The sequence below is a fragment of the Ipomoea nil genome, unplaced genomic scaffold (assembly GCF_001879475.1).
Source record: "Ipomoea nil cultivar Tokyo-kokei standard unplaced genomic scaffold, Asagao_1.1 scaffold2036, whole genome shotgun sequence".
In the NCBI taxonomy this organism is placed as follows: Eukaryota; Viridiplantae; Streptophyta; class Magnoliopsida; order Solanales; family Convolvulaceae; genus Ipomoea; species Ipomoea nil.
The window spans coordinates 4,359,197-4,418,348 of record NW_017618464.1 but is presented as its reverse complement, the minus strand read 5'-3'; the positions used below and the strand labels follow the sequence as shown (position 1 = coordinate 4,418,348).

At 34.5% G+C, this 59,152-nt stretch overlaps 5 protein-coding genes and 1 long non-coding RNA gene across 7 annotated transcripts; 1 reads left to right on the top strand and 5 right to left on the bottom strand.

Moving 5' to 3' along the window:
• Window positions 1–4,675: 4,675 nt before the first annotated feature.
• LOC109148263 (CTD nuclear envelope phosphatase 1-like) lies at window positions 4,676–7,326 on the bottom strand. Its single transcript, XM_019296145.1, has 6 exons — window positions 6,842–7,326; window positions 6,517–6,645; window positions 6,294–6,414; window positions 6,140–6,221; window positions 5,455–5,608; window positions 4,676–5,134 (listed from the first exon to the last, which is right to left on the bottom strand). The coding sequence occupies exons 1-6, from the start codon at window positions 7,127–7,129 to the stop codon at window positions 4,994–4,996; spliced, it is 915 nt and encodes a 304-aa protein (XP_019151690.1). The 5' UTR covers window positions 7,130–7,326; the 3' UTR covers window positions 4,676–4,993.
• Window positions 7,327–9,509: 2,183 nt separating this feature from the next.
• On the bottom strand, window positions 9,510–13,331 carry LOC109148107 (MAP kinase kinase kinase mkh1). Its single transcript, XM_019295886.1, has 7 exons — window positions 12,756–13,331; window positions 11,554–12,340; window positions 11,086–11,365; window positions 10,880–10,987; window positions 10,521–10,799; window positions 10,249–10,392; window positions 9,510–10,065 (listed from the first exon to the last, which is right to left on the bottom strand). The coding sequence occupies exons 1-7, from the start codon at window positions 13,054–13,056 to the stop codon at window positions 9,901–9,903; spliced, it is 2,064 nt and encodes a 687-aa protein (XP_019151431.1). The 5' UTR covers window positions 13,057–13,331; the 3' UTR covers window positions 9,510–9,900.
• Window positions 13,332–25,121: 11,790 nt separating this feature from the next.
• LOC109148109 lies at window positions 25,122–29,465 on the top strand. The gene is made up of 5 exons (XM_019295887.1): window positions 25,122–25,300; window positions 25,390–25,422; window positions 25,543–25,765; window positions 27,925–28,045; window positions 28,128–29,465. Exons 1-5 carry the CDS (start codon window positions 25,147–25,149, stop codon window positions 29,130–29,132), a joined length of 1,536 nt encoding a protein of 511 aa, XP_019151432.1. The 5' UTR covers window positions 25,122–25,146; the 3' UTR covers window positions 29,133–29,465.
• A 2,173-nt stretch (window positions 29,466–31,638) lies between these two features.
• LOC109147922 lies at window positions 31,639–40,282 on the bottom strand. Its single transcript, XR_002048733.1, has 3 exons — window positions 40,269–40,282; window positions 36,286–36,290; window positions 31,639–31,715 (listed from the first exon to the last, which is right to left on the bottom strand). It is a non-coding gene; the product is annotated as an uncharacterized LOC109147922 (long non-coding RNA).
• A 409-nt stretch (window positions 40,283–40,691) lies between these two features.
• LOC109147666 (flavonol synthase/flavanone 3-hydroxylase-like) lies at window positions 40,692–56,845 on the bottom strand. Of its 2 annotated transcripts, XM_019295283.1 has the most exons (4): window positions 56,834–56,845; window positions 43,398–43,953; window positions 42,980–43,310; window positions 40,692–41,110 (listed from the first exon to the last, which is right to left on the bottom strand). In XM_019295283.1, exons 2-4 carry the CDS (start codon window positions 43,892–43,894, stop codon window positions 40,859–40,861), a joined length of 1,080 nt encoding a protein of 359 aa, XP_019150828.1. In that variant the 5' UTR covers window positions 43,895–43,953; window positions 56,834–56,845; the 3' UTR covers window positions 40,692–40,858. The 2 variants fall into 2 exon arrangements, with proteins under 2 accessions (XP_019150828.1, XP_019150827.1); XM_019295282.1 differs by lacking the exon at window positions 56,834–56,845 and having other exon boundaries at window positions 43,398–44,106.
• On the bottom strand, window positions 47,577–48,719 carry LOC109147828. Its single transcript, XM_019295485.1, has 2 exons — window positions 48,566–48,719; window positions 47,577–48,223 (listed from the first exon to the last, which is right to left on the bottom strand). Exons 1-2 carry the CDS (start codon window positions 48,717–48,719, stop codon window positions 47,577–47,579), a joined length of 801 nt encoding a protein of 266 aa, XP_019151030.1.
• Window positions 56,846–59,152: the final 2,307 nt, after the last annotated feature.

The window sequence follows — 59,152 nt, the reverse complement described above, 5'->3', positions numbered from 1 at the left end:
ACACACGCAATTTGGGGTGTTGATTTGATTAATTTTAAACGGGTTACATATTTTTTGAGTTAATACCCAAAATAGGATTAAGTATAGTAGTTTTTCTTAATTTCGTGCTAAATGACTTTGATGATCTAATATAATTATAGACTTTTGTGTTTTTACTCAATTTAGTTCTTCATTTATTATTTCGTCAAATTAGTGTTAAATTAAGGGATAATTCCGTAAATTCTTCTTTCTTTTACGAATTACTCATACACCCACGAATCAAATTTTATATTCACTGGTCTGGGAGTAATTTGTAAAAGAAAAAGAATTTCACATTTCGCAAATTTAGAAATAAAGAGATATCAATATTAAAATTATTGAATTATCCATCAATTTAACACCATATTTATGTGGCTAAGGGGCTCTCAAAATTTCTTATCTTATATCTTGAAAGAGGGTAACAAATTTGTGGGTCTGTTTACTAATCTGGGGCAGACTAGTGTTTGGGGGACACTAATGTTTGTTTGACCGCCAAATGGTATAATGGACCAATGCTGGTTGGATGCTTCAAGTGCTTAGACATATAGGATGGGGCTGTAGGGTTCTCCCCTCTTGGAAAAGAAGAAGATTTTTGAACAAAATGGAATGAATTATGTATATAATATTATTAGATTTTTTTGGGTGAATTTTTTATTAATTTAATAAAATCATAATTTTCAAATCAAAGTAACCAATAATCAAAATTTTAAAAATTACAAATTCAAATCGAAATTAATTTAATTAACTGATTTATCAAATTAATTTCTAATTGCCAAGCACCTTAGTGGATGCGTTATTGGCTCTTTATGCTTCATTAGATTGAAAAAATAGTTATGAACAGATACTACATTATAATAGATTCAGTAACATTCAAAAAGATTATTATTATTTTCTTAAAACAAATTTTCTCATCAAGTTATTTTCTTAAAACAAATTTTCTCAGCAAGTTCTTTCCTGTTCCAAAGGTTGAATTCTCAATTTTAAAAACCCCTCACGCTCGGTCGACAGAACAGGAGGATGCAAATCATGCATGGTAATTCAACTGAGCACAGAGGCTAGACATTTGCTTACTGCGCACAAGAAGTCCCTTCACTTTAAGAAATATAATTATTCCCACACTTCCATTGATAAGACTCAATTTCAAATCATTATTTTTAAAATTCATTTTTGTGACTAATTGAGCTATCCATGCGGACTCATCAAGTCCTTTCTTAACTAGTTGTGTCACTTGTGTGTGAGTCTACTGCTGGTCTTGAGTTGGTGGCTGGAGCAGTTTGGTGGGGTTTTGTGAAATAATTATTGTTCACTTTATGTCTTTATCCTCATAGTTTTTTTTTTTTTTTCTTTTTTCTTATCTCTTTCAAATGAAAACGCATTAAGTATATATTATTATTATTATTATTATTATTATTATTAAAAAAAAAAAAAAAAAAAAAAAAAAAAAAAGGAACAACAACTAGAAGCTGTCCTCTTTTGACAAAGATGGAATAAAAATATAAAATGCATGGAGTGACATAAAAGTAGTTATAAAGATTTTCTTTATTGCTGTTCTAACACTTGTTTCCTCAACCACTCATTTTCTTAATCTTACGTAAGTATGTCAACTCTCTGACCACTAATAATAATAATAATAATAATAATAATAATAATAAGTTATTAACAACCCCCTTTATATCATGATCAAATAAGAAATTAATTATTTTAATTGTGAATATGATAATATTATGCAAGGTGATAAGCATGTAACATATAATCTATGGACATCTAATTTGATTATTAATTTAAATTTTTAGTCCGAAACATATATATATATATATATATATATATATATATATATATAAAAGAGCGCTCATATGCGGCGGGGTCTTACCGTGCGGCGGTGCGGTCAAATTCCAGAATATACCAACAGTGTTAACAATATGCACCAACAGTGTAATAAAAACACACCACAATGAAATGTAATAAAACATCACAAAATACACAACAGACTCAAAAAAATACACCATATAACTCACCACCCCCAATGGTGTATTTCCGAACAGTGTATGGTGTTTTTACTCACACCTAATGGTGTGTGTTTGGTGATGCAAGACTCTGTTTACTCTGTTTTGTGTGGTGTATTTTCCTAACGTTGATGGTGCATATTTGTTGAACTATTAGTGTTGCCGCACCGTAAGAAATAGCCGCACCTGAACCCGCCCCTCTCTCTCTCTCTCTATATATATATATATATATATATATATATATATATATATATATATATATATATATATATATATATATATTATTATTAGTTTCTTTCGTACAATGATCTCTTTCATTTCCAGATGTTTTCGGACTTTAAAATATTGTCAATAGGGATGTCAATTTAGCCCTGAACCAATGGGCTAGCCCATTAAGCCCTAAAAATTGCAGGGCTAAAATCCAGAAAGATCAACCCAATAAGAAAGTAAGCTCATTGGGTTGGCCCTATTGGGTTATTGGATTGAGTTGGGCCAACTCATGGATTGTTGAGCTGGCCCGTGTAATATTCAATGATTATTGGATGGAGCATAGTCTATACAACTTGTGTGTACCATGAATATAAGGTACATTTTTAATATATTAATTGTACATTATTTGTATATTGAAGGTACATTATTTGATAGTATATATATGAAATAATGTACTTTTATACACTACACACATTATATGTACACTACACACAAACTGTACACACACACACACTATATATATATATACTACACACACACACTATATATATATATATACACACTGTACACACAATATATATACCACACACACACTATATATACACACACACACTGTACACACAATATATATACTACACACACTATATATATATATATATACACACTGTACACACACACACACACACACTATATATATATATATATATACACACACACACACACTATATATATATATATATATATATATATATATATATATATATACACACACACACACTACACACGCACTATATATATATACACACACACTGTACACACTCTATATATATACACACACACACTACACACGCACTATATATATATACACACACACTGTACACACACACACACACTATATATATATATATATATATATATATATATACTACGCACACAGTACACACACACTGCGTGTGTAGTATATATAAACACACTATATATATATATATAAACACACACTGTGTGTAGTGTGTATATATATATATATATATATATATATATATATATATATATATATATATATATATATATTGTGTGTGTGTAGTGTGTGTATATATATATATATATAGTGCGTGTAGTGTATATATATATATATATATATATATATATATATATAGTTATGAACCTACTCTATTTGTAATAAAAAATTTGTTTAGTGATTTAGCCCGTTGGATTAACCAACAACCCGTTGTTTAGGGTTAGGGCCAACCCAACTCAAAAAGAAAAAATAAAAAACCATTTTAGCCCAAGCCAACAAGTCCACCAACCCTGTAGGGCTAGTCCAAAACCCAACGGGTTGGCCCATTTGACATCCCTAATTGTCAACTGCTAAATCTTGTCAAACCTGAAAGGCTGTGAAGGCCATAAAACGCATGCATGATGTTGTGTGCAAGAATAAAAAAACATTCAGCAATCCATGAGGTGGTACCGAATAGTTATCTTGATAATCACAAAATTTTAAATTCTATTTTTATAGAAGCTGTTTAATGATTTCTTGATTTGAGCGATTGGACAACCTAAATTAATTTATCTCATTGTGATTTTTTGTTAGCTAAAGTCACAAGATTGCTTTGCTCAAAACAAACTTTCGAATTGTGGTCATAGACTTTTTCGTAAATTAAAGAATAAAAAACATTGAAGTACAAGCCAGATAGAATGGCAGAAGAAGAAAATGAATAGTTTTGGGGGCATGACAGATCATAGATATACAAGTCTAAAAACATTTAATTCCTTGGATCATTGTGTTTTTCCCCTTTTACCTCATGGAAGCTTTTTTGAACATGGCTTGCTTCTAAGCAATTGTTTTTTTTTCCATAAGTAATCATCATTGTGTCGGAGCTTTCATGAACGAACCCAATTTTTTGTTCTGTTATTTATTTGTTTGTTTAGGTTTGATCCAAACACGCCATTGACTTAGGCTGTGTTTGGTCCAGCACAGGGTTTATTTGGCATTTGCCAGATCAAATCCAGCCTCATAAGTCATTACATTCGGTCCAACCATATAGTTTTGGGTCTTCTTATATGTCCTTAAATTTGTTGTTTGTTTAAGGTTAATAGTTTTCCTTTTTTATAAACATTGTATGTATAAATGCTTAGGCATTGCCATTGCACACGATCATTATTGTGTGGACCATAGTCCACATAATTGTATGGATCATACTATCAAATAATGTACTTTTAGTATATTTAAAATGATACATTGTATTAAGAGAAAGTAAATTATTTAAGTACTGAAAATATATTATTTTGTAGTGTACATTCAATACACGAACTGAATAGGACAATGAACTGTCAACAATTAATGACACAATGTTAGTTTGATCTTAGATTTGGGTTTTACAAATGATTCAAAGTGGCGAACGTAACAGACAACAAGAATTTCTGAGTTTAACTATACAAGAAAAAACACCAAGTGAACCATGATATTCAAATGTCTCCTGGTTTCTATATTGCAACAGAAGACCACTTAGCATTATCCATGAAGGAGGAAAACAATTTGTGGAAGTGATTATTGCCTATATAAGGATGTTTTTTTTTTTTTTTTTTTTTTACAATAGTAGTGGACATACAAGAAAGCCCAATGACATTGGAAGAAAATAAAACTATAGACATAGTTATACAAGAATCTGAGTGACAATCACAATTGTGCCACAGACCAGACAGACCTGCATTCATCAATCAATCCAAGATGTCTGCTACTCAAAACCTTAGGATGCATAATCTCATCCTGCATTCATCAACCCAGAAGCTGGGATTCCTTGTTTCTTAAACCATTCAGGCATATGAAATTTTTCGTAGAGTGCCAGTCTGACATCCTTCTGTTGAGAGAGGTGGTTCAGAAGAGGAAGTATGACTTCCAGGAGCTGGAAATAAGCAAGAACAACTTATCAGAGCCCTCGAGGGGAATAAGAATAACCAAGTATTTTGAAGAAGATTCGTGGTTTTCGTTAGTGTTCTTTTTTTTTTTTTTTTGGTGACGAGGGAAACCTGCAGCCACTACCCGAGAGTGTGGACTAGGTAAATCTCACCTTATAACTCTAGCCAGAAAAGAACCACAAGGAGGTAAACCACGGGCTCAGACCAAGAAGACTAATAGGCCACTCTAGCTGGGAGTCGAACTTGTAACCTTGTGGTTACCAAGTCATCAGCCTGACTAACTTTTTCGTTTTTGTTTCTGACATACCTGATGGTCATGCGGTTGCCCGGGAGAGAATGGAATGCAAGGAATCCCATTTAGTGGTTGCAGCAAGAAACTAAAAGGGTTGTTATCAACAATAACAATTCTGCATAAATCCTTCGATATGCTACACAGATCCTTCACGTGTTCTCGGTATTCCCTGTGATATGGCAGGCATAGCGTCAGAGACTATCAACCATCAGTGTTAACGATATAACAACACCACTCAAATAAAAACACAGAAAAAAAAATCAGCAAAAGCAAAAGTGGGTATGAAAAGGCCAGGAAGGATGATTTCTATGGACTACTAAAGTCTTATAAGTTATAAACAAAAGACTCCACTTTATATCAGGAATTGGGGGTGTTATATAATGTCGATAATCTTAGAAACTCTACATTGAAGGCACAAAATTCCTAGCATGATTGAAATTCGAGATGACTGACAGAAAAGTTCGGTGCTCTACATCACTCATTGTTCTGCTAAACAAAGGATTCCTAGCTAGTTAGAAAGCAGACCTGCAATGAACCGTAGAATGTGCCTGTTTAGTTTCAAGTTATATTTATTCATTAATTTCTTCTAGTTATAAGGTACAAAATGAAGGGAAGTAAACCAAGACTTTCCTAACTGCAGAAATTGCTAAACGGAAACGATATAGAATTAAATCGAGATATATACAACAGCTATACTTACGTCCTGGTTGTAGAAGGCCTGTATAGTCTAAGAATGAATCGATTTTCAGTATCGATTTTGTCAACAAGGGGCCTCGCATAGCCTGCAGAAACACAATAACCATAGCTGAAACTATATGTAGACGAAGTATTTAGCTCGATCAAAAGAAAGGTACCTTCAAGCCCTGCAGTAAACAACACAAGGTCAGCAAACTCGCTAAGTTGTTTCAGAAATTGGCGAAGCCCGGGCCGTTCAAACACAGTCACATAGTTGATCTTAGGTTTGCCATCACATTCCTTAATTCCCACAAAAAAAACAACATATTAAACAGTTGTACCAGAAAATCTCTTGCCAATAATAATAATAATGTAATTTAGGATTTAGGAACTGGTTTTCACCTTCTCTGAAGATATGCACTCTAGCTCAAACCAATCCAGCCCAGCCTCAGTTGCCTGAGTGCGTATTACAGGAGGCAAGCTCGATGTCTCATAAGCACAAACCAAAGTTTCATCCAAGTCCAGAACAACCTGCGCCCAGCACTCACCTTAATCCTCACCTTAAAAAACATTCCTAGTACCACTGCTAAATCTGTTTTCACTACAATTCTTCTGTTTTCATGTTTTTTTCTCAACAAAAATGAGATCAATGAATAAATTCTCCAACAAAACTGGACACTACAGAAGCATATATATTTATAATAAAGCGCGCAGAAGGGGACTATACCGTGAGTCTAGGCAGACGAAGCTCGTCGACGCTTCCAGCGCCGATTTGCGCGGCGGAGGGCGGCGGCGCCTCCGCAGGCTCGTGAGACTCCGGGAGCTCGACGACCGGGAGAGGCTTGAATTGCGGAGAGGGAGGGGAGAGGGAGGAGAAGAGCTGAGTCAAAGACGGCGTGCCTCTGATGATCTGAACGAAGATCTGGAAGAAGAAGGCGAGCCAGTTGAGGAGCGTCCGCCACACTTGCAGCGTCTTCGGGGCGTAAACTTCGGATGCCTGCGTGAGCTCCGCCATGAAAGTCGCCGGAGTGCTCCGCCTCTGGTGCGTACGCAGTTAGCGTGTGTGCAGTGGCGAGTGACACAGTTATTTGGATTATTAATCGCAAACGAAATTGGAATTTTATTTTTCCATAATTTCTATGCTTTCCCTCCCAATAATCTTTGATCATTGGTCTGAGAACAATATAGTATGATGATTATAAACATGAAACATAAATAATAAATAATAATTGTAATAATAATGACAAAAATAAAAAATAAAAAATAGAAAAGAGTCCGTCGTGGGAGTTGTGGTCAAGGTGGTACTTCGACGAAGTCCGGTCATAGTAAGGGAGCGAGGTGGTCGTGGCCCACGCTGTACAGGAAGCGAGTGGGCTTCACGCAGTTGGATGCATTGGGCCTACTATTTTTTTTTTCTTTAATACATTAAATTTCTCAACTTTATATATGAGAAAATAAATTAAGAATAGATTTTTCTTTGAGTGACGAGAAAAATTTGCAATAATCAGTATTGAACCTATGCATTAGGTAAGTCAAGCCTTGTAACACTAGTTGGCAAAGAACCAAACCAATATAGCTTATTCATATTAAGGTCACTTACTTTTGGAATCAAATTTGAATATTTGTGATTAATAAATTAATCGTTCGACCAATTTAATTGAAGTTATCCCATTAGTCATTATTTCTCAGTCGTACTTGTACTACATCCCCACCCTTAAATTGGAACAATACTTTTAAGATAACCATTAAACATTTAATCATTGAGCTAAACTTTGGGAGTTTTTTTTTTTTTTTTTTTTTTTGGGGGGGGGGGGGGTTTAAATTAGAGGTGAATTTAAATTGATTTTGGTTTTAAAATAAAAATAAAAATAAAAAGATTTGGCAATTATGCCTAACAAAGAAAAGAGCACCCACATTCTTCCGACAAAAAGCAACAAAGTTAAAAGGATTCGCATCGGATCTGCCAAAATGAGAGCCATTAGCCATATTCTTCATCATCATCAAACTTTAAGAAAATGGGAGTTCATGTTTAGTAGATGATAAATTTTACTGAAAATTTGTAATTAATGGTGTGGTGGATTGATTTCATTATAAACATTGAGAATTTATTAAATTTAGATATGGACCATGTTTGATTAATGACGGATCGGTTAATATTTTCTTGGATTTGTCAACTTTGACGTTTTGATCATGGTCAAAACGTCAAAGTTATTGTTTGGTTAACCAACGGTTTGGAACATAGTATTTTGAAATGCGGTGGTACACAATAACGGTAAAAAGAAGAAAAAAAAAAGAAAAAAAAAGAGTTAAATACATTTTAAATGATACATCGGATTATACCTAATTTTGACAAATTTAAATATTTTTTTAATTTTTTAATATAAAATTCATCCATAACGCCAAGTATTATGTTGTCTATGTTCTAAGTATGAATTAAAGTGTAACTATTTACAACTCAACTACAACTATTATGTGTTTTATAATTTTTTTTCACTGTATCCAGGATTTTCACCGTGACTAATCCTCTCGTTAAATTGTAAGCACATTTTTCTCTTTCGAATTATTATCTTTTGGTTAAGGATTGATAAATCATTTTCACTCCACCACATCCCAGGTTATGTGTTCTACACTTTACACCTTTTGTTTTTAAAGAAATTTGGGTATTAACGACTTTTTATAGTTGCAAATGTTTCAGCATATTCTCTCGAAATTCACTTGTTACAAGTAATTCTTGTTGTGAACAACGTTGTATAGCATTTGTACCATATTTCTTTTGCACGTGTACCGATGTCTAATTGGATCGTCCACACATTTCTCCCTCTCACGGGGCAACCCGAACCAATCAACATCAACCAAATTAATTATACATTTAGTTTAGTAATCATAAAATAAAAAATTATGCGTACTCTCAATTTTTATATATAAATTTTTGATGTAAACATTTGTATTAGGAGGCACATAAAAAGAATAGTCACAACGAGTAAAATTTAGAAAGTAAGATTTGAGAATTCATATAATAGAATTATCATAAAATTTCAAATTTAACTCTTTGAGAGCTGTCTATAAGCCCGGATGGCCGGATCAGATATAAGCATCATAGACAGTTAACTTGATAACGACTCTCTATGAATGTTGCTTATTGACTTTTTTCAGTTTAGACCGATTAACTATGAACAATATATGTTAATTTACTTCTTTGTAGTCCTTTGTTGTCTAAGATTACAAAGTGAAATTCACCCAAAAATGTACCTTCTATAGCAACTACGAATTTTCATGTAAAACAAAAAATTCTCCGTCAAATTTTGTCGGGTTTAAGACCAACTCATGTTTAAATGACTCATATTTCGATATCGATAACTAAAAGCTTAGAAAACCAGAAGCCAGAGAAGAGGAACTAACCAAACCCTTAGTTGATTAATGAAGAATGATGAACATTTGAATAAGCACATCATCATGCATTTATACTAACACATCATCCCAATGAACTTGAAAGATTTTGTGCCAACCAAAAATCACAAAAAATTCCCAGAAACATAAACCTAGCTAAGGACATTGTAAACAAAGAATTTAGCAGCTGGGAAAGAGGAAGCCATAAAAAACCTGGAATTGCTATACACGATTTCTCGAGGAATTCAATTATTTTGTGTATGTATTGACTACACCAAAACTGATTCGAGCCCTTCGCTCCGTTGGGAAGCCTCCGGGCCTGAGAACGGATTCCCGCTTCAAACTGATATAATGATTCAAAGAAAAAACAGAAAAACAAAAGAATCCATGACGATTGTATCAGGAAAGCCAGGGGTGTTCTAATGCCTCGGTGGCTGTAGGGCGCGTTATAGGATTAATCTGAAGCAGTTTCCTCACAAAGTCGATGAATAAAGGGTCCGAGACCTGTAGCTGATCCTCCAAGGATGTCTCCTCGGGGATTATGTACTCCAGTTGATTCGTCTCCTGTGAACATAAACTCAAGAATGAAGTAACAGATTTCGCTTCGGGACGAATACACACCATTTCAGCTATATTCATAAATAATCATCAATTAGTCCCGACTTACACTTTTAGTACAATGAGAACATTAGGGCTTGCTAGAACTAGGATGTTTCATGGATAACATATTTCGAAAAAGAAACGAACCTCGTTTATATGATAAAGGTCGTATTCTTTAGTAAAATACTTGTGTGTCTCCTGTCCTTCTAATAGCATATCCGTGTCGATGGGACCTAGCACTCCTATAACACGTGCAAGCAACATCGGGATTGCTTCATTTGGAAAAAGCACCTGCGAGCAAATTTGTCGTGTTTAGTTCACACACAAGAAGGCGGATTAAGAGCAAACCCGGGAAAAACATCATTAAATAATATGAACCGAATGCATACAAGTAAAAGGCGAGTATAATTCGGAGATACCTCTCCAGAGCATAGCTCTGCCAATACGCATCCGAGAGACCAAATATCGATTCTCTGGTCGTAGTGGAGGCCTAAGATAACTTCGGGAGCCCGATAGGACCGAGACTGTACATATAAAGACAGGTTGTCTGTCTGAAAACAACTGCTCCCGAGATCGATAACTTTTATCTCACATCTCCTATAGCTTTTGATGAGAATATTCTCGGGCTTTAGATCACAGTGGATGATTCCCAAACCATGCAAATACTCTAGAGCCACCAGGCATTGCCGGGTTATTGTCTGAAAAAGGGCAAAGAACCCTTATAATGCTATTCGAAGTGAATTTCGTTTCACTCGTAATATATATTATTAAAACAAACCTTTAGCCTCAACATTGTAAAATAAGGCTCGCTCCCGGATTCTCGATTGTATTTCTGAAATTCATACAAGTCCGCTTGCAAAAGCTCACAAACAATGAAAAGATGCTCCTGCGTGGTTTTAACGAGTTAAAAACCGAAGAGTTACTTGATTTTAGTCATAATTGATAGTGTTAAACGAGCTGCCAGAATGGACTTGTGCTTATTACCTGATGGTAGAAGTAATCATAGAGGCGTAATATATGGTGTTCATCCCCGGGATCGTGCTTGTTTACATACTTCAGAAGCTTGATTTCGTCCAAGCTCTGATCGAAAAAGTCCTTGTCGTTTTTTATTATCTTTAAGCAAACACCGATCCCCGTGTGAAGATCGTGGGCCTGAACGACTTTGCTGAAAGCTGCTGAACCGAGGTACTCCGTTATATGATATCTCCCCGCAACGATACTGTTAAGAACGATAGGGAAGTCCTTGTTCTCCTCGAATCCAGTCCTGCAAGAAATAAGCTCAATATCGACCTCCATTAAAATATAGAGCATGACAACTAGCTGAAGCAATGAATCGGGACGTAATAAGCCATGTCACACTCAAATGTTACACTGCTACAAAGAGCTCGAGCCAAGATACACTTCACATATTTTTATGGAAGACATGGAATACGTTATTTGTGTTAGTTATACCTGTTTTTTCGGTGTATAATCCTTAAATTGAACACTTCAAAGTCATCTTCACTAGCATTAAACATTAGAAGCTCGTCTGAAGCATTCCCGCCTTCTTCATCTGGTGCAGCATCTGGTTCATATGGTTCTCCCGAAGTTCGTTTATCATCTTTGTATTCGAAGTCATCAAAGTCTATAAATGGGTAGCAATCTTTGTCAATAACCGGGCTATGAAGGTGAGGTTTGCTCTCGAGATCCCCAACCCAATCACGGGGAGAATTCTTTTCAACAGAGTCTCTTTCTCCCGATTGTTCGTCTAGCAAATCGTTTATATCAGTCAGCTTGAGATCCACAATACCATACTCAGCAGGGTCCCCTCGATACACCACTCCCGCTCCACAACAGCAAGCACAAAGCGGGGAAGAACAGCGATAATCTGCACAATCTCGCTCGCATTTCCCATCACTTCCTCCTCGAGTTTGCAGGCTTTGATCGAAATGGCAATAATCTTTTGATGTTTCATCCTTAACAACATCCCGAGTGTTATCCACCGAGGTTAGTAGACTCTGCTTCCCCGAGTCTAAGGTCATCACGAATTTATCCTCACTCGGGCCAGCAGCGAAATCCGAGCCTCCAAAATCAGGCGGCATAGCATAATCTTCATCCTTCTCCCTGTACCAGAAAAGGTCATTCTGCATATCGAAATCGGGGTAATCTCGGGCCGTTCCAAACTGTGACATTCTATCAGATGATGCTTGAGAGCTCAGACATGTATCACCACCACGAATTCCATATGGATTCGTAAATTCTGCAGGAAAAGAATGCATCAAAATTCATACCAGTGAACCCCATACTACACATATAATAAGATCAATGGAGAAACCAGAACAGAGAAACTGCATCAAGATCATCTTTTTTTCAGAAAGTAAAATGGTCTGAATTCTATCATATACATTTTCCCAGAAATTGAAGGCCAACACCCACAGCATTCAAAGAAGATAAATCTATGAGTTTTAATGTTGCATTTCTTCACACGATTCCTGGATATTCAAGACATTGTAAACCTAATAATCACTAAATTAAGTTTTACTGAATCCCAGGTCAATTGAGAACTAAAAGCAAGAGTCTTTTCTACCAAAATCCACAGAGAAAACAGAAACATCCCTTTTTCTCTGATCATAAAAGCTCAGAAGAAAAAAAAAATGAAAGCAGAAAATGAATACCAGAAGAACAGAGCTCCGTGGTTGAAGAGCCTAAGCTAACAAACTCCTCATCAGAGGAATGAGAGCTAGAACCACCACTCCCACCGCCATCGCCGCCGCCGCCGCCGACATCCTCAGGGCGGCGAGTGGCCGGAATTTTGAGCGGAGGAGGCGGTGGCACCATGGGAAACAAAAAGCTCTGGTAATCAAAGGAACCCAATTGCGATCTCTCCATGATCTCCTCCGTCAAAGCCGACTCAGACTCTGTAAACCCATTCTTCCTCAAGAACTCCAGCACGGCCTCCACGTCCGACACCGCCATCACTAACTGCCCACCACCACCACCACCGACGACTGAGAATTCAAGAACAGCGGCGGCGGCGGAGGTGGTGGAGGTGGAGGAGAGGTGGGTTCATGGGAAAAGAGTGAGGACAGCAAAGGGTGAGAGTCAAAAGTAGGAATTGATGATTGGAACTCCGGAATCGGGTGTCGCATGTTCCGTATATAGTAAGAGAGAGAGAGAGAGAGATACAGAAATATAGTGAGAGAAAGTGAGAAAATCTGTGTTGTTTTGTATAACGAAATGCTGTAATACTGACGCCAACGGGAAGTTGTGAAAGACATTATCTTACCAGCTTTGAAAAGTAAAGAAGGTGGCACCTTTAATTTTATTTTATTTTTTATCTACCCGTGTGGGCCCGGGTTAAATGTCTGACACGTGGGTCCTGGGTTTATGACCACGTGGACTTTTGACGTAATCTACGACATTTTCATTTGTTCTTCCTTTTAACAGCTAGTTTTAAATTTTTATCCAATGTATAATATTTAATTGAAATAATTAGGGGATTTAAAAAAAAAAAAAAAAAAAAAAAACCGAAAAAGTCATGTAGTCTTTGCCACGTTTTGAGGATCCTTTGTCTGTTTTGATTCCCCTTTCTATATTATTTAATGCTTATGCTTCCTTAACAAAAAAAAAATTATTCTCTAATATTCATTTCTTAATATAAACTTCATTCTAAAGATCATTAACATAAAAGGTAAAAAATATTAATTCTGTAATGTAGTAAACATACATTTTAATTTTTAATTTCTTGAGTGGTATAGTATTTTTTAAATTTAGAACAAATTGCACTTTTGGTCCTGTGAGTATTAGGGTACTGACAATTTGAGTACGTGACTTTCAAAACTCCCAATTTAGACCTTTAACTATGCAAAAATTGGCAGATTTGGTCCTCCGGGCCAAATTGCCGGCCAATTTTGACCGGAAAAACATAAATTGGTTCGAATTTATTTGTGTTGAGGGCAAAATCGTCATTTCACTCCCTTCTTCTTCATTCTCCCTTTCTTCTTCGTTCTTCTTCTGCTTGAACCGTCGCCGGATTCTGATGCCGGCACTAGCAAGAAGCTGTACATTCCTCGCTCTAATACCACCAATAATAATAATTCGTTTCTTGGATTTTCCATACCATTAGTATTTCAAGGAGGGCTTCTTCTGCCAGTGATAGAAGGAGCAGACGAAAAGTAAGAGAGTTGTTTTTATCTTTCATTTTAAATGTGCAAGTTTCGGTCATATATCTCTGGGATGATCTCATTCTCATATGTTTATAAATTCTGCAGAGTGTTGAATCAGATGGGGGGACTTTGGCTAGAAGGAAGAGAAGGCAACTCAGAACCACCTCCTCTCGTGAACCTTTCAAGCTCAAAACTGAGGTTTGTGTGTTTGGTACTTATGTTGTGGTGATTGTGATTTGCTCTGTGTGCTTATCTGGGGAAATCAAGATCACATAATATGCTCAATCATTTTCATCTCTAACCTTCACTCATCATTTAAAGTCACCTAAATTTGCAGCAAAGGGGAAAGTGTAAGGAGGAAAAACTGTCCATGAAAGTGAAGGAAATGATGGAGGAAGAGGAAAAGCGGCGGATTCCAATTGCACAAGGCCTTCCATGGACGACATATGAGCCAGAGGTATACACTGACCTATATATATACTCTTGCACGGGAAAAATGATTGTGTGAAATTGTTTCTATATGCTTTAATACTGGTTTGCAAAGTTAGAGAGAATGGAATTTCATTGATTTCAAACCATAGTTTCAGTACAACTAGACAACTTTATTAGACAAGAAGATACAGTGAATTGTTCCACTCACATGTTTGTACATAGTGGTCATCTGAACCGCCTTGCTTTCTTTTGTTTTTCAGCGTTTGGTAAAACCTCCGGTGAGAGAGAGGACACGAGCAGTTGATCTGACGAAGAACGAAGAAGAAAGGGAGAATGAAGAAGAAGGGAGTGAAATGACGGTTTTGCCCTCAACACAAATAAATTCGAACCAATTTATGTTTTTCCGGTCAAAATTGGCCGGCAATTTGGCCCGGAGGACCAAATCTGCCAATTTTTGCATAGTTAAAGGTCTAAATTGGGAGTTTTGAAAGTCACGTACTCAAATTGTCAGTACCCTAATACTCACAGGACCAAAAGTGCAATTTGTTCTTAAATTTATATGGTATTCAGAATTTCACATGAGAAATATTTTTACTTATATTTAAGAGAATTAGAGAAAGCTTAGTTCGTAATTTAGTATAATATTTTCTCACTAGACCATAAGTTCATCTGTATAAAATCAAGATTTTTTTCTCAGTTTCCGAACCACTCGTAGACATTCTGTGATTAGATTCTTAGTTTGAATGCATAGGTTTCCAATATGGGTCATGCCATTAATATATCTGCCAAATATGGACAAACAATAAGGGTATAGTTCATCGATCACACGCTTCTTCAACTGCCACTAATATTAAATTTGACTTTTGAGTACAAATTTATCAATTTTGATATTATCATTATCTTTGATTTACAAAATAAATAATTTGTAACCGCTATTCAAAAGTATGTTCAAGTGAAACTCACCTTGTAACCCTAGTCATGTTAAATTAAAAGAGTCAATAAACAACTCACACTATTAATTAGTGTTGCAAAAATCTCGCCTAGCATATCATCATAATCTGTAGTCTAGGCGGTCGACTAGGCTGCCTAAGTGCCACTTCGGCCTCCTAGGCACTGACTAGATCGCCTAGTCGACCGATTAGCTATTGTTCCATTATTTTTAAAATAGGTTATTTCACTCGAAGCGACATCGTTTTAAGCAAAATAATTCTAAATTGATGTTTTTGAATTAATATATAATATTTTAGTGTTAACTATTAATGTATTAATTAAATTGTTTATAATTATCAAGTTTTAAAAAATGTAAAAGTTTTAAACAAGATTTTAAAAAATTTAAAATACATGGGCGTCTGTATAGGTTATGGGGGGCCTTGCCCCCCTCCCCCTCTCTAATTTTTTTTTAATATTAAATATAATATTAATTTTTTTTTAAAAAAAATATTATATAGAATATTAAAATTTTGTTGTTATTTTAAAATATTTGGCCCCCCTTCCAGTTAAATTAATCTTACAGGTTGAGTTATAAACTTCTTTATCTTCTCAACTTCTCCGGTTCTCTTCTGTTTCAAATTATATCTTTCCTATATTGTTGACTCACATTCAAATTAAACCTCATTTAACTCATACATATATGTGGCATATACGCTATAACAAGATAATTTGTCATTAAAATCTATGCGTATTTTCAAGTTAATTTTTGTTTGTTTGTTTGTTTGTTTTGTTTTTGTTTGTTTGTTTGTTTGTTTTTTTTTTTTCTAACTACTTGTTTGATTAATTTTTGTTTCATATTCTATTGTTTATTTTAAATAGTTTTTTTGTTTGATTCTAAATAATGGATATCAAGGTGCATTTGTTTGGTTAATTATGCAGATTTGTAGTTATGTGATAAATTTTGTACGTATTTAATTAATTTAACATGCATATAATAATGTAAAAATTGTGTAGTACAATATATGTATTTGAGAAAATAATTGCTATTATATTATGTTGTGAAGATGATAGTTTTCAAGAAATAATCAATAGTCTTTTAAAACATGCGTGAATGTTTTCATTCTTTCAACAGTACAAGCAATGTGTGCATTGAAAAACATATATTACAAAATAATTTAATATAGATTCAATTATAAATGATTTATTCAAAACTTTATTAAATTTGTAATGTAATGATTATTTTGAAATATGTTAACTTGATATCAATATATTTGATTTAGGCAACCGTAGTTGTTGGCACCCCGCCTTATTCAATCCTGGCTCCGCCCCTGACGTCTAGACACCGATTAATCACCGTCTAGCGCTCTGAACATCTAAAAAGCGCGTAGCGATTTTTTTTTTCAATCATGCTATTAATCGAATTTGGAACCATTAGATTATTTTGATAAAAACGTACAAAAGTTCATTTTCTTCCAACCTGGTGAAATGGTACTAGAATCTAATAACGTGCTTCACGGACATATGTTGGTAAAGAAAAGAATGTACTTGTTAAAGTTGTTATTATTGAAAGATACAAATGTATATAGTCACAATAAAAAGTGTACCAAAAAAAAAAAAACATTGGAAGTCAGTGGGGAAAAAAAAATAAACTTAGGTCAGTTATGACTTATGTGGGTTAGTTGAATGAATTTGAGATTGATATATATTTGAGGTCGATGGGTGGAACATAATTTACACTATAGAGATTGGCAATTCTTATTGATGGTAATACGATAGGTTATGTATATGTCAATTGATCATAATTCATAATTATCTTAAATCTTGTATAATTTAATACGTTTTTTATTTATTAGTTTTTTGAAACACTCATTAGTAAAAGATGTGTGATTGGAGTATATTTCTCAAACAAATAATTACCTTGAATATCGGGTTATCGATTCATATGGAAGTGGGGGTATCAAGCACTAAGCTAGTTACTAATTTATTCTTGTGAAGCTAATCATAATTTAACGAAAATTATTGAAGGTTGATTAATTATTAAGGTAATTTAAAGAGCAAAGTAGTGGGTTTGCGAAAACAATAGAGAGATAGTGAGATTACTGGGATTCAAGTATTTAATCACTTAGTACCAATCTAAAGTGCAATATTAAATCTGAGTTTAAACAAACGTGAGAATGCAAACAAGGGAAAAAGTTACTTCTGTAATATCTAACCTAAAGTGAATATTTACTACCGTGATATAAACACCTAACAATGTAAGAACAAGCATTCAATGTAAATTCCTAACTAATACCATCTCCTGATGTGCAATAATCAAGAATTAACTCCTTAACAAATATGTCATCTTCCAAGGTGTAACAGTTAAGTGCAATTGTGTGCGCTCTTAATTATACCCTAACTCCCGTTAAGACATAAAGATAGCTATAAAACGAGTAATTATGGCACATTAACTACTAGCATCAACAACTCAAAACACAATTATAAAACACAAATATCAATATATTAAAGAATCTGAGAAGCTAGGCACATAGGTTCATAAACACTTTCACCCAATAATCTCTAAGATAACTTAGCCACACATGGCTAAACTAGAATTCATTGCAATAAAATAAAGAGTTTATAAGCAATCAAAGAGAGTAAAAGAATGGACCAAGTGATTCTCCCAAATCTCCCTAACTTTTCTTCTTTCTTCCCAAGGCAACTTGTAGCTCTTGATCTCCTCTTTTCTTGTCTCCAAAACGCAGCATCTAGTTGTTTAGGGTTGAGGGAAGATAGGCTTTTTATAGTTGAAGCTCAATAGGAATAGATTAGGAAATTTCCTCACAACTTTCCAAAATCTCGCCCAGGATTTCGACGCGTCGAGTTTTCAGCATCGATCTTCGCGCAACTGTTTGAAAGTTTTCGATGCGTGAAGTTTTTTGCTGCATCATAGGTTGTAGCCCTTCGAGTATTCTTTCCTATGGCACAAGAATCACTTGAATAAGACATTCCTAGAGTGAGATATGATCGAAATACTAATTAAGGTGTCGCTAAATTTAGCGAGAATTACAACTCTTTGGTCTTTTGCTCCACCTTTCCTTTGTTTTGTTCTTGTGATCAAATCCATTGAAAGTACCACTCTTTAACTATCTTTGAAGCATTTTAGCCACCTCCTTAGTTTCACATCGACTCCCATTGACTCGAGATTCACTCAAAATGCCCTGAAAAGCATACGATTGTCTTCAAATCAACAATTTATGAACCTAAAGATATAAACAAATAAATAATTAAGGCACATTTTGCATAAAACCAAAACATATTTCACTCAAAACAGGTCTATATATGAAGTAGAATCAGGGACATAAACACAATTATCAATGTATCATCACACTAGTACATGGTAGTTGGCATTTACTCCGTATTAATTTGAGTGATGATCTTGGATAATCAAATGATATTTTTTAACTCAAGTAGTATTATACTCCATATTATCCTCCTTATATTCAGTGGTTTTTTTTTTTTTTTTTTTAAGTGCTACTGTCTCTATTAGTTTAAGTGCTACTGTCTCTATTAGTTTATTACAATGTAGTATCTGTTCACAATTACTTTCTCAATCTATCGAAACACAAAGAGTCAATACCGCCACCATTAGGGATCAAATCCATTATCTCCATTTGGGAGAGTCACTCTGTGTCACTAGACCACAAGGTCATTGACCCTTATATTCAGTGGTTGATTAATAAGTAAATTTCAGTTTGAATGTAGTGTGTAGTTAATTTACAAGTAGCCAATAAATATAAAGCATTTTATTGACACGTCAAGGGATGAGTATTATAGAAGCAACTTTAGCTACGCTGCTAAGACGGTTGACTTAGTAACTATAAGGTTACAAGTATTCATGAGAATTTGAAGTGAATAAATAATATAAATATAAAGTTTATTATTATTATTATTATTATTATTATTATTATTATTATTAAATAACAAGTAAATTTGTGTCAAAACTATGATGCAATGCAATTATTATTTGGATACTTTGGATATAAACTTGTATCAGTAAAACATATTTAATAGCTCTCAAAATTTACTTAACCATACAACGTTAAGCTTCATAAGCTCACATTCAAAAAAATTATTAAAAAAAAAACACACACACAACTTAATTAAACATAATAAAATTTTAAGCTTTTTAAATGCTTAAATCACAAAAATATCATAGAAGGGTAATTTTGTCTCAAGGCGTCTTTTTTTAGGTATGAAAAGAGAGGTTTTTTTTTTTTTTTTTTTTTTTTTTTTTTTTTTTTTTTTTGAGTATAGAGAGGGGTAATTTTGTTTCAATGATTTTTTTTTCTTCCCAACCAATGCGAAATTGAAATACCACAGGTGGGGGAGGGGTGGGGTATGAGATTCTAATCCCATAAAAATGAGGGAATTGCACTTCTCTCAAATTAAACAAAGTAATTTACTTGTTTTTGAAATTATGTGCGGGTGGAATTCTAATTCCTTCCAACCAAACAAGCTAGTGGGAGTGCATCTTGTTGGCGTTCTTGGGAGTGAAATAACGAGGGGAAAATAACAATTGAAGTATGTGTTCTATCTCAACTAAAAACCTAAGTTGATAGTTGTATTGCACATCAATGGCTCAACAATAACATCACTATTATTAATTTATAGAAAAATGGACTAATTTACCTATATAACTAATGAATATACAAGTATTTAAAAAAAAAAAAAACAAAAAACTAATGAATATACAAATTAAGGAAAAAGGTTATATACAGACAAAAGCTTTACGAATTTTTGTCATATAATATTTGTGTATTAACTGACTTTAATTATTACAAGTGAATATCACATTATTGTCCATAATTTTTTTTTTAAAAAAAAATTGATATGAAGAATATTTTACATTCCTTATTTTGGCCCAAAAAGGAATTATTTTGATAGTTTGGTTGTCACATGGCCGGATGAATTATTCGTTGACAAATTATGCAACCCCAATTCAATCCTACTGAATACGGAGCATCTAAGTTTATTTTTAAGCAAATCCATATGTTTGAGCATATGAATTTCTCTGTCATCATTTTCTTGTTGCTGCCTTTAATTTCTCCTTCAATATTAATGTCAAAGTCTGCAGTTTGACAAAAGTTGCAGAAAGCTAAGCCCCGAAAAAGTGACCGAATAGACGAATAGGTAGAACATATATAATTTTCATATTAAAAAAGGTTATAAGTTCAATTTTTATCAATATTCTTTCGGTCGAATCCGTCACACATGATTTTTCTAATCCAATTTATATTTCATGTGTGATTTATGAACTATTCTCGTGTATATCCTCTCAGATAGAAATTACAAATTTCTTCATCATCTAAAAAAAATTACAAAAAAGTTGATACATGTTCATAATATATATATATATATATATATATATATATATATATACACACACACACACATACACACACACTCCATATAGTAGTCCAAAATTACATCATTTTTCAATGAATGAGAACATGTATTTTATATAGTAATGACGCTTTTTCTAGTAGTCCAAAATCACATTATTTTCCAATGAAATGTAAACATCTATTTTCTATAGTAATAAGCTTTTTTTTTTTTTTTGGCCATTTATTCCCTTAATTCAGCATTTCAAGCAAATTTTAGCTGCCACTCTTATTTTTAAATCGGTATTGGATTCAAAGAGTCTCACATATATTGCGAGAAGGTAAAATAAGTGTGTTAATAATAATATGATAAATTTGTGTCAATTGAGTGACTAGTGTATAACAGTGTTTTTCCAAAAAGTTGAACCCCAATCCTAAGGGCTTCCCACACCCTGACCGGACAGAGCATTTGGGAGGATGTAAATCATGATAACTCAACTGAACATGAACCACAGAGGCTAGACCTTTACTTACTATGCACAATGAGCCCCCTTACTTTGAGAGATAGCTATAGCTCCCACACTGCCGCTGGTGTAACCGTGTTTGACCAATGACTTATTGTCCACTTAATTGGGAGCTAATAATTAGTACTTAATCCAAGCAACAAAAAAAAAAAAAAAAAAACTATAACGAGTAAAAACAAGAATTGCCGAAAAGAACAAAAGAAATAAATTTAATTAATGAGTGGTGGTCCAAAGGGAGAGAAATGAATAAAATAAATATAAGATGGAATTAATTGATGCAAAACGAAGTCCATGACAACAGTTGATTAGTATTATTAATAAGGGGAAGAGAACGGAGAACCTACTTTTGCACGGGAGAGGATGAACATAAATAATTACAACTTCACTTTTAAGCTGGCCAGCTAATCAACTATGGTCTATGGACAACCCTGATTTATTATCTCTTTATAGTCTTTTGTCTACTATAATCACAATGCGGGTTTATCTCGGTGCATATATATTAATAGTGATTGTGAGTTTTCATCGTCATTCAAAAAAAAAAAAAGAAGAAGAAGAAATAACTGTCCTTTTTTAAATAACCGAATGAGTGGAGTATAATTCTCTAATTTAAAGGCCATATGGTTAAGTTTTGTTAATACCTTATTAGTTCAGCCTATAATATGAGGTCTTCAACTATTACACATAAATTAAATTTATTGAATATACATTCTTAAATAATGACTGCGAATTTCTATCACACAAACAAAAAAAAATAATAATAAAGAAGAAGAAATAATTAGAACGACCCACCTCTCAGCATAATTTGGTTCCACACATTGTTTGGCATGCACTCTTTAACTTTTGGGTTTTCTTTTCCATGTGCCACACCACTCATTGATGGCTTCCCCTGCCGGCTGGGGTACGGTGGGTGCCCCTAGCTTCTCATCTTTACGTTAAATTAAATCCCCATTTAATCCAACATCACTTTAGGATAGTAGATAATTAGCAAATCATTAATACAATTATAAAGTTTAATATATCAAATATTGTACATGACAAACTAAAAATTTTCTAATAATTGAGTCAAAACAACTCAGTTTCAAGATGATTTTACTATGTCATATGTTTTGTAAAGTTGTACCTTATGCTTTATTAGTTGCTCTTTCTCTTTATATACTTCTACAAATAATAAAGTACTATTGAACGAATAGTCGATTTTATAAAAATAATATATATATATATATATATAAAGGTGGGAGGGTTTCCTTTTTATTATTATAAAAAGGAAAAAAAAAAAAAAAACATCCTAATGACTAGCTTTTGGTTAAAGTTGTTTTAATTTTCAAAATGTTGGTCGTGGGTGGTTAACTTACCAAGGAAAAAAGTTTAATTTATATATGAAAAGAATAATTAAATGAAAGCAATAATGTATGTTTCCCCAACATGATGATGTACCTAAAAAAGGACTCACAATGTCATGTCAAGGTTCTTAGTGCAATTAATGAGACTGCCAAACGTTAGTCTTGCATGAAGAAAGACTCGAGTAGTAGTATTCAATTCAAGGATTTCACATCAAATCAACTAATGTATACTCTACTCATAATTGTAGTTGTAATGAAGTTTGTATCCAAAGATTCCACATTTGATAATAATGTATAGGCAATTAGTAAGTTAGTTGATAATATAATTACAAAATTATATCTGTGATTTAAACTTGATTCAGATTTATTTTAAAGAAGTGGAAATATCAGGCACACATACAATTAAGATGCCTTTTTTTAATTATTTTTTTGAATACTACTGACTCTATTACCCTACAGTATATGTTTATAACTACTTTCTCAACTTATTGAAGCACAAATAGCCAATATTCCTCCACTGACGCCTTTTTATTATTATTAAAATTGCATTTATAATGTATTAATTAATAAATAAAACACGGTATTCATGATATATTTTTTTTTTCAAACCAAAGAATTTATTTTAATCACATAGAAATAAACAAAGACTAAGGAATGACATAGACGAAACACTGAAAACACAATTGGTTCACGTAATGATTTTTTTTTTTTTTTAATAATGAATAGCCGAATAGGAATCATATTCCATCGGAGATTAGAATAGACAATAATATTTTCTTTAATATTTTAAATAATATGATAAATAAATCCGCATAAAAAAATAATATTTTCCTTTCATGATATACTTAATTTACTTGCTTCTTAAACGTTATATTCCAAATTCTTGTATTTGTTGGGCTTATTTGATAACAAGGTATTCATTGATGGGGTACCCATTACATTAACACACACACACACACATAACCACAAAGGAGTATATATTAATATTAATTGCCCTAATCAATGCTAAATAAAATAATCCTGTTGACTAATGATTAGTTAACCACACATTAGGTCGTGAATCGTGATTGATACCGATTGAAAAAGGAAAAGATTCTCTCATTAATATATAGTTGAATTGTCATTTGTCACTCAATCTAATAAGTAGCATTTGGTATTTATTAATTAGGTAACACATCTTAGTATTTCCCATGGTCCACCTAGGTTGTTCATTCGATAAAGAAGAAAACATCATCAACTGTTGGTAATAATAGTAACAACAAGAATAATAATAATGGAAATTTTTAAACAGCTAATCAGTATTAATGCCAATTGCATTAAATATATATAACCAAGAGTGGATGCAAAAAATTATAAGATTTGTACCAATGGAGACAGTACATATTTTGAAACAATGTCCCCATTGCACCTTATAGAACCCTGTACTCAAGGGTGTGCACAAATTGATAAAAAAAAAATCGGTTAAATGAAAAATTGTTGATCAATTATTTTTTAACTGAAATGTTTTTGTTTGGTGAACGTTTAATGATTTTAAAAAATTTCGGCCATCAGTTAATTCAATTTGAAAGTGTCAATTAACCAAATTAGCAAATATATTAAATTCAGAAGTTATTTTTTATTTCGTTTAAAAAGCTATTGTACAATGACAACAATGTAATATCTGTTTATAACTACTTTATCAACTTACTGAGTGTTTGGAGATCAAATGACCTCCCATTTGTGAAAGCCATTTCGTGCCACTAGACCACGAGACAATCATTATTGTGTGGACCATAGTCCACACAAGTTGTGTGGACCATATTTTGTCTACTGTACAATAATGTATATTTAGTACAAAAATAATATACATTCAGTATAAAAATAATGTACATTGTATTCAGGGGATGTACATTATTTTTGTTATGAGTGTACATTATATTGTATAATGTACATTCAGTACAAAAATAATGTACATTTAATATATTGAAAATGTACTTTTTGTTATGGTCCACATAACATTGTGTGGACAATGGTCCACACAATAATTTGCCACCACAAGGTCATTGGCAATAATAATAATAATATTTATTAACATTATATATTTAACATATTTACAAGTGGACTTGTTTTTGGGCCCCACCCAGTTAATTGGGCTAGTTTTTAATTTGATCATTTTACAGGCCTTTCAAATAAGCCCAATTGATTATGTATTAATGGGCTTATCTCACTGTTTTAAGTCCAATAGATACTGATGACGATATCTGACAGGAGAAAAAGCTTGCTTTATTACCGTTTTAATTAACAGCCCCGAGTTGTTCACTTTATTACGATCATGCCCCTAAGAACTCTTCACTCTCGCTGTTCACTAGTGCTGAGCAGCATGGCATCCCTCTCGCCGGCTCCCGGCCCGAAGACCCGCTCCGTCGAAGACATCTTCAAGGACTACTCCGGCCGCCGCATCGCCATTCTCCGCGCTCTCACTCGAGGTAAGCCACCGCCACCGCCGTTTAGCGATGCATAGACGCACACATATCGTTGTATCTATATGCTGATTCTCTGTTTTGTATATTCCCAGATGTGGAAGAGTTTTTCTTACTGTGCGATCCAGGTTAGTTGCTCTCTCTCCTCCCCCGCCGGCGGGGTGTATAGACACGCGCGTGATCTGTTTGATTGTATGCGCATTTGAGGAGGATTTTCATTTTCTGTTGTGCGAATTGGATTTGTGTAGAGAAAGGGAGTTTGTGTTTGTACGGACTCCCCAACGAATCGTGGGAGGTGGCGTTCCCGGTGGAGGAAATCCCGCCGGAGATTCCGGAGCCGGTGATGGGCATCAATTTTGCAAGGGACGAGATGGCCAAGAGGGATTGGCTCGCATTGTTGGCTAAGCACTGCGATTCGTGGTTGATGGCGGTGGCTTTCTATTTCGGTGCCAGGCTCAATCAAAGTGAAAGGTAGATTGAATTTTGCGCCAGTACTCTTTGCATGCTGAATTTTAGCTGCACAGCTTATAATTAAACTTGCATAGTTGCATTTGTTAGACAAGCTGACTCTGAATCCTGTGATAATTTATTGTTCAATGCAAAAGTTTTTGAAGATCAGTTTGATCCCCACAACTCTTGAATAATTTTCATCATAGGGAATGTAAATTACAGTGCTGATGGAGTAGAGACTTGTTGAATAGCTGTTTTTTAGTTAGCTACTGCTGGAGCTATGATACAAATGAGTTCAGTTCATTCTTTTGGCAATATAATCCAATCATTAAGCACAAGAATGCACTGGGAAAATCTCGGGGTTTGCTTGTATCATAGGCTTCCAAATTGGCATGTTTAAAGCAGTGTTGCAAAAATAGGCCTAGGTGGCTGCATAGGCGCTTGGCGCCACTAGGTCGATGCGTATTCTGATGTAGGCACCCATTTAGGCGGCTGTCCGACTGGTCGGCCTTTTTTCCTCTTTGTGCTGCCGCTGCCTTTGCCGGAGTTCTCACCCTCATAGTTGCCCATCGTGTTCGTGGGCTTGTAGCTTCCCGCATCACCCATCGCCTTCGTAGAGCCCCTTGCGGGTCGAATGGTTGGATTTCCTTTACGCATCAAAGCCCATCGTTGTAACTCACTATTGCCGCTTGGAAGTTGGAAGTCATCTACTCATCGCCGTTGCTGAAGCTGAAGAGAGATGGTAATGCTTCATTGGTGGAAATATGAAATTTTGGGACTTGAAATTAGGGTTAGATTTTATCTTTGGAGAGTTGGGGTTTGGATTAAACTTTTAAGCTTTGGGCTAGACTTTTAAGTTTTGGGCTAGGGTTAGGCTTTAATGCTTTATTATTCTATTAAATGTAATAAAAAAAAAATTATTGAGGAACCTAGGCGGCGACTAGTTGCCCATCCACCGCCCGATGAGCGCCTAGCGCCTTTTACAACCTTGGTTTAAAGTATTTAGTTATTTACTATATAGATAGATAGGTAGATATTGAAACTTAGAGTCTTAAAGTAGAAGATATGCAAAATGGATCCAAGCCTGTGACTCAATTCAACAAAACAAATGCATCATTTGGAGACACGCAAAAGAATATAATTGAAAAAATATAAGTAGAAAAAGTTAGAATGACTGAGTGGACTTCTGGACTATGAAACCTTATGTCAAACTGATTTCACCTTAAAAATGGGTGAAACAACTGTTCAACTTGGAGGAAAATGAGAAGCAAAGAGAATATATCTAATCAAACAGAAATAATTTCTTTAGGTGTTGCTTCAATTGTGGATTTTACTGATGAAGGGGTCCAAAACAAGGGCATTCGTGGGGTTCTGTGATCTACTGACAATTGGATGGAACTAGATTTTAGAAATAGGGTGAAATAATAGTTTGCACCTGGTTTAGTTGGGTGATTGATGATGTATCGGTATGCTAATATGTTATGTACCACTACAAGATTGAACTTGCAAACTGCAAATTTTGTTTTGTTTTGTTTTGTTTTTTTTTTAACTTTCTTCCTTTTCTCTTCTCTTGGGTATTGCAGTTTTATCAAGTGTTTCCCATATCATATAGAGAGGTTAAGTGCTGAAAAGTAAATTGTTCTTTGATACTCAAAATAAATCTGGTGGTTTCAAAATTGTGGGCTTCTGTAAAATGAGATATATTACCAATACTTCAGTAGTTTGTTTTACTTTTACCTTATAATAATAAAACACTAAACACAAAATTGAGTTCTAATATGACCCAAAACATTTACCTCCACTTTTAGACAGTGTTCATAACCCTGTGATTTTGGCTACTGGTGGTTTCGACACCTATTGCAACATACTCTGACATATATACACATTACACAGATATCCCCATGGAGACGGAAGCACTCTCAATTTTCATGTTACCACATACACTGAATTTTGGACCATTCATTATGATGAAGTGTGAATAATTTTCTAGATTTGGTTGTTGAATGGACTGTCCAGAGTCAAAATTACTACAACTGTCAATTTTAGAATGTGTTTTCAGCTTCTGAATTCATCATAATACTTGTTTTATTTCTTTTTTTATCCCCCCTCCTTTGGTGTCATTCCTGAAATTGTTTAGCTTAATGTTATTATCCTCTGGGCATTGTTTGTTTAATCAACAGAGAGCATTTGTTTGACCTGATAAATGATCAACCCACCATCTGTGAAGTCTTGAAAGAGAAGAAACCTGTAAAGCGGAAATGCAATGCTAATATTGGTAGCAAATCCAAAACTAATTTCAAGGTGACTTTGTGAAGTCCTAAGTACCTGTTACATGCACGTTATCACCATGAACTTCTGAGTTATATCATCACTTTACTTGCAGAGAAACAAACAAGGGAATGGAACTCCAAGGATGCAAGACAGCCATGATGAGGATAAAGATGAACATATTTGTAGGATCTGTGCGACCAATGACAAGGAGAATGAGTTCCGGGTGTGCTGTGCCTTATGTCAAGGGTGGTTCCATGGCAAGTGTGTGAAACTTACGCCAGCCAAGGCCAAAGGTATGAAAAAATACAAATGCCCCTTATGCAGAAGTAAAAGGGAAAAGGGAAATGCAACGATGCATGAGAGCCGTGGAGAGGATAAAGGTGAAGATGAAGACAAAGAAAGCAGAACTATTTGTGGGATCTGTGCGGAAAATTACAATGATAACGAGTTCTGGCTTGTCTGTCATTTATGTGAAGGGCGGTTTCATGGCAAGTGTGTGAAAATTAAACCATCCAAGGCCAGAAGAATGAAAGAATACGTATGTGGTTTTTGCAGCAACCAAGCAGTAAAGGGGAACACAACTGTGCAAGAAAGTCACAGAGTGGAAAAAGATGAAAGGGAAAAGGGAAATGCGACAATGCAAGAGAGCCATGGAGAGGATAAAGATGAAGACATGGATGATTCTGTAGGAAATGCTACTTGTGGGATCTGTGGGGCAAATGACAAGGAGAGTGAGTTCTGGATGCACTGTGACTTTTGCGAGGGAAGATTCCATGGCAAGTGTGTGAAACTTACACCAGCCAAGGCTGAATGTATCAAAAACTACAAATGCCCCTCTTGCAAAAATAAAACAGAAAAGGGAAATGCAACGGTGAAAGAGAGCCATGGAGAGGAGAATGATAAAGACAAGGCTGATAAAAGCAATACTATTTGTGGAACGTGTGCAGAAAATTACAATGCTAATGAGTTCTGGATTGTCTGTGACTTATGTAAGGGTTGGTTTCATGGCAAGTGTGTCAAAGTTACACCAGCCAAGGCCAAAAGAATGAAGGAATACAGATGTGGTTTTTGCAGCAACGGAAGGGGAACGACAATTGCAAGAATGCAAGACTCATAGAGAGCATAAAGATGAAAGGGAAAAAGGTAAAAGGGAAATGCAACGACACAAAAGAGACAGCAAAGCTTGTGGATCTGCCCAGTACATTGCAATGACAAGGAGTTCTTAGTTTGCTGCGATATCCATCTGCAGTGGTTTCCGAAAATACAAATGCCCCCCATTTTGCAGAACTAAGAGAATTTAGCTGTAGTGGCTTTGATACCCATGCAACTGACCTTTAGTTGTTAGTTAACAATATTCTTTTTTATAACTTATCCTCTGTTCTTGTAAGTTGCTATCTTAGTTTTAAACTGATTCAGTTTTAAGTATTGTGCATATGACCATTTCTAGTTGTGAAAATGTTGCTTCCTCTCTGCTCTCTGGCATGTACCATGTTTATATATATATATATATATATATATATATATTGAGAGAGAGAGAGAGAGAGAGGTTCAGGTGCTGAAAATTTAAAAAAAAAAAAAAAACGTCTTCAATTCAAGAAGCAAACTGTAAAAATGGCGCACCTTAAAAAGGTAAACAATGCACTTTAAGAAGGAAAACAATGCACCTTAAAGAAGAAAAACTACGCACCTAAAGTTTTAAGCAGACACACCTTAAGAAGGAAAACAATGCACCTAAAGCTTTAGGCTGATGCACCTTAAGTTTCTACAATTGACGCACTTTAAGCACACAGACCACGCACCTTAAGAATTAAAATCACGCACAAAAAGCTTTAGACCGACGCACCTTAAGTTTTAACAACTAACGTGCCTTAAGCACAGAGCACAAAAACCACGCACCTTAAGAAGGAAAATCACACACCTTAAGAAGGAAAATCACGCATCTTATAGGCTCGCATTTAAAGAGTGAGGATTAATTTGATTCATCCATTTGGTTATATTAATGGTTGAAAGTTGTTGAAAAATAATGAGAAAATGAAAGGGTTAGTTTTATAAATATTACAAGGTTAAAAGTAATTATAGATTTGGATGGATGAGATGATAAAACACAACACATAGACATATATTTATATAAGATCTGATTCATCATATACTTTGTATTTCAAATTATGATGATAAAGCATAACAGGTAGACAAGGACAATGTCCACCTTCAATGGTTGTTTATGTATTTGACCAAAATATAGAATTTAACTCATCAATCCTAAAAAGTTACTCCGTAGTATATTTGAACTGTTTTCGGCATTTTAGACCACTGATTGCAAAGCCAATGGGGGACGCAATTTACATTTTTAGGCACTTCATGCACAATAATAATAATGTGATATAATTTCTCAGTTGAATTTAAACATCCTAAATATTCAATTCTATCAACAAAAAGAAAATTCTATGCTCGTGCTATAGTGGATCTATTTCCCACATGGTATGCTTTATTGGATAAGATAAGGACAATATTTCTTGCTCAACTTTTATTATTATTATTATTATTATTATTATTATTATTATTATTATTATTATTATTATTATTATTATTATTGTTGTTGTTGTTGTTGTTGTTGTTGTTGTTGTTATTATTGTTGTTGTTGTTGTTATTATTATTATTATTATTATTATTATTATTATTATTATTATTATTATTTGACTGGAGGAAAGACCCCAAACTAGCTATCTGTGATAACAACACGAGGTGTCGAGGTACATGAACACCCATAAACTTTTATTTATTGATACTTAAATAATGCATATATTCTCCATCTTTTCATTAGATGTACTAAAAATATGATAAGCATTAGACAAATTATGGCGGTAGACAAAAATGTTGAAGGCCAATGAAATTGTACATTAATGTTATATTGTGAAATAATTATTATTCTAAAAATGATTTCATTGTCACTCGAACAAGTGCATAGAAAATGAATGAGATAGAAGAGATGAGAGAAATATACATCTTCGTGTGTATCTCTCCCATTCGATCTTTCTTATATTATTATTCTTTTCGAATAATATATAGGTCAAGAGAACAAAATGGCATATTTTCAGACAAATTCTAAACACTCGTTATTTTGTGAATGAAAGTTAGTCTTAAAAAAAAAATACAAAAGAATTAAAGATGCATGACAATACAATGACTTTGCATTACTAACAATAAATCGATCTCACGTCTAAATTTTATTTTATAAATTATATAATTGTTGTTACGTTGTTGAATATTGAACAAAAATTTATAAATAGATTTTTGTTTAAATGTATACATGCGCAGAGCACACACATCCATGTTAACTAATTTAATCCGTTCATATAAGATTAATAGCTAGAAAATAAGAAATAATAAAAGAAAAAAGATAGAGACCAATTTTGTAAATATTACAAACTTTCAAATTTTGTAATATTTATAAACGGCCCTTCATTTTTTCCTTTAAAAAATTGTAATATGCTAGATCAATATAAGGACTAGTATTTGTCTACGCTTCTCAGTTTTCACAGAGCCTTGTTTTTATGGTTCTCAAGCCATATATATATATATATATATATATATATATATATATATATATATATATAACTTTGAACCAAACATTGGAATCTTATATTCCCATGCAAATATAACCTTAGTTATTTTATATAACTTGAACTAAATATCCCCTTAACTTTTTTACATAGCTACCAAATTCGTTTCTTAGTTGTTACAATACTGGTTCAATTCCTTACAAGGTTTCATGCAATCGTTATACCGTAGACGTTGGTCCTATACGATGTCGTTTTGAATTTTAATTTTGACGGCGACGTTTGTTGTTCACTTCACGTTACAAGTTTTTTTTTTTTTTTTTTTTTTTTTTTTTTTTTTTTTTTTTTTTTAAATTGTAAAGCATGTGTATATATGTATCTTGTGTTATGTATTTTTGTGTCTCATGTTATGCAATTCTGTACATGAAATAAAGTAAATATAACATGCGTTTTTATGTATTGTGCTATGCGTTTTTGTGTCTTATGTTATGTAATTCTGTACTTAAAAAATATTAATTATGTACTTGAACTAAAGAAAATATATATAAAACATGTGTATGGGTCTCGTGTTATGCAATTATGTACCTTAAGCATATGAGTTCTATACCTAAAATAGATTAGTAGTTGTGTAACACACAACATATTGTTTATCTTATTTTACGAATTTATGTCTTATATTATGAAATTATGTGTTACATGACATATATTATCTACATAAATCAGATTTGAGAATAAGTAAATATATAACATGTGTATGTGTCTCGTGTTGTGAGTTTTTGTGTCATGTATTATGAAATTCTGTATGAGTATTGATTCTGTACCTAGAATAATTTAAAATTTATGTTAAAACATGATAAACGAAAAACTACAGAATCTGTTAAAGTTTAAATATCAAAACGATATCGTTTTGATCCAGAGTCCACACTGCTATGTGCCTATATATGTGGATCCTGATCCACGATATGAATTGCAGGTTTCATGTTAGTAGTATTAGGACTCTATTATCATTAGTATTTGTTATCTATTGTTACTAGTATTCGTCTTGTATTAGGTTTACTATTCGCTACTATATATATTCCTGTACAGACTTATTATTTGATCATTCAGAAATATTATATCCTCATCTGGTATCAGCAGGTTTTTTTCTCTCTCTATGGCGCACCTCGGTTCTGATGGCGGTTCTGTTGGAAGTTCTGAACGGACTGTTTCTGAGGCCGCGCTTGTGGCACCCCTGCAGTCCGGGGTGTCGTTTTCTTCGGCTCATCACTTCGTTTCCATCAAGTTGACATCCCGCAATTTTTTATTCTGGCGTACTCAGCTTCTTCCGTTCCTGGATGGCCAAGGGTTGTTGGGTTTTGTCGATGGAACGTCCGTGTGCCATCCGTTTACTGCCCTTACTGTACCGCCTGCCGAGGGGGATGCTGCCGCCGTGACCTCGTCGGCTTTGTCGTCCGCCGCTCGGAGTGCATGGCTTCGTCAAGATAAGGCCGTGCTCTCCTTGTTGATCTCGTCCTTGTCCGACGAGATGATGCATCTCGCCATCGGTAAAACCTCTTCTCGGCACTTGTGGGTGGCGATCGAGCAGGTTCTCGGTTCGACGACCCGGGCCCGTGCCCTTCGGTTGGTGGGCGAGTTGCAAGGATTGCGGCAGGGGGATGCTTCGATCCCGGATTATCTTGGTCGTGCTCAGGTGCTTATTGAGGACTTGGCACTTGCCGGACGCCCAGTGACGCTGGAAGATCAGAATATGTACATATTCCGGGGCTTGCGGTCCGAATATCGCCCTTTGGTGGCGTCGCTAACGAGGGGTGCTCCGGTGTCTCTACCCGAGTTATCCGATTTTCTTGTTTCGCAGGCTTTTATATGTGTTGATGATGGTGGTGACGTTGATGCTGCTCCGGTCGCCATGGCGGCTCAGCGAGGTGGAGGTCGCTCGGGCGGGCAGCAGCGTGGCAGCGGCAACCGAGGCCGCGGTCGCGGCAAAGGTCAAGGTCGCGGTCGTGGTGGCGCCGGGGCTGTCCAGTGCCAGATTTGTTCCGGCGAAGGTCACTCGGCCGCTTCGTGCTATCGCCGGTATGATGGCGCCCCGGGGCCGCGGGCGCACGTTGCATATTCCGGTGATGATACGGCTTCGGTTAATACTCAGCAGTGGTTTCCTGACACTGGTGCATCGAATCATGCCACTCCGGATCCATCTTTGATGTCCTCGGCGGTCTCCTATAATGGTCCGGATCATCTTCGGGTTGGTGACGGTAAGTGTTTACCTATTGTTAGTACTGGTTCATCTTCGGTAGCCGCTTCTAAAACACTGCTTCGGTTGTCTGATGTTCTTTATGTTCCTGGGCTCTCTGCGTCTTTATTGTCTGTGCAACGGTTTGCTCGTGATAATAATGTCTTTTTTGAGTTTCACCCTGATTGTTTCTTTGTGAAGGATCGTTCAACCAGGGAAATTCTGTATAGAGGACCGGCTTCGGGAGGTCTCTATTCTTGGCCTGTCTCTCGTTCAAGTCCCGCTGCGTTTGTGGCCTCTCGTGTCTCCTCTGAGGTGTGGCATGGTCGGTTGGGTCACCCTCATCCGCGTGTCTTGCGGCAGATATTAAATTCGTGTTCTATTCAGTCTAGTTTTAGTGATAGTTCGGAGTTGTGTCGTGCTTGTATGCTTGGGAAATCCTCACGGTTTCCCTTGCCTCGTGTCAATACTACTACGTCGCATGTTTTAGAGCTTATATATACTGATATTTGGGGCCCAGCACCTTTTCTTTCTGTCAATGGCTTTCGTTATTTTGTTTTGTTTGTTGATGACTACACACGCTATGTATGGTTTTATCCTATGCGTTTGAAAACTGATGTGTATGCTATTTTCGAGCAGTTTCGGTCACTAGTTGAGCGTTCATATGGTCGTAAGATTGTCTCTATTCAATCTGATTTAGGGGGAGAGTATAAACGGTTGCACCGTACTTTTGTCTCTTTGGGTATTAATCATAGGCAATCTTGTGCCTATACCCATGAGCAGAATGGTAGAGTTGAGCGTCGGCATCGTCACGTTGTGGAAACGGGTTTGGCCCTCTTGGCCCAGGCTTCGGTTCCACAACGATATTGGGATTATGCCTTTGAGACTGCGGTCTATCTCATTAATAAGATGCCAACTCGCGTTTTGGATAATGATAGTCCTCATTATCGTTTGCATCGCTCTAGTCCTTCGTATTCTTTCTTGCGTGTGTTTGGCTGTCTCTGTTATCCTCTGTTGCGCCCGTATAATCGTAACAAGTTACAGTATCGGTCTTCTCCGTGTGTGTTTCTTGGTTATCCGCCTTCGTTTCGTGGCTATCGTTGTTTTGATCTTGCTACTAACAAGGTATTCATTTGCCGCCATGTGCGGTTTGATGAAACCGTTTTTTCCGTTTGCTTCTTCTGTACCTTCTCAGGTCTCTCGCTCTCGCCCGGTTGAGCCGTGGGGTGTTGGCGCCGTTCAGGTTGGCGCGAGCTCCGGTGTTTGCCCTGCTGGGCCGGATCCTCGTCCGGACATGGACACGGATTCCGGGGCTGCTGGTGCTGCTTCTGATTCCCGCACCGAGACTGCCGTGGCTCCGGATGTGGCAGTCCCGGGTGCCCCTAAGGCGTCCAAGCGAGGTCGCCGCACGGTGAAACTGGTTCCGCCTCGGTCTCATGTTATGGCAACTCGTTCTTTGGGACCGGCGCAACATGTGGCACTACTGACTGTCTCTGAGCCGACTTGTTATTCTCAGGCAGTTCGGTATCCGGAATGGCGTGAGGCCATGGATCTTGAGTTTAATGCCTTGCTTCAGAATCACACTTGGCGTCTGGTTAGTCGCACGCCTGGCATGAATGTTGTGGGGTGCAAATGGGTGTTCAGGACGAAGCGCAAGGCTGATGGCACAATTGAGCGGCACAAGGCTCGGTTGGTGGCTAAGGGGTTCAATCAAGTCGCAGGACGGGATTTTTTTGAGACTTTCAGTCCCGTTGTAAAACCCACAACCGTGCGACTTCTCCTCTCCTTGGCCGTCTCTCGCGGTTGGGTAATTCGGCAGTTGGATGTTCACAACGCCTTTCTTAATGGTACTCTTGCCGAGACAGTCTACATGCGACAGCCGCCTGGCTATGAGGACCCGTCACGGCCGGATGATGTGTGCTTATTACAGAGGTCGCTCTATGGTCTTAAGCAGGCTCCTCGCGCATGGTTTAACAGGTTACATGCTTTCTTGGCGTCAGTTGGTTTTTCACCTTCCAAGACTGACGTTTCTTTATTCATATACACTCGTGACTCTGTATCTTTATATGTGCTTGTATATGTTGATGATATCCTTGTTATGGGATCTGATGCTTCGCGTGTTACTCGGCTTCTGACTGACTTAGCCTCGGAGTTCAAGATTCGTGACATGGGTGCTCCGTCTTTTTTTCTGGGCATTGAGACAGTCTCCCGTGATGGTGGTTTGTTTCTTTCTCAACAGCGATACATGCGAGATATATTGAGTCGTGCAGGTATGGTGGACTGTAAACCGTTGGCTACTCCGGTGCCTGTGACTCGACCCGTTTCTGAATCTGTGGTTCCCTATGCCGATCTCACGCAGTATCGCAGTCTTGCTGGGGCTCTGCAGTATCTTACTGTCACTCGCCCGGATTTATCTTTTGCTGTGAATCGGGTCTGTCAGCATATGCACTCTCCGACTATTGAGCATTGGGCAATGCTCAAACGTGTTCTACGGTACGTTAAAGGAACTTTGCATTTTGGTCTTTTTATTCGCTCGTCCTCCTCTGTTGCGGTTCATGCTTTTTCGGATTCGGACTGGGCTGGTGATCCGGCTGACAGAAAGTCTACTAGCGGCTTTGCAGTATTTCTTGGTGGCAATCTGATTTCTTGGTCCTGCCGGAAGCAACGTACGGTTGCTCGTTCGTCTACAGAGGCTGAGTACAAGGCACTGGCTGACGTGTCTGCTGAGGTCACCTGGTTGGTTTCTCTGTTGCACGAACTTCGGTTGCCGTTGTCAGCTCCTCCCACTCTCTGGTGTGATAATCTGGGTGCAACCTATCTCTGTTCCAACCCGGTGTTCCATGCTCGTACGAAACATGTGGAAATTGACTATCACTTTGTTCGTGACAAAGTGGCAAAGAAGGAGTTGCAAGTTAGTTTCATTTCTACAAAGGATCAGCTGGCTGATGTGTTCACTAAAGCTCTCCCCGGTCCACGTTTCTCCACTCTGTGTGGCAAGCTCAATGTTGTTGCTGGTCCACCTTGTGCTTGAGGGGGAGTATTAGGACTCTATTATCATTAGTATTTGTTATCTATTGTTACTAGTATTCGTCTTGTATTAGGTTTACTATTCGCTACTATATATATTCCTGTACAGACTTATTATTTGATCATTCAGAAATATTATATCCTCATCAGTAGGCCTAGATATTAAAAGACCTATATATAATAGCATCAAAGAATCACTTTCACAATGATGTGAAATAACATAAGGTGATATAATGTTTGCATCATCGTGATAATGAAGTATACCAAATTTATTAGTAGCCAAAAGTTGAAGGTTAATTAAAAATACATTTCACCCTTAATTATATTATTGCACATAATGATAATTTATGCACTTGAAGAGTTGAAGGCAATTAATCACCCATAAAGATAAGAGAGAAAATAACACGTTTTAAAATGAATGATTAAATTTATAAAACATGATTCTCGTATTAGAATATCTCAAGTTCAAATTGTGCCAACATTTTTTCAGTTGAGTCTGTTACACTTAATTTTCTTTTTTTAATACGATATACTTTGCATGTGTACGTGATTTATGAATTAAGGTTTATACAATACACATCTTTAAATTAAATAGTGACTGAAATTATTTCTTCTTGTCATCTAAAAGAAGGGGACGGAGAAAATAACACATCATATTTTTGTTTCATAGGAAACATTCAATCTCATCCGGATCGGACCAAATCCAAATCCCTAACAAATCATACTTAGGACTATTTGGGATCAAGTCATTCTCAATCATATAAAATTTAAATATATGGATAATTTGAAGAACCAAATTCCAAAGTTGCTAAGATTAATTATTGGGTCGTTGAATACGTACTTTTCATGTCTGAAAACTAATTTAATAAATACATAAAAGCACAAACAAATTAAAAGCCATTATCTTTTCTTAGTGAAAGATATTATTATTAAATTACGATTATTTATTTATACAGAAAATATATGTGGTTATACTAGATATAATCATGTATAAAGCACAAACTATTTATACACTTGTTATAACAATAATTGTGGTAGGTAATAAAATATATATATGATTATTGTTGTAGGCAAGTTCAGTCAAATTGGGTGTACTATTGGTTCAAAATTAATAAGCTTTTAAATTTAATCTCTGATAAGAGATTAACCTTCGTGGTGTGAGCCGTTCAGTTATAGACAACCTAGCTAGGCTAATTTACCTTTTTATGATTCTTTGACGACTAGAGTTACAAGCTAAGACAAGTTTCACTGCATATGTGATTGTACCTTCTACAAAAAACACTAGTATGTGATTGACACCTCAAAACGCAATCACAGATATATGATTGTACATGTTACAAAAGACCCCAATAGATAGCACCCCCATAATTAAATAAAAAAATATGTGATTTTATCTGATACAAAAGACACTAGTATCTGATTCACATCTCACACTCATTGTTATTCTAACATGTGATGTTTGATTTGGGAATTAAATGTATACAATTTTAGGATTGGCACTTGTCAGTGAGAACGTAACATTTGACTTTAAGGAATTATTAAATGATAATAAAATTATAGCAGCATCCCCTAGCTATCTAGCATGATTTAATAATATTAGACATAATTTTATATATGATAAGAATCTAATAATGAAGGCATGGCGCCTGTCACCTTAATCAAATGCATGCTTTTTCAAAAATGAATAATCAACTTCCCACTAAATTTTTATTTTTTATTTTAATATTCAATGGGAATGGTATTTAGTATATATAAAATGTTTATTCACCCTAGTGATTATATATATTTTATAATAATAACAATAAATTATTTTTGTGATGAGAATTATTAATTAGTGTTTTTTTTTTCATGAAAGAATCATATTCTATTTTAGTATCACAATTCAAAGAAGGAATTCTCATTGTTTGGGTATATGTTTTATTGTTACTCAAAGGTTGAATCCCCACCCTCAAGGGTCCTTCACGCCTTGACTGACATAATATCTATGAGGGTGTAAATCATGATAGCTCAGTTGAATACAAAGGTTAGACCTTTGTTTATTGGCACAAAGAGCCCCTCAATTTGAATATATATATATATATATATATATATATATATATATATATATATATATATAAAATTAGGCAAATTAGCGATGTGTTTATGTGTTTAATGTTTATAAACTTAATGTGGATATAGTTCTATAACATTTTTTTTTTCGAGAATGAGTTATCCCCTTGCAAGGAGAATAGTGATTCTAAGGCCACCCCTGGTATTAGGCTATTCCTGAGTTCTCAAGAATGACCTAAATTCATTAGTTGTTTAGCATTAAATTTTTTATTTATCCCTATCAAAACACCTTTTTATCACTAGTACGACACTAATTGCATCTCTTTCAGGTTAAGCTCTTCAACCTTCACAAGAACCAATCTCAGTTTTACATCTATAAAAATCGAACGGATCAAATCAGATTTAAAAAAACAAAATGCAATGATATTTTTGTAATTATCGTCAACTTCACTTTACAAACTTGAACACTTAAATATGCATTCTGTAAATATTAAATATGCAATCTTGGATAAATTTTAAAAAGACCATGAAAAGGCTAAATTCTAAATCTAAACCGCAAATGCTAGACCCTAAGCAGTAAAAAGTGAACCTCTAAACCAAATAAAATCAAATAAAACAAAAACTCAGCATAAACTCTAAAATCCAAACCCTAAGTGAAATGCACTTTCGCATTTTTGCAAGTGCAATATTTTAATACTAAATGTGCAAACCTAAAAAAATTATGAGAAATGCAGATCGATTTTTTAGTGTTCAAGTTTGCATAATAAACTTGATGATAATTACAAAAATACCATCACATTTTTTTAAATCGAATTTGATCCAAGAGTGAGATTGATTATTAGCTTTTTCCTAAGAACACGTTCACATTTGATCCAACACACACAAGCAAAACTAGATTTTAACAAATAGTCCATATGAGGTGAATGTAAATTAAAGTTTGTGTAATTAGAATATGAATATTTTGTTTGTGAACAACTTACACGTCAGTATTTTCTTTTACTACTGTAGTTGTTATAAAATAATATTATTCAAAAATCTTATGTAACAACAACAACAACAACAACAACAACAACAACAACAACAACAACAACAATAATAATAATAATAATAATAATAATAATATTATTATTATTATTATTATTATTATTATTATTATTATTGGATTTTCATATCTTTTAAAATCATATTCCATATCTATTCCTTAAACTAACCAAATACTAGAATAGCATTCCTAAAGTCTATTCTTTCATGGAATCAAATAATAATATAAAATACAATTGTTATTTTCTTTGTCTATTTCATTCCATAGGGAATATCATTCTTATTCAATCAAAATTCATTCCCTGATCCAAACATGCTGTTACTCTTTAATTATTTAAAAAGTAATGACTAATTGATTAATCATTGATATATGCATTAAGTTTAATGATTCATTTTTTTTATTTTATATTTATAAAAGAATGTTACAAATTTAATTCATGTACAAATAATATCGTGGACCCTGCCACCCTGATCTAAATTATATATTTACAATTAATAGATTATATACATGTTGAAGGTATATATATATATATATTGTAGGTAAATAAATCGAATGTACATAGTATATTAATTATAAGTACATAATTTAAATTATGATTTAAAATGTGCATAATAGACGTACTCTACCCCAGAATAGATATCATGAACATTGGTCCATTATATAATTAATGATTTGAATTCATGCATCTCCATTGTAAAAAGAACATTCTTTGATTTATAGATGTACTTGGACATTTCAAAAGACATTACCAGGCCAAATTGAACACTGCCATCCAAAATTTGATTTTTCTACTTTTATTTTTCATTTAATTATTATTATTTTTGTTTATACATATATATAAGGCTACAAGATTTACAATCAATTGGAATGAGCATTGAGCAATACATAATAATTATTTAACGCTAATTAATGACACTAAGTATATATACTTATGTGTATTATCTTGGCGATTTTGTAGACTGCCCTATCTGTGATTTTCCCCTAGGACCCTTCGTCCTTATGTAAAGTCTATACTCGTTAAACGTCATCGCCGGATATAATGGTGGATTTTCCGGTGTGATGAGCTCCTTCATTGGTTGTACAAGTAACTCTCCCCTTGGATTGTAAAAATATGCCAAGGATACACGCTCTTCATTTGAGTTAACAATCACTCTGTGCTCAACGCTTTTGTACACTGCATTGCTTAGTACCTACATAAATATATTAAGTTTATAATTAAGTACACGAACATAATAGTGGGGGCAGTATTGACTTTTTGTGCTTCAGTAGGTTAAAAACATAGTTATGAAATAGATACTGCATTGTAACAGAGCCCGTAGTACTAAAAAAAAAATATACACAAACATAACTAATATAACCTTAAATAATTTTTATCTTAAATGGAGCAAGTAACCAATCTTAGAAGAACACGTACCCAACCTAATTAGCGTATAATCGATACGTACTGCTAATTACATAGTCATGTACCTAATTTGAAAATATTAATAGTGAAGAATCAAATTTGATACATGTACAATAATTACGGAACCAAAAGCAAAAATTTTTCCTTAAAAAATTTCCTTTTAATTTTCCCTCTATAGTTCTTTCATTTGACTACGCCATGTTGCTTCATGCTCCAAAAGATAGTTAAATACACCTCATTTGTTGAGTGTCAAGCAAATATAGGTACGTGTATATATAGCCTTAACCCCCCCACCCCCACCCAACACCCCCCCCCCCCAAAGCCACACGCACGTGTGTCCCTTGACCGAATATAAAGAATACTATTACTATTAACTATTAAGTAAGCTAGGTTTTGGGTTCGAATTGTGTGAATGAAATGATATACATTAAGAAAATTATGTGATTTAGAAACAACGTTTTCTTATATTTTTTTAAGATTTTTTTTTTTTTTTGGTGTTAAGGAAATTCATAGTCGTTATTTGAGAGTGTGTGTAGAATAAATCATGATCTTGTGTTATAACTTACAAATCATACAAGAGAGGTAATCACGCTAGAAAGTTGTTCATATGTCACTATTTAGGAAATATAATTACAAATCATAATAATTTAGTATACACCAACTTTATTGTTGATTATTTTTGATGCATAACATATAATAATGATTGAGTGAATGGAACACGATTCTCATACTAAAAGATCATAACGTTTTCTTAATATGATTTACCTTTTATGTGTAATTTATAAGCTATTGTACAAAAATATATTTATATAATGCACACATTTAATTAATAATTATGACTTTCTCTTATCATTGCTACTTAAATATGCGTTCGTAGTGATCGAAACTCGTTCGTTTGTGTGTGAATTCCGTGGACGAATTTTCTTGTGACACTACTTCACGTGATGGGACAATTTTCAAAATTTGCAACTTGATACTTAAATCTTTCTGGAAAATCGACAAGACAATGCACAAGCAACACTTTTTATTATTTTTATTTCTGGTTTTTTTTTTTTTTTTTTTTTTTTTTTTTTTTTATAGTAAAGTCTCTATTAAATGAATGCAGCTGGAAACTATGTAGCTATCAGACATCGACATGACAATATTATATAATTATAATAATATAATAATTATAAGGGAATTCTTATATATATATTTGAAAATCATATATATTGTTATTATATGCTATTTTTCGACGGGCAAGAAAAATGATTTTATTTTTTTATCTTATTGTGGGCATTTACTAGTTAGGGTCATAAGGTAAAATTTACCTAGTGCACACGATAATAACTGTAAGTTTCCCTTATCATTAAAAAAAAAAAAAAAAAAAAAAAAAAAGAATGAAATTGTCATATAATCTAATTACGTTCCATATATTCTACGTATTTTGACGTTTTGTACAAGATAAATATACGCACGTTTACAATGTTTGTTTCTTTATTTTATATTTTAATGTTAAATAATTTTTAAATAGGGAGTGGCCATTTATATTTTATATCAAAACGTAATTAAGCCCACCATGTGATCATGTTTTGTCCATAGCAAGCAAGTAACTCCAAGAAAAAAGAAAAAAAAAACACTAATAAAAAATCTATCAAAGCAAAAAGTTGAAAGTTACCTGAATTTGATCCCCAATATTGACGATGAAAGCATGCTGGGCCGGTTTAACGGTGATCCACTGGTCGTTCCGGCGGACTTGGAGGCCGGCGACGTGCTGGTCCGGCAAGAGGATGGTCAAGCCGCCGGGGTCGGAATGAGAGGAGAGTCCGAGGGTGAGGTCCGGTTGGGGACATTTTGGGTAAAAATTTATTCTTAAACAAGCTCCAATGTCTTCCCCTCCAAACGCCTTTTGCAGACAACTTTCGTGTAGTCCGAGGTTAATCGACAAAATCTTCATTAATTTCCCGCACAATTTTACCACTTGGTCAGAGTATTCTTCAATCACTTCCCTAATAAATAAACAATTGATTTTGATAAAACAGTACTAAAATTAGTAAATTATTAACAATTTTGGATTGTGTAAAAATTTTGGGTACCTTAAAGAAGATGGAAAGGCGGGCCATTTGTTATGGTCCTTCAAAGAAGAAGGGAGATAGTGAAGGAAATAGTAATCACTCCAATCAAGAATGGCGCCTTTCTCGACGCCCAACCGGCTGCCGTAACCCTCGTAAGTGGTCGGAGAATTAGCGTACGCGGTTTTCACATCCATGGGTTGGTGGAAGAATTCGCGCCAGACCTCCCTGGCTTGGTCCATCAACTCCGGCCGGACTCCGTGGTTCACCACCTGGAAAAACCCCCAGCTCCGGCAAGCCTCGGAGACCTGCTCCAGGACGGCGGGGTTTACGTCGCCGTCGCCGTCGAGAAACTGCTGGAAGTCGATTAACGGGATGTTGACGTCGGCGGCGGCGGCGGCGGTTAACGACGGCCGGTCTGTTGGCGGCTTGACGTACCTGTCGGGGATGGTGCCCAGACCGCTGTCGGACAGCGATTGGACGCGGACGATTGGCTCGGGCCAATCTCGCGGGCAGTTCATGTCGGAACCAACGGATTTACGTCGTCGTCGTCGCTAAAATCAAGTACGATCGATGGTGACTATTGGGTGGTTAGTTGGGTCTTGAATTTGCTAGGGAGAGATATATATCATATATGTCTATATATTTAAAGCATGCAGGTAGGGGTGTGGGAAATGGAGGTTGAGGATGGGCCGGCTGAGTTGCTGACTAGCTAAGAGAGTGACCCTGGGGATGGGGGTGGGTAGGGTAGGGTGGGGGTAGGGGCAGGGGGAGAGGAGAACACATGAAATACATGTGGCCAATTTGGGAGTTGTGTGGGATTTGTCTTACTTACATTCACACATTTATCACGTACACTACTTTCAGTATAAGAAAATACTTGGTGTACTCTCATTTTAAACGTCTAACTTGTACTCCTCTCACATGCACTTGATGTAAATATTTTTCTGTAGATCCACATGATGAAAATAATCAATTCTGATTTGTCACCTCAAAGAATATAAATGAGAGAGTAGAATTTTGGGAATCTATATAGTAAAACTCCTCAGTATATTGTAGAAACTAGAAACGTACTGGTACTAGCTGCTGATGTGGATAACGGAAAAGTACACATTATTGGTGTAACGACTCCAAAGCTATCAATATTCATGCAATATGTTAACACTTTAAAACGGTAAAAATTTGGATGAGACCGTCTCATCAATCTTTGTTTGTGAGACGGGTTAAATCAAGATGAAATCTTATATATAAAAAAGTCAGATATTTTGAAGAAAAAAATTAGGAATAAATTTTTCAGATCGCCCAATAAAAATGACGGCGTATTGGTCGGAAGAATTTAGCCGGATGCATTTAAGAGCTATATAGTAATAGAGCCGATTCGAATTACGATCCAGATCATTTGATTTCATATAAACATTATTGTTACTTACCTGTTAAAGATCATGTCTCTTTGGTATCCCATAACTTAGCATTAAATACGATATCAATACCCTTTAACTTATCACTTATAAAAGGAGTTTAAGTTCATATCAAATCATATGCTTCACATAGTTTGGAAAATACACAGATTATGTACAATTGAAATACATATATAAGGAGTGTGTCTTCAATGACCATGAGATTTGCATTTCAAGTTTTGAGTAAATACAACATACATTATCAGTAAACACAAGTGATGATTTATTTCGTCATTGCAGGGGAATGTTTTGCATGCTCGAGAGGTTTGCATTTTTTTTAGTATTGAAATTGTGAACTTTTAAAATATAAATTGGGGAAAATAACACTTTTTCCTCCTGTGTTATATGCTTATAGCACTTTTTCCTCCTGAGTTATTCATGCATTCACATTTGCCCTCTCAATTATTATAGAAGTGGCGATTTTTCCCCCTGATAATATTAAATGGACATTTCTACCCTTAAAACAAATATTTTATTTATTTATCTTCTTCAACAAATTATTGCTTATACGTAGGGATGACCACGGTTCGGTTCGAACTGAACCAAACACTATAGCAATCAAATTAAAAAACTTCGGTTATAAACTTATGATTCATAACATAACCTAATACTTGGGTTTCCGTTTATTAAAATCGTGAACTGGAAAAAAATGGATCCTGAACCGTGAACCGGAGGTTCAAATCGGAAAAACTACTAGCAATAGCTTAAATTAGAATTATAATATTTGCAAATAGTGTATGTTTTTTTTCCGCATTTATATTGACTCTTACATATAAGTATATATAATCGCGATTTGAATTTTATTTTGAACCGTCGGTTCACGATTTTGGATCTAATTTGAACGGTTGGTTCAAACTTTCTTTTAAAATTTTATTTTTTTATTTTTAAAATATTATAAATTCAACACTTAATGTATTTTATTTTTTTCAAATCGTGGTTATAATTTGGTGGAGAAGAAAAATAAATGAAATATTTATTTTAAGGGTAAATATGTCCATTTAATATATCAGGGGGGGAAAACTGCCACTTAAATAATTTAGGGAGAAAAAGTGCTATAAGTATATAACAAAGGGGGAAAAAGTGCCATTTTCCCATATAAATTGTGTTTTTAAGTTTTGGGAATTAGTGAATACAATATAGGGTAATTACAAATTGTGATTTGTGAACTTTTAAAAGGTAAATTGCGAACGTTTAGTATGTAAATTGTGTATCTTATACAATAATTTGTTACCACATAATAAAGATGGGGCGAGTTGGGATTTTAGATGCGAGTTGACATAAAGTACATTTTTAATATATTGAATGCTTTTTTTTAAGGTACCATATATTGTATACCTTCAATATATTAAAAATAAACATTTACTATATTTTGTATAATTTGTCTTGTTTATTAAAGAAGTAAAATATCTAATAGAATAATAAATTAAGTGGGTGACTACAAATTAAACCTTAAAAACATTCACCTAATTCTCTATGTCTATAGCTTAGCTTATACTCCTCTGTCCCATTTTATCTGTCTTACTTAATTACTATACATGGATCAAATCAACTATTTCTTCTTTGTTTATTTTCTTTATTATTTTTTACTTATTTTTAAATTTAATTTTTTATGTTTAATAGTACTTTTAGTGTATTTTCTAAATATATAAATTTTGTATACTAATACTAAACTTAATATTATAAAAAATTGGATTAAAAATATCTTCAGTCAAGCCTTGTTAACTGAACCAGACACATAAAAAACGGAAGTAGTAGCTTATAGCTGCAGCGCAGCCACTCTCATCCTCCCCGGCAAGGCGGCAACCTAACGCCTAGCCACCCAGCATCCAACAAGGCAACAATATAGCCTTTGTATAAGAATTCTACTACATGAACTCCCAAATTCTACTCCCTCATTTGTACTCTCTGATGTGGCAAGCCAGGATTGGTTATTTTCAACATGTGGGTCCACAGAAAAGTGTCTACATCAAGAACATGTGAGAGAGAGTACAAGTTAGGAGTATAAAATGAGAGTACACCAAATATTTTCCTTTGTATAATTGATCGTACAATGTAACATTTGTCATAGCAACGCAATCAGTGGCTACTACTGTACCAAATAACGTCAAAGAGTTCTACTACATATACTTCCAAATCTTATTCCTTATTTCAATTTTAGGGCAAATTATGCTGTGCAACCGTGTGCACCATGCATGATACACAAAGTTGCAAAAACGACGTCGTTTTGACGTCCGGCTTAAATAAAAATAATAATTCAGTTTGCCGTTAACGTCGTTATGTTGTGCATAATTTGAACTATATATTCAGAATGAACGAACTATATATCCAGAATGAATGAACTATATATCCAGAATAAATGAACTATATAATTCAAATTATGCACAACATAACACCGTTAACAACAATCAAAACTGAATTTTTTTAAGGCGGTGTGCGGTACACGTCCATTTCCGGTACGGTACGAACCTGTACCGCCGGTACATTTTCAGAACGGTTCGTGACTGTTCAGTTCAAATGACTGTTGGGAGGATTAATTCAACTGTTACGGAATTAATTTCAGATTAATTCCAATTTTGAATTACAGCATTAATCCTCATATTCAATGATCTGTTTTGAAGGTTTTGAACATGGGTTTGAATGCGTAAGTAAATGCTATTTCACCATCTTCTCCTATATAAGAAATAGTAGTTACAGCAGAATTTAACATAGTGAAATATTTTTTTTGAAAGGAAAATATGAAACTTCATTAAGCATCAATAAGAGATGAGATACAGGTTGGTGGCACAGTGAACCGCGAACCTAAGCCAGACATAGAATCCGTAGCCCGTGGTAAGACATGAGCTAAATGATTCACTGACCTGTTGACATGGCGAACACAGAAGTTCCCAATGTCTGAGGCAAGCACTCGACATTGCCTTACAATCAAACCAACATAGGAACGGTTCAAAGCAACAGAATTAAAAGCTGAGCAGAAATTTAAACAATCAGTTTCTAGAATAACATTATTAAAGTGATTGATCTTCAACCATTTGAGAGCTTCCTTGACCGCCATTGTTTCCGCCATGAAAGGATCATTAAAACAGTTTAACTTCGCACCATAAGCAGCTACGAACTTACCCTCCTCATTTCGTACAACCACACCAACTCCTGCACCGTTAGTGAAGATAGCTGCATCAACATTGCATTTTAGGTAGCCCGCTGGGGGAGGACTCCAGACCGGTGGATTAGACCCAGTTCTGCTACCTCCAGCCTGACCGTACGCCTGCATCCACAACAAACATGTAGCATCCACATGGCTTTGCATGGAAGACAAAGATGGAATGATGTTCCCCCATACTGCCTCATTCCATGAAAACCAAATAACCCAGAGAATCGCGGCCACCTTCATCATATCTGCAGAAATGAATGAAATATAGTGAAATATAGAACATAGACAATTGTTTTCTAGCTTCAAAATATCTGCTTCTACTCCTCTCTTAGTCTACTGTGTTCTAAACTTTGCTCTAGTTCGCTGGGTTCAAAGTTTGGGTGCTCAAACGTTGAAGGTAGCAAATAAGGTTTTAAGGAAATGAACAATTTCGTTCAAACTCGTGCTAACCTCTAAACCGAATCTTTCATCCTTTCTTTTCCAAATATTTGCCTATATTTTTCATATAATAATAATCTTTTTATTATTTGTGGGGTATACCAACAAGAAATTACCCAACAAACCATAATTCAAATCTTATCAATGACCAAAAAGCACTAATGCATAAATATTTAGAAGTTTGTAACTTAGCTGAGTCACATTTAGCGATCTATCTCCTCCACTCATTTCAAAGGCATGAGTGAGGGATTGTTTGGGTTTGGGTTTGGGTTCAAACCTGATCAAACAATTAAGTGTCGCCATTACTACAATTAATTCCTACAAACATTAAATGGCTTTCAATTGTCAGCTCAACTTACTTTTAATGTCAATGAAATATTAAGAAGTTGATTATAATTGGAGAGCCGTGATTCAATTTGATATATCCTTTCACCTTTCGAGGTGTTACGCCGACATGAACAAACAACGACAGTGACCCCATATGCTGTTGGTATTCAAGGTAGTGTGCTGTTGAGCTGTTCCATCTTTTATTATAAAAACTATTGGAGCCACAACTTTCCATGCATATAAGTTTAATAAATGGATAGGACCGGATTAAATGGCCATCCTCCCTACCCCAACTAGCTTTTTTTTTTTTTCTTTTAAAACTCCGAACTGCAAACGTGCTGAATTCGTTCGTCTAGTGACATTACAATACTCAACAATAATTTACTTGTTGCAACTTAATTGGTTAGAACACACACATACACATATATATACATGATGAGGACATGGCCCCAGGGCCCATTTTACTAGATAGATCTTGGTCCAAGTGGGGGTGGAATTAGATTGGCCGAAATCTTGTTAGATTAGGAAGGCATGGTGACCCAAAAAGGTATAAAAGATGAGAGAGAAAGACTTCGCCGGGTATATTTTTGTGTATATTGTCATGCCCTTTTTCCTCTTATTTTTCAGTAAGGGTGCGTTGAAACCCAGAAAATAACTTCTGCAAAATATTTTCCGGGATTTTCGTGTTTGACAAAAGGAGAGAAAATGAGGTCAATGGAAAATGATGTCTTAATCAAAGGAAAATAGATATGTTTTAGGGAAAAATGACTTCCTTTTTTTTGGGAAGTCATTTTCCACCCCCCCCCCCCCCCACCCGCCCTCTTCATGCCTCAATCCTCCTCACGCCTAGAACTGTCAATACGGATTGGCGGGGCGTGTCAAAAAAGCCCGCTCCTTGGCGGGCTTAGATTTTACTAACCCAGCCCGCAGGTCCCGTCACTTCTTCTTTTTTTTTTGGGTTCTTAACTCTTATGTTGTTAGTTTGATACTTTGTTAACTTTTACTATTTGTACACTCTAAAAATAATTAAAATAACTTGTTACATAACTAACATAAGACATAGTTCATCAAACATTAGGCATTATTATTACATAATACATAACAATAACTATAAAGTCCATAGTCTAGAATTTTAAAACATTAAACTAGGGTTATGTTTATTACTTATTAGGTTATAGTTAGCTTTTATAAAATTATATATATATATATATATATATATATATATATATATATATATATATATATAAAAGAAACTGGGTAGAAAATTCAAAAAAAAAAAAATCTAGATTGTGAAATTTTCTTGGAGTATTTGGTAATGAATTTTGATACAATTTTTTCCAGATATGAAGTTCAGTAAGTCTATAACATACACACAAATTTTCATATCAATCCAATGCATAGAAGTAATTTTCTCGAATTTTTCCCTTAAATTGCGTCAGACATAATTTTTCTGGACAGCACACTACCAAGAATTTAACGAAATTTTTTGTGATTACTGGAACATATTTTCAACCAAAATGTTTTTTTGGATATCAAGTTATATAAGTGTAGGTTCTCCAAAAAAAAAAAAATCAAGCAAAAAGGAGTCCAGGAAGTATTTTTTTCCAAATTTATTTTTTCAACTGCGCCAGAAAGAATTTTCTCGGATAGTAAAATATTTTTTTGATGGCTATTTTATCCAGATCTGACATTTAAAATGGTTTCCTGGCCGGAAACTTCTGGAAAACCAGTCTGGCCGACTGGTTTCTACATTTTTTTGCAATATCATTGAATTAAAATGTTGAAGTATACAATTCTATTCATTTTCCGGAAAATGAACCAAACACATAAAGACAATTTTTCTTTGTGCAGCCAAACACAGAAAAGGAAAATATTTTCTAAAAAATGACTCATTTTCTAGAAAACATTTTTCAGAAGTTATTTTACTGCTTTCCAAACGGAGCCTAACTTTCAACCATTGATCAACCTAAATGGATGAATCATATCAGTTATCACTTTTTACTTGAGAGATTGTTCACACTTGAACCCTCACACACACATATGAAAGAAGGGAATGACCATATGTGAATAAGTTTCTTGTAAAGAAAAATGTGTAGATTAATTACATCTATCTAGGTTGAGCAACAATTACGTTGGAAAATAAGTATGAAAGGGGAGAAACTGTTGTGACATTTTTGTAATTATTAAGTGTTTAATTTTGATAAATGCGTAATAGTGCACTCATGATAAATAATAGTGCACACACTTGTGTGCACTATCACTTATTTGTAAATGCACTATCAAGCGATTCTAAACGCACGGTAATAATTACATAAATGTCATTGTATTTTGCTGTAATTTTCATCATTTGATTATCACAAATGGACGGATGCAATTAATCTGTACTTTTTACTAAGAAGGTTTGTTCTCACTTGAACATTCTTCTATATACACATCAAAATCAATGTCTCTTTAGAGCATCTCCAAGGGGGACACTAAATCTGCAAAAATCAACGCCAAAATCCCATCCCACCATTTTGTTGAGCTCCAACTAGCGTCATCCCTGCGCCAAAACACCAAAATATTTGGCGTTGATGAACAGTGGTGCGGCACTATTCATCAACGGCAAATGTGGGAGGGGCTACAAAATTACGTTCATACCCTTATTTCTTTTTCTAATTCCAAATGTATCCTTATTTGTTTTATATGTACTTTTTGTATTTTGTTAAATACTTATATTTAAAGTTTGTAATAATAAATATAAATTGAGTTAATACCCAAAATCGTCCTCGACTATAATGGTTTTTCTCAATTTCGTCCTAAACGACTTTGGTGACCTAATATCGTCCCAGACTTTTGTGTTTCGCTCAATTTAGTCCCAGACTTTTGTGTTTTTCTCAATTTAGTCCCTCATTTGTTATTCTGTCCATTTGGTGTTAAATAAATAGACAATTCAGTAATTTTAATATTGACATCTCTTTTACTCATAGACATGTGAACTGCGAAATCCTTTTTTTTTACGAATTACCCCCAGAATTACTCCTAAAACTGCGAATATAAAATTTGATTTGCAGGCCCAGGAGTAATTCTGGGTGTAATTCGTACAAGAAAGAGGAATTTCGCACTTCACAAGTTGAAAGTAAAGAGAGATCAATATTGACATTACTGAATTGTCCCTTTATTTAACACCAATTTGACGGAATAACAAATGGAGGACTAAATTGAGCGAAACACAAAAGTCTGGGACGATATTAGGTCACCAAAGTCGTTTAGGACGAAATTGAGAAAAACCACTATAGTCGAGGACGATTTTGGGTATTAACTCAATATAAATTATACCATTTTAAATGTCTCATTGAGGCGATCGAAACAAGACTAATATTAAATATATATTAATTAAATTTTCAAATACATGTTTTATGTTAAATGTACTACATGGTTTATGCTATATTATTATTGTGGAATAAACTAAATTTTCAAAAATATTGTTAAATTTGATTTATGAAACAAAAATTAATAAAAATTATTATTTACATCACAAGTTATGTTTTATATTAAACTAATTAAGTTCGAACTAAATTATAGTAAACTAATTAAATTCGAACTAATAATTGAGAAATCAAATTATTTTAGTATAAAAATTTGATGTTTTGGTGTTTTAGTGTAAATGGGTTGGAGATGAATAAAATTTGGTGTGAGAATATTCTATTTGATATGAATCATATCATATGATATTTGGTGGAGAAATTTAGTATTTTGGTGTAATGTAGGTTGGAGATGGTCTTAAAAATACTGGTATAAATTTAAAGTTCTCCATTTAATTTAAAATTATACCATATATAAAAGACATCGATTCAGATTAGGACTTTAAAATTTTTCATATATACATAAACATGCCTAATATATTAATGTAGTACAAATGTACAATGTGGACTTTTATTTGCATTTTTAGGTGAGAGAAAGGGTGGACAGATGACAGTGAAATGTGTTTTTTTTTTTTTCTTGTGTACTTTTGTTTTATTAGTACACAACATCATTCAAATATATTTATTGTAATTAATTGAAAGTTTTTATAATGTTAGTATCCAATAAGTTAAGACAGATAAGTTTGTACACATTATAAAAAACATCTCTTTTTCTTCTCTCAAAAGGTTCAATCCCCAACCCTAAGAGGCCCCACACTCCGATCCGACAAAGCATTGTGGGAAGAACATTTCTTTTTCTTATCAAGATGGGAGGGGGAGACCGTACCCAAGCTTAGACACTCTCCCTCGCTCTACAGACACTCGTCACCCACACTACAAGAAGGGAAAGTTTTCAATTCCACCAAGTTGGCTTGCTGTTAAATACCCAAGATAGAAAAGAGCATCCGCCACCCTGCTTTAATTTGCTCACGGTAAATTGCACAATGGATATCCTCCAACCCGACCTGTCCACCCAATTGAAAGCAGCCTCAAGTAAACTTCGAATTAGATCTCTTAATATGGTATGCTCATAGATCCAATTCATTACATTCTTAGCATCCGATTGAATTTCAATATCCCGAACACCCTTTCTCACGCCCATTTTATAGCCCTCACAATAGGTATGGCCTCGGCACGGTCGCATCCCCATAGTTTTCCCTACCCATAAATCCTCCCCTCCACTCCATAAAAAAACATCTTTAAGTGTTTACCTATCAATTTATGTCCAATATGGAGAAGGGGAAGCTTTCTCATGTGTAGCAGAATCTATTGGAGATGTTGTTTATGGATTCCTAATATCACCACAATTGAAAATGGGAATGGAGATATGAAAGAACCTTTGTTGGTCCACCCACTTTTAAAAGTGGGATAATCATAGTATTTCTTTCCTTTTTATTTATTTATTTATTTATTGTGCAATGTGCAATAATAACGTACACTTTATTATAAAATCTTTAATTATAGAATAATGATTATATATATTTTTTACATTGATCAGAGGCTAAAATATTCTATTTGGATCAACGCTTTACCTTAGTTATCTGCTGAAGAAGACAGAACATATATATAAGCTACAAGAGAGGTGAAAATTTAATTTAGGTTCCTAGAATCAGACACTAGTACGAGGTTACTATTTCTGAGTTAAATAAAACTCAAGACAAAACATTATTACATTAATTTAAACAAATAATATAACAAATTAACAGTGCTTTCCACTGCACTTCAATCTTTTCTGATGTTGGTTTAACTTATCTTTTTCTTTTTATTTTTTTGAGTAACAAGAAAATCCGCAACTACTATTCAAGAGTGTATATTAGGTAAATTTCTCTATTGTGTAAAAATTCACAAACCACACAGAATAATAAGTAAATCGCACTAAGAAAACTATGTGCAATGTGTTCGACTAAGAAAGTGTTGGCAATAATAATTAAGAAAGGGTTGCGGTAAAATAAGGGGAAAAAAAATAATGGGACCAATTTTATAAATATTACAAACTTAAAATTTTGCAATAATTATAAAATTGACCTCGTATTTTTATTTTTATTTTTATTTTTACAAAAATACTCAAACATTGATGAACTATGATGATTGACTGAGATCCGTCCTTACCTTTTACAGGATGTGAGTCGTCCACCTATATATGTGTGCGCATGCATGCACATACACATTATAAGGTATTCCCATCATCAATTGGATTTCATTACGTAAAATTCGACTATTACTAGATAGAAAACTTAACCCAGATATTTTTAATTAATTTATTAATAGTCCGCTTATCAACTGTCAATGGATTTGATAATATATTTGTTTTAATTTCAAAATGAAATAATGAAGAGGGGAAGCAAGAAATCAAGATTTTGACATGTCTAGGCTTAGTACAAGCACTTTGAAGCCATTACTAATAGAGTAATAGTCGGATGGATCTTCAAAAAGCGTTAGGGCACATAAGTGAAGTGCACTCAAAATTTGGGTTTTGTTGGTGAGGACAGGCATATGAGGCAGACAGTGCGTGGAACTGTCGTCAACTCACAACACAAGAAGATAACACAAAATTTGAAACATGTGATTCTCAATTGTCAGATGGTCCGATCCACTCCCACTACAACCACACAATATGTAGTGATTCTTAATTGGATTAACGTAATTTCATGTACAGCACACATGTTGTCGTAACTCGCAAGTATTATCATTCTTTGAGGCTGAATGGCAACCAGTCATCAAGTGTAATGCCTTGCGATTTTATAACGCATTTAAAATATCTCCATTGATTTATATTTCCAAAGTGAATGGTAAGTCCGCTCTCAAAACATTAGTCTAGTGAGTAAAAAATATCATTTATTTACCCATAGCTAATCAATTTAAGAAGATCAATAGGCCATTCTAAATATAATCATTCTAGGGGCTGAATGACAACCCGTCATCAACTGCAATGCCTTGCGATTTTATAACACATCTAAAATATCTCCTCTAATCTATATTTCCAAAGGGAACAATAAGCTCGCGCCCAGGATATTTATATAATAGATGAGAAATATCATTTATTTGTCCATAGCTAATCGATTCAAGAAGAACAATAGACCACTCTAGAAATATATAATCATTCTAGAGGCTAAATGGCAACTATCATCAACTATAGTGCCTTGTGATTTTATAATAACCCATATAAAATGTCTCTTCTATATTTCCAAAGGGCACACAGTAAGGCATGCCTCCAAGACGAGGGGGGAGATTATCAAGTTAATAGTCTGACCAACTTGATTGAGGTTACTCCCAACACAACACCCCTTATTGCTTAGATAGTAATAATGTTGGATATATGGTTGTAAAATACCCAATAATAATCCTACGAAAAGATTATTATTTGTAAAGGAAAAATTTGGGAAGGATGATCGTGTATGGTGGGAAGGGTGTTTTGTACGAGTTAAGCGAAACATTCTTTCCTTAAAACCTTATATGTTACCTCCCACAAGTGCTAGGAGCGTTGTAGATTAGGTTTTCCAGGATAAAACGTACAACGATTCAATTGTTTGAGTACCCAAACAATGAACCCGGCGGATTAGAGCAAGGCTAGAACACAATTGGCTAAAGAAGAGAGTAGAGGCAGAGAGTGTTTTGGAGAGAAAACATATTTTCTGTGTTGTGTAAAATTTTGCTGCTCTACTTCTCCTTTTATAGGATTGTTGGAGTGAATAGCATTGATTTTGGCATTCAAAACTGATTCAAAATCAGTTTGTAACTCCTGAAACAGCATGCCACTAAGTGAGACTAAATTCAGAATTAGAATTAATGTAAGATTAATTCCGTAACGGGTGAATTTAATCTTCACAACTGTGGTAGGTGTGGTTTCGTGCTGTGCCGGCGTGGCGGACACGAATTCAAGCCTGAATCAACCTAACATTTTTAGTCTCCCTTTGGGATTTGATTTGCACCCCCTGCGCGCGAGAGAGAGCATCTATACTATACAATTCAATAAGTCTTAAAAGTGCTCTTGTATAAATAGTGGTGCAAACCGACTTCCCAAACCAATGTGGAACAAAAGCTTCACTTTTTCCCTTCATTTTTCCAGGCCAACTCAATGGGTTTACTTTGAGAATCAATATCTCATTCATCCATTATCCATTTTGAGCGTACAATATATCAATATCTTCGTCTCACTACGAAGAACCTGAATTGACCCGACCCAAATTAGAAGTGGACTCCACTAATAATTATACCACAAAATAACCACTTAATATGTCATTGTAAGCTATTTTTTCCAACAAATAATATCTCCATGTATTTTCGAGTACAGCTCATCAACTGGTTAACTACCTCAAAATTTATACTTTGTTAGGAAGCACAGGGTGTAAGAAGATATAAATTTCGCCTTGTTGTAGGAATTAGTATGCATTAGGAGTCTATAAACTAGTTGAGCTACATCCGCAGTTTCGTTACTCCTCTAGCCCCCAGGGGTAGGAGTTGTGAGGTGGGATTCAAACTTAAGAATACCATTGTGCTCATGTTCTTAAAAGTGTTTTTGCATTCTCGTTCTCTTATTTCCATTAATTTCCAGTTTGTCTCTTGATTCGTAAGGTTTTGCATACGAACATTATAAATGGAGCCGCAAGTGTTGAGAGAATTTGCAAAATATGATTCGATAATCAAAACTCAAGTTCGATAGAAACTATTATTAAAAAACAAACAAACAAATAAAAACACTATAACATGCTATGTGAGTTAATATCTAAGTTATCGACTATTAAGACTTCACTATTTTACTTCTAAACTATCAAATTTGTCCAATTTTATTCCCAATTATGCAAATATTAACCAAAACAATCCTCATTCTAATTTACCATCAATGTTGAAGGGTAAAAATAAATGAGGGGAGGGTGGCGCTGAAAAAGACTAGGGATGATCTAATTCCTAGCCAAATCTTCCTGCTAGAGACTCGAGAAGGCAAAGAATGAGAAATTACATTTATATCCTCATTCTTAACGCTACTATTTGGATTTAGGATCATTTTAAGTAAAAATTACATAATTAAAGATAAAATTAATAATCAAATATCAAAGTAATGAAATCTTAATAATCAATAATCGAGGACCAAATCAGTTTAACGTGATGTAATCTAAGACTAATCATAATTTGGTAGACTCTTTTATAATGGGTCAAACACGTGAATGGACCTACATATAAAATAAGGAAATACGAAACATATTTTGGATACGAAATAAGTGGCAAATTATACTATAAACTAGGATTCGTACATTGTAGACCTTAGTTCAAAATGAAATTCAGATTATTTACTTGTAAATAAATTGAATACGTACATACTTTGTTAACTGCAGGCACATAATATACCGTTAACATATTATATACTTACAATTAACATATTATGTGTTTATAATAAAAATATTATGTATTTATAATTAATATATTATGTACATTCAATTTATTACAAATACATAATTTTTAAGTCGAGTCCACAATCTAAAGTAGACCATGCTTCATGGTATAACAATTAAAAATAAGTGGAAGGTTGTTCGAATGCAAAGTTACGCTGTCACAAAGCCCAATCCATTTCAAGCACACAGTAAAAGCTTTAGTCAAGGCCTGCGTACTCATCTTGGGCTTGTGATACAAAGCCCATTAGCAATTTCTTTGTGAATGCCAAGCCGTATGGTCTCGGCAAATTATGCCGTGGAACCGTGTCTACCTTTCAAAACTTAATATAGAATTTTGTAATTGTGAATATGAAATTAAAAAATTATAAACATAGAATTTTATAATTATGAACATAGAATTCAGTAATTATGAACATAGAGTTTTGCAGGGACGGAGCCAAGAATTTTGTTAAGACGGGGCGAAGAAGAAGGGACGAATCTATCAATTTTTTCAAGTGAAGGCGAAACATTAAAACAAAAGAGATCATTTAAAAAAAAAATAAATTACCTAATAAATATAGGTATAAATATTGTTGGATATAGGCGAAAAATAAAACACATCGAAATTTTATTAAAAATATTCATAACAAAATATGAAACATAATTAATTTAATAAAATAATTTGAATAGAGAACAGGTGGAAGCGGTTTCAAAACTGTTTATAATTGTGAATATAAAGTTCTGTAATTGTAAATATGAAATTAAAAAATTATGAAAACATAGAATTTTATAATTATGAACATAGAGTTCAGTAATTATGAACATAAAGTTCTGCAAGGACGGAGCCAGGAATTTTGTTGAGAGGGGGCGAAGAAGCAGGACGGATCCATCAATTTTTTCGAATGAAGGCGAAACATTAAAACAAAAGAGATAATTTAAAAAAAAAAAAATTACCCAAGAAATATGGGTATAAATATTGTTGGATATGGGCAAAAAGTAAAACACATCAAAATTTTATTAAAAATATTCATAACAAAATATGAAACATAATTAATTTGATAAAATAATTTGAATAGAATGTTATGTGTGTGTGTATGTGTGTGTGTTATATTAAATATTAAAAAAAGCTATTAACTTGAATGATGCAATGCGAATTATAATTCCGATGCTACATTTGGATTGCACTCTCTAAAAAAAAACTTTCTCTCTACGTTTTCCTTCGTTTTGGTAAGTTACCGGTAGGGCACCAATCATGGACTTACCTTCCATGGACATGGTGTCCGGTGAGCCACCGGCGACCGCCTCCCCGGAGGTTGAGGGGGAAGCAAGAAGGGCAACACATGCAAGAAAGAAGATCAAAATCTTGAAACGCTCTTTCGCCGATGCAATTTCAGCCTCGCCTATGCCAGAAGACGATACTATGTCGGAAGAGATCGATTCCGACTGGCTGGACGAGGATTTGCCTGTGCACTCGGACCTAGAAGCAGACGAGATGAGAGAAGGGATACCGGTGGTCAGATTCTCGAAAGAAGAAAGGGAAGAGATGGTGAAACCTTGGAAAAGGGCGATAATCTTAAAATATTTAGGGAAACCACCAGCT

Bases quoted from the DNA above. Each gene is read 5' to 3' on its own strand.
- LOC109147666 (XM_019295283.1), bottom strand. From the start codon at position 43,894: ATGAACTGCCCGCGAGATTGGCCCGAGCCAATCGTCCGCGTCCAATCG. The intron at 43,311-43,397 runs GTACCCAAAATT...TTTATTTATTAG, and splicing joins GCCTTTCCATCTTCTTTAAG to GGAAGTGATTGAAGAATACT. The intron at 41,111-42,979 runs GTAACTTTCAAC...ATATTTATGTAG, and splicing joins ATATTGGGGATCAAATTCAG to GTACTAAGCAATGCAGTGTA.
- LOC109148109 (XM_019295887.1), top strand. From the start codon at position 25,147: ATGCCCCTAAGAACTCTTCACTCTCGCTGTTCACTAGTGCTGAGCAGC. The intron at 25,301-25,389 runs GTAAGCCACCGC...GTATATTCCCAG, and splicing joins TCTCCGCGCTCTCACTCGAG to ATGTGGAAGAGTTTTTCTTA. The intron at 28,046-28,127 runs GTGACTTTGTGA...CTTTACTTGCAG, and splicing joins AATCCAAAACTAATTTCAAG to AGAAACAAACAAGGGAATGG.
- LOC109148107 (XM_019295886.1), bottom strand. From the start codon at position 13,056: ATGGCGGTGTCGGACGTGGAGGCCGTGCTGGAGTTCTTGAGGAAGAAT. The intron at 10,988-11,085 runs GTAATAAGCACA...AAAACCACGCAG, and splicing joins ATGATTACTTCTACCATCAG to GAGCATCTTTTCATTGTTTG. The intron at 10,393-10,520 runs GTATCTCCGAAT...ATTTGCTCGCAG, and splicing joins CAGAGCTATGCTCTGGAGAG to GTGCTTTTTCCAAATGAAGC.
- LOC109147828 (XM_019295485.1), bottom strand. From the start codon at position 48,719: ATGGCGACACTTAATTGTTTGATCAGGTTTGAACCCAAACCCAAACCC. The intron at 48,224-48,565 runs GTCATTGATAAG...TCATTTCTGCAG, and splicing joins TTATGCATTAGTGCTTTTTG to ATATGATGAAGGTGGCCGCG.
- LOC109148263 (XM_019296145.1), bottom strand. From the start codon at position 7,129: ATGGCGGAGCTCACGCAGGCATCCGAAGTTTACGCCCCGAAGACGCTG. The intron at 6,646-6,841 runs GTATAGTCCCCT...TGCTGGGCGCAG, and splicing joins TTCGTCTGCCTAGACTCACG to GTTGTTCTGGACTTGGATGA. The intron at 5,609-6,139 runs GTAAGTATAGCT...GCCATATCACAG, and splicing joins AGGCCTTCTACAACCAGGAC to GGAATACCGAGAACACGTGA.